Raw genomic sequence first — 60,948 nt, 5'->3', positions numbered from 1 at the left:
TCACACTACCACGAGATCTCCGATTATTGTAGTTATGACGTCCTAGGTTGCTAGTGAGTTCAATGTGTTAATGTGATGGATAAAATGGGACATTAGATGCGTTAATTATAATATCGAATATATTTACATTCTTAACAATTATAGAATGCATGAAAAAAATGTATGTACAGTAGAATAAAGTAGTAGAATAAAGTGTATCTATATTCTAAAAAAGTGTATATAGAATTTTCGATAAAAAGTGTACCTAGTATAAAAAAAAGTGTATCTACATTATTAAAAAGTGTATATAGAATTCTGATAAAAAATGTACCTACGATAGTCAAAAGTGTATCTGAGATTTGGTAAAAAAAAAAAGTGTATCTACATTATTAAAAAGTGTATATAGATTTTTGGAAAAAAAAAAAGTGTATCTACGATAGAAAAAAGCGTATCTGAGATTTCGTAAAAAAAAAAAAAAAAAAAATGTATCTACATTATTAAAAAGTGTATATAGAATTCTGGTAAAAAAAGTGTATCTATGATAGAAAAAAGCGTATCTGAGATTTGGTAAAAAAAAAAAATTAAAAAAAAAAATAGAGAAGTATACCTTGTATTCTAATGTTTATAGTGCGTTCTCACCGTTCTCACCGAGTGATCGTTCTCACCGGATCCTAAATCTCTATACAATTTTATTAAACTTTATAGTTTATTAGATGTATAGATATTAATTATTTAACATACAAAAATATAATAAGTAGGTTATAAATAATTCAAGTTAGATTCCATAATATATAATGTTGCATAATTCTTTCGATTTGATTTAATGCATAATCATCTTAAAATTGCATGCCTAAGTAGTAAAAGTAATTTCGTCAGTAAAGAAAAGAATCGTAGTAACATTGGATATAGTTATATGATAGTAATCACTCATTTGAATAGTAAAAGTAACAATATTATCAGCGAGATTAGTGAAAGTGGTAGAAACAACAACGGGAGTAGTGAAATAATCAATATTAATGCGTCAATAGTGAAAGTAACAATAATTACGGCGGGAGTAGTGAAATTATCAATATTAATGCGGCAGTAGTGACAGTAACAATAATTACGGCGGGAGTAGTGAAAGTAACAATGACTACGAGCAAGTAGTGAAATGTTATTACTATTGTTTCATTAATGAGAGTAAAATATTAATAGCGGGAGTAGTGAATTTGTCTCAAAATTTATTTCGTCGTAATTTTAAGATATGTCATAGAAAAATATATTAATGATAAATTTATGGGTTATGAAACTTTAAGTAATTTTATTTAATGAAAAAAAAATTAATGGTAAGTAGAGGTAGCCATATCAAGACCCTTTTGTTAATATGACGACAATATAAGCTAAAGCGACATTTGCCTTCCATAAGCAGAAGGTAGTTTTTCAAAAAAAAAAAAAAAAATCACACCTTTCTTTCAACTTTCTCCTTAACCAACCTATCTTCCTCAAACCGTCTTCTACAAATCTTACCCTTTTTAATTTAATCTTCAGGGGTAGAAAAAGCGACGGCTAATGATGACACAGTAATTTAATTTAGTCTTCAATTATATCTCCTCTGCATCAATAGGTAACCTTCTTAACCTTTGCTTTATTTTCATTATTTGTACTTGTCATCTTCATCTTCCCCAAACAAATTTTTGAATTTTTGTAGTTTACTTTATTGTTTTACTTGTCCCTCGAAACAAGGGTTATACATCTAGAGGTACAATAACATTAAACAACCATACCGAAACTCTAATCTATCTTTGCTTATATGCAATTTTTTCAAAACATAAACTCTATAACAAACTTCAATTGCTTTATTATAAAGCTCAAAAACTATACCACCAATTGTAGTTGTATTAACAATGGTGGTATAGTCTATGAACTGTCTAAATATAAATCTTAGTTCGGCAACTGGTTTTTAAGCCTTATTTTTGTCAAAGTTTTCATCTTTGTCACTTTATAGAACAGTTATAGTGGAATTTGTGGAATTTGCAAGAGAAGGCAAAATCAAACATTTGAGAGGAGTAATACTGTGAGTTCAATTTTTTTCGCCTGCTAAATACAAATCCTAGTTGCAACTGGTTTGAAGCCTTATTTTTATCAAAGTTTTCGTCTTTCTCACTTTTTTTACTGGTTTCGAATCCAGAGTTACACGGACTTGATTGAACAACAATTGTGGAATTTGCAACCGGAAGTAAAATCAATCATCTGAGAGGAGTAATAATACAGTCACTTGTTATGGCTTTAGTGTCTACTTCACACTCATTATCAACTCCTCTGCATCAATTGGTAACATTTTACGTTTTGCTTTCGCTTTTTCTGCTGCTTTTATTGTCTCCACTTATTATCAACTCCTCTGCATCAATTGTAAACAGCCTCTTTGTGTTCTAACACAAGGGTAAGGCCCCCCTTACCCCGCAATTTACGGAAGCCTTTGAGGCACTGGGGTATTGTTGTTGTATCAAAATTTGTTTTCATTGAGTACCAAAAGCAAGCATGACATCGACTAGTTGGATGTAGTCAGAAAGACTGTTCAGTTAGTAACTGAAAAAGTTGAAGCCTTCCTAACCTAATAATTAAAAATTTAACTTAAAATGTATTCGCTGTTGAACTCAAGGTTCTAATCCGAAGAAACTTAAAGTTGTATGTCCGTCTCTTGGGTTAAGTCAGTTTCTGAAACTTTCGGTATGGTGGTTGCTTGAACTGGTTTAAATCTTGTATGTGCTCATACGTATTGCAAGTGTTTGTTTCAGTTAATAATGTCAAACTTCTTTTCCATACAGGACAAGATTAGTCAACTTCCAGATGATATTTTGCTCAAAGTTCTTTCCACATTAGACTTGAAAAATGCTGTGAAAACCAGCGTACTTGCAAAAAGGTGGAAATACTTGTGGACATGGCTCACTGTTCTCGACTTTGATTATAAAATTTTGTCTGACAATTTCAAACTGCAAAGATACATAAATTGGGTTAATCAAGTACTTTATGGACAACGTGGTCCCTATATTAGCAAGTTTAGAGTTTTTCTCCGTTCTTCATTGGGCAGCGACATGAGCCAACTTGAGAAATGGGCTCGGTTTGCCTTTTCAAAAAGAGTTGAGAACTTGGACTTGGACCTTCTACCTTCCACAAACAGTCCGAGATTCTCTTTAGGATTGGACTTGTTAAAGCATCCTCAGAATAATGGCATCGTCAACCTTAAATCGCTCCGTCTGTCATGGGTTAATTTAAGTGATGAAGTGTTAGAATTTATACTGTTGCATTGCCGCCTCTTGGAACAATTGTATGTGAAGAGTTCAGAGACTCTGCACAAATTGAACATCGTGTCAGATAAATTGAAGCATTTGACCTTGATAAATTGCATCTATCTGAAACAGCTTCAGATTGATGCAGTCAATCTGATCAGTTTCCATTTTAATGACAATTGTGAACGCGTCTTGACACACATGGTGTTTAAGAGGGTTCCAAAGCTTGTTGAAGCAAGTTTTGACGGGGACAGTTGCATTCACCCGTTTCCTATCTTGGAGCGAATTTCACACTTACCCAAGCAGCTGACGAAGCTTTCCTTTTCTCCATCTGTGAGTATAGAATCGTAATTTTCTCCTCTTTTCAGAACTGGAATATGTTTTCCTCACTCATGATGACATGTGCCAATTTTTTGCATCGCAGATCGATATTTTCCTCTATTGTGAACTTGACCGGCAATTTTGCCCCCCTCCGGAGCTTTTCCCCAATGTCAAGTGGCTCATTTTGACATTCAAGCACATGAACCCGTCCCTTGTGTTCATCAAATTCTTCATATATGCGTGCCCAATGTTGCGTGAACTTAAGATACAAGTAATATACCTCTCTCTGAATGTACATGCAATTTTTCAAATGTGTTTGGCAGTAATTGACACTATATCTGCTTCCCCTGCCCGCTTTAATGTATTGCTGTCAATTACAATCAGCGATCAAATCTATGCTATTTTGTTTTAACTTGTGGAATTGGTGTTTGGCCTTGCTTTGGCTGCGTGCGTAGGTTTTGATCTTAATTTAGAATCTTTCTAAAGTGCTATTTGGTTTTTGCTTGTGGTATCGGTGCTTTTGTGTGTTTGTCTTATTCCTGGTTATTGATTTAAAACGTTTCTTAAAGAAAGTGACTAAATCTGTGACTTCCTTGTCGGGTTATTGGATCGTGTCATTGCCTTTGCTTTGGCTGCGTGCGTAATTCTAGGCTATTGATTTTAATTTAGAATCTTTCTCGGGTGTTATTTGGTTTACTTGAGCTATCGATGCTTTGGCTGCGTGTGTCATTTTTGATTTTGGTTTAAAACCTTTCTTAAAGTAAGTGACCAAACCGGCAACTTCTTCTTCGGGTTATTGGGTCGTGTCTTTTTTTATCAACCATACATTTTACAGCAGGATGGTCTTATGTTAAGCTTGTTGGTCGATAGCTAATGATCAATAAAACGGAACTAGTATGATGGCCAAACTATCTCCGCACTCTGAGTCTGATCTCCGATGTCCTGATGTTATTCCCGATTCACCCAAGTTCATTGCAATTGAGTGGGTCCTGCGTAGAATACCCGTTCGAACTGTAATTATTTTTTTTTCCCCAAAAATTTAATGTTTAAGAAACACTCCCTATTATCACACTTATTTAGTTCATAATTTAAAGACCTGTGTAAATGTCCCTGCAGCCAGTCATTGGAACTTTAAGCTTAGGTGAGGAGGCTAACCTGCTGCAAGAAATTGAGCTTGAGGATGGGGAAAATGCCGAGATAACAATAAATAAAAATTCATATCCAGAAGCCCATAAAGAAAATGTGGCCGGTTTATTGGAGCGCAATGATAAAAATCATAAGAGCCATCGAAATCTCAGGGTACTGGAAGTTGTCGGATTTCGGGGGCGTGATGACGATGTTAGGTGTGCATTGGACATTATAGCCTGTGCTAGTTCTTTTGAGACACTCATATTAAATCCTCAATCTGTTATTGAAATCGGACTACCTAGGCAAGAGAAGGACATAGAAAAGATAAGTACGATAAAGAGGCGAGCTTGTAAACTAGCCAAACTTGTGCCACCAAATGTTCATGTTGGTGTAGGGGTGATGCCTGATATTTTCTGGTTTTCTTGATATAACTGGGAGAATCAGGCTTATTTATAACTTTGTTTTTGTATCAGGGTTATTTCTCTTTTGGGATTATGCTTTGTCCGTGTATTGGATACACCTGGTGTTTTCCGGGTTTCCTTATTTATGCTTGGAACGCGTATGCACCTCGTGTTTTTTTTGGCAATAATCATTGGAACAGGTACGTATATGGTTCAAACAAAATATATACTCCATCCGTCTCAGTCAATAGTTTACAACGTATATGGTTCAAACAAAATACTATATACTCCATCCGTCTAAGTCAATAGTTTACATCAATAAAAAAAAAAATAGTTTACATTAATAGTTACATTTGTTTTACTTCCCATTACAAAATACAACTAATGTAAACTATTCATTAATTTCACACTTATCTTTATATTAATAATAAGGGCTATCAAAGCGCTCCGATTTCCTTACACTTGTGATAATTAGTACTTAATGTTTAGAATCAAGTAAGTATTAAGAGATCATAAGAAATTAGGATATTTTATTTTTTTAGAATTATGTGACATCCGAATTTAAACTTCAAAACACCTATTTAATAATGTTCTATAACTTAATTTTAAAATAATCAACATACCTAATAACTAGTAATCATTGTCAGGGGCGGCCCCGAGAATTTAGAGGCCCTGTTCCAATTATTAGGTGGAGGCCCTTACGATAAGTGCATCATCGATAATAACATGTTTGTAATAGTTGTTTTTTTTAGGAGATGACCCATTTTTTTAACACTATTCGTATTTAAGACCGTCTTAACTTAAGAAAGTTTTCACCCCAATTAAAATAGAGGTAAAAGTAAAAGAAGAGTGTTCGACGGTCTTATGTAACACGAACAATTTTTTTAAAGTGATAAAGTTTTCAAGTAACTTACACTAAAATGGTGAATTTGCTTTAATTATTGAAGGAGACTTCATACGAATGAACTTTTAAAATTTACGAATGTGAAACAAGAGATTAGTAAAGTCTAAACTAAAATAATTAATTAAAGTAACTAATGTAAAAAAGAAAATGATTAATTAGTTGACTGGGTCATCATTCATCTAGTTTCAGAGCCTATTGGTATGTACGAGAATGAGGTGGAAAATGGAAATGGAAGGCAAAAAAACCAAAAATAATTAATGTAAAAATTACAATATGAAGAATCGAGCCCAGGACCACCCCGTCGAAATTCAAAGTTGTTTACTCCTAGGCCCAATACCATTATGCCAAAGGAAGGATGATTACATTATAGAATGTTTATACACTAAGTAGAATTGTTTCCAAATGAGGCCCCCAACCCTTTTGGGCCCCCGTTCGGTGAACCGAATTGAACAGTGTAAGAGCATCCACATTGAAAAGGATGGATCATCCTCTTAGCATTCTCTTTCATCTAAGAGGATGTCCTCTTCAATGTGGGTATATACTCTTAACATTCTCTTTGAAGAGGAAGAGGAAGACTTCCTCTATTTTTGAGGAAATAACCCACTTTCTTGTGCCACTAGTCATCCCTCATCTACCATGTGTCATGTAATATGTTTCTTTTTTATTTTTTGGTCATAAAAAATTTGAGAGAGGATGAATAAAAGGATCCTCTTTGATGTGGGAAAAAAATAGAGAAAATGTTAAGAAGAGAATGAAAATAATGGAAAATGAGGTGTCAAAAGAATAGAAGAAAAGAGAAGAAATAAGAGGAAGAGGACATACTCTTCAATGTATATGCTTTAAGGGCCTACAAATCACCCTTAAACCTCATTTACACGTTTCAACTGTTTGAATCCCCAACAGAAATCACTGCCTCCTTCATATCTTCATCATCTCCCTCCCTCATTATCGTGTCAAAACCTCATCGCACTTAAGTCTTACACGGTACCTCGTTTTTCTCACATAAAGAAGTAAGTTATTAGATTTCATTCGTTTTAATTTTTCTTTTTTTTTTGGTAAGATGGTTAAAATTAGGGTTCATTTTCTGGGTTAATCTAGGGCTTATTATCAAAAACTTATTTGTTTGTAAATTAAAGCTTCTGGGTTATTAGGGATTGTTGTTGTCCAAAATAGCTGATTGTAGTCTTTAATTAGGGTATAATATTTGTGCAAACAAATTCAGTATACCACGTTGGATTCGCTTCGCTGTATAAAAACGGGAATTCCATGGGACTAGCAAATACTAGTTGCAACTGGTTTGAAGCCTTATTTTTATCAAAGTTTTCGTCTTTCTCACAATTTTTTTTACTGGTTTCGAATCCAGAGTTACGGACTTGATTGAACAACAGTTGTGGAATTTGCAACCGGAATCAAAATCAAGCATCTGAGAGCTTGTTATGGCAACTCCTCAGCATCAATTGGTAACATCTTACGTTTTGCTTTCATTTTTTCTGCTGCTTTTAGTGTCTACTTCATCACACTTACTATCAACTCCTCACATCAATTGGTAACATTATATGTTTTGCTTTCGTTTTTTCTGCTGTTTTTAGTGTGTATTTCGTCACTTATTAAGATTAGATGTAGCATGCTAGAGAGAAGGAGGATTCTTTATCTTAAATTCAATGACAAATTAAAATCAAGTTTGTTTAGTTTTGTATGTGTTGATTTTTTTTTTTTTTCTGTATTTCAAAATTTCAAAATTTGTTTCATTGACAACCAAAAGCATGCAAAGACTGTTCAGTTAGTAACTGAAAAAGATGAAGCCTTCCTAATAATTAAAAATTTAAGTGAAAATGTATTCGCTGTTGAACTCAAGTTTCTAATTCAAAGAAACTTAAAGTTGTATGTCTGTCTCTTGGGTTAAGTCAGTTTCTGAAACTTTCTGTATGGTGGTTGCTTGAACTGGTTTAAATCTTGTGTGTGCTCATACGTATTGCAAGTGTTTGTTTCAGTTAATAATGCCAAACTTCTTTTCCATACAGGACAAGATTAGTCAACTTCCAGATGATATTTTGCTCAAAGTTCTTTCCACATTAGACTTGAAAAATGCTGTGAAAACCAGTGTACTTGCAAAAAGGTGGAAATACTTGTGGACATGGCTCACTGTTCTCGACTTTGATACTGAAGTTTTGTTCCCATATTCTTGGGGTTGGTCGTTATCTGACAATTCCGAACCGCAAAGATACATAAATTGGGTTAATCAAGTCGTTTATGGACATCGTGGTCTCTATCTTAGCAAGTTTAGAGTTTTTTTCTGTTCTTCATGGGGCAGTGAGGTGAGCCAAGTTGAGAAATGGGCCCGATTTGCCTTTTCAAAAAGAGTTGAGGACCTGGACTTGGACTTGAACCTTCTAGGTTCCAGAGACACTTCAAGGTTCTCTCTAGGATTGGATATTTTGAAGCATCCTCAGAATAATGGCATCGTCAACCTTAAATCGCTCCGTCTGTCATGGGTTGAAATAAGTGAAGAAGTGTTAGAATTTATATTGTTGCATTGCCACCTCTTGGAACAATTGTGTGTGAACAGTTCAGAGACTCTGCACAGATTGAACATCGTGTCAGATAAATTGAAGCATTTGACCTTGATAAATTGTGTCAATCTGAAACAGCTTCAGATTGATGCAGTCAATCTGATCAGTTTCCATTTTAAAGACACTCGTAAATGCGTCTTGACACACATGGTGTTTAAAAGGGTTCCAAAGCTTGTTGAAGCAGACTTTGATGGGAAAAGTTGCATGTACCCGTTTCCTATCTTGGAGCGAATTTCACACTTACCCAAGCAGCTGACGAAGCTTTCCCTTTTCCCATCTGTGAGTATTGAATCGTAATTCTGTCCTTTCTTCAGAACTGGAATATGTTCTCCTCACTCTTGATGACATGTACCAATTTCTTGCTTTGCAGATAAATCTTTTCCAGTATTGTGAACTTTACGGACAATTTTGCCCCCCTTCAGAGCTTTTCCCCAATGTCAAGCAGCTCATTTTGACCCTTGGCTACTTGAAGCCGTCCCTTGTGTTTATCAAATTCTTCATACATGCGTGCCCAATGTTGCGTGAACTTAAGATACAAGTAATATACCTATCTCTGAATTTACATGCAATTTTTCAAATGTGTTTAGCAGTAATTGACACTATATCTGCTTCCCCTGCCCGCTTTAATGTATTGCTGTCAATTACAATCAGCAATCAAATCTATGCTATTTTGTTTTAACTTGTGGAATTGGTGTTTGGCCTTGCTTTGGCTGCGTGCGTTGTTTTAGGTTTTGAATTAATTTAGAATCTTTCTAAGTGTTATTTGGTTTTTACTTGTGGTCTATGTTACTCTGACTTGGTTGCACGAGTCTGACATGACACGTGTCGGACACTGTTATTTTTTTTTGCTGAATTTTCAGTATTTTGGTCTAAAATGAAACATCGTAGTGTCATGTCGTGTCGGACGCTTCCAAGTGTTAGACACACGACAAGCCACCAAAGGAAAATGTCTGAGTAACATAGCTTGTGGTATCGGTGCTTTGGTTTGTGTGTGTGTGTGTGTTAATCTTGGCAATTCATTTAGAACGTTTCTTAAAGAAAGTGACCAAACCTGCGACTTGTTTGTCGGGTTATTGGATCGTGTCATTGCCTTTGCTTTGGCTGTGTGCGTAACTCTAGGTTATGATTTTAATTTAGAATCTTGCGCAAGTGTTATTTGGTTTTTACTTGTGGTATCAGTGCTTTGGCTGCGTGTGTTAATCTTGGTTTTTGATTTTGATTTAAAACCTTTCTTTAAGTAAGTGACCAAACCGGCAACTTCCTTGTCGGGTTATTGAGTCCTGTCATTTTTTTTATCAACCATACATTTTACAGCAGGATGACCTTGTAGCTAATGATCAATAAAATGGAACTAGGATGATGTTCAATAAATTATATCAGCACTGTGACTTTGATGTCCAGTGTCCTGATGATATGACCGATTCATTCAAGTTCATTTCAATTCAGTGGCTCCTGTGTAGAATGCCCTTTCAAACTCTAATTATTATTTATTTTTTCCGAAATTTTTTATGTTCAAAACACGCGCCTATTGTCACTTATTTAGTTCATAATTTAAAGCCCTGAGTAAATGTCCCTGCAGCCAACTTTGGAACCTTCAAGTTTAGACGACGAGGCTAACCTACTGCAAGAAATTGAGCTTGAGGATGGGAAAAATGCCGAGATAACAATATATAAAAATTCATATCCAGAAGCCCAGAAAAAGAACGTGGTCGATTTATTGGAGCGCAATGATAAAAATTATAAGAGGCATCGAAATCTCAGGGTATTGGAAGTTGTCGGATTTCGAGGGTGTGATGTCGATGTTAGGTGTGCATTGGACATAATAGCTTGTGCTAGTTCTTTTGAGACACTCATATTAAATCCTCGAGATATTGTCGAAATCGAAGCCTGTAGGCAAGTGAAGGACGTAGAAAAGATCAGTACGATAAAGAGGCGAGCTCGTAAACTAGTCAAACTTCTGCCACCAAATGTTCATGTTGGTGTAGTGGACATGCCTGATGTTTTCTGGGTTTCTTGATACACCTGGTGTTTTCGGGGTTTCCAAATCACGAATTATTTGATAATTAATCTCAATCTTCTTTTTCATCCGGGATAAGTTCAGTGCACTTTGAGATGATAACCTACTGGACCTCGATCTTCAGACGGCCGTATGTGTATGGTTGAGTGATCTTGAACACTATGAAGGTCTACTCTTACTAATTGGAGCATTTGGCCCTGCTAAGTTGTGTGAATCTTGAAGATCTTGAGATTGGAGCAGTCTACCTAAAGGTTGTTCAAGTAGGTTTTGGTGCAGATCTTTGACAAACTTACTCCGTGAATCCATCTAGGCTGTCCGAGTGTCCGATTTTGTACCGGTTTAAACGAAACTATGGAAGTCATGATTTCAACAATTCATCTGAGTTGTAATTCATCTCATTGAAGACGGCACGTATCCGTCACTTTGGAGTGACGGATATCATTTCTGAGTTGTAATGTTGTAATGCCACCCATCTAATGTTGTAATGCTACCCATCTATTTGTAATAATTTTAGTACGACGTTTACAAAAAGCGCTTTCAAGTGAGATATTTTTTGATTTTCACACTTTTTTTTTTTGAAGGAAAATGCCTAGCGGCATTACTCAATTAATAAACGATCAAAAGCAACAGCAATGTTAATAGAAGGTGGAAGACCATCCTCCCATACAACCTTTCCTACGACACGTGGAACACGATGAGCTAAACCATGTGCAACACAGTTATTGACTCGACTAACATAAGACCAAATAACAGACTCGAAGTTTGAACTAAAGGCAACACAGTTATTGACTCGACTAACATAAGACCAAATAACAGACTCGAAGTTTGAACTAAAAGTGACAATATCATCCAAAAGTTGATGAAACATGCTTCGACCCAGCGGTTTTTCTCGGATAGCTTCTATAACCGGTAAGCAATCACTTTCGATTTTCACCTTTCGGATTCCTCGCGCAGCTGCTTCTTCAAGCCCATCCATAATTGCGGTAGCTTCTGCAAAAGGAACCTCCCAGCACTGGTCCCGTCCTATCGACACACCCCATATCACATAGCCATTAATGTCGCGGCATACAACCCCCGTACCGACCCCTTCACCCTCCTTCACTCCCGCATCCACATTGATTTTGACAAAACTCACGCGCCGGTCTCCACCCTTCAGGCCTCATCCTCTCAATCCCAGCACCCTCGTGAATGACATCAGTCGCCCGTCTTACCACCCCCTCCGGAGCCACCTCCGCATTATCGAAAACTACCTTATTGCGATGTTCCCATATAGCCCAACACCCTACCATTAACTTAGCCCCTTCCTCCATGCACATATTCTTCCAATACCCCTCCACCCATTCCTTAACATCCTCTCCCCTACCTTCCGTCATTTCGCCCAACCCCAAGCCATCCCAGACCCATTTTGCCACCCCACAATCCCGAAATAAATGAAGACTCGACTCAAGATTAGAATGACAAAAAGGGAAAAGAGAGTACTCACCTCCAACTCGGGCAGCGATGTTAGCTCTTGTGGCGAGCGCTTCACTACACAGTTGCCAGAAGAAGAGCTTCACACGGGGCCAAACTGAAAGTTTCCAAAGCCGATTCCAGAGCCATCTCCCTCTAGCCCAGTTCGAGCCTCCCGCCATATCTCCCAGATCACCCACCAGCATCTTATACGCACTCCTCACCGTATACAAACCATCTTTCTTAAAATCCCAAAACCATATGTCAGGTGGTTTATTCGGGCTAATCCGAATATCAAGGACTCGCTGAACATCGATAGGAAGTAGAAGTTGGTTCAATTTATCCCCATCCCACACAGCTACATTCGGCATCATCAGCTCAGCTACACACATGTTCTCCAACCCTTGTGGACACGGTGAAATGATCCGCCCCATATGCGTATTGGGAAGCCACGACTGACCCCACACCCTCGTCGCAGTGCCATCACCAATTCGTCTCCTTAGGCCGTGCTCCAACACTTCTCTTGCTTCCAAAATCCCTCTCCAAGTGTAGCTAGGATTATAGCCAATCCCAGCTGTCATAAATTCGTCATTAGGAAAGTATCTGGCCTTCATTAATCGAGCCCACAAGCTAGTCGGGTTTGTTATCAATCTCCAAGCCTGCTTGCCTAAAAGAGCGAGGTTAAATTGTCTGAAATCCCGAAACCCCATTCCTCCATCTCCTTTTGGCCGAGCCATTTTCCGCCATGACACCCAATGAATTCCTCTCTTGCTCTCGTCATGTCCCCACCAGAAGCGTGCTACAATTGCTCTTACCTCATCACAGAAATTTGCCGGAATTTTAAACACACTCTGTAATACCCGCCCTTTTAGGGATCCCTTTGACCAGCGTTGACTGTCCTTGGGGGCGGGAGTAACCTTAGGGAAGTATGCCAAACCATCTTGGGGTGCGTTTTAAGAGTGGTACTCGATAGAGTAGAGGCTACTCGATCGAGTAGCTAGGGCACTCGATCGAGTAGGGGGTTACTCGATCGAGTATGTTGGGTACTCGATCGAGTGCCTGGTTTTCAGCGGGGGTTTTATATCGCGTTTTGTTAAATCTGCAAATCACTTTCGCCACTTTCCTCCTATCCTTCAGCCGCCTCTTTCCCTTCCCTTCACCTCAAAACCTCCATGGAAGCCTTTGTGAAGATCCTTGTGCCTTAGAAGAGCGTCCCTTGAGTCGGGTAGCGGTCTTTTGCCTTGTCTCTCCCTAATAGGTATGTCATAATCATCATCCGTGCCTTTGTTTCCATAGTTAGGGTTTTGCTTGTAGTAATAGATATTTGCATGATGGTAATAGGCTTTGCTTGTGCGCTGGATGCTGTGTTTGTCGGCATGGATTGGTTGCGGATGCGTAAAGGTAGGTTCGCCTACTCAGTTGCTGTAGATCGTCTAGTGTGTCGGTCGTTGTGATAGTATTGGGGTTGCTTGGCATAGTAATTGTATTGTGTTTGTAATTGTGCTTGTGGTTGTGTTGTTGATGGTTCTCGAGATGCGTTCTCGGCTGAGTGGGGTCACTTGCGGGAGTGATCTCACGCCCTAGTTTCGCCCTTCGTGGAACCCGCCACGAAAGGGGATGTGCACATTAATGAGCAGGGTTATCGCTCGTACGATGAGCGGGGCTTAGGTGGGAACGGCTGCGGTCCCCCACGGGGCGGTGGTCCGGTGGACGATCGAACGATGTGTTTGGTTGGATTGTTGAGGTTGCGTTGGGGACCGGTGTCATTGTTTGTGTTGTCGTTTGTGGTTGTCTCGTCTTGTCTCAGTACTGACCGTGTGTGTTGTTTGTTGTTATGTGTCTGCCGTGATCCCTTATGGTGAGCAGTCGGTCTTAGCAGGTGTTGATGTCGTGGATAGCTGGAGTCCGGGCGGGGATGAGTCTTCACGAGATACGATGGTCATAGCGAGTAGCCTTTGAGTTGTACCTTGTATTGTATTTTGTTTTCGAATCACTTGTAATATAACTTAACAGTTCTTTTATTGACGTTTGGTAACTGCTTTCCTCGGGCAACCGAGATGGTAACGCCCTTATATGCTAAGGAAGGCCTAGTTAAGGCTCCTCTGAATATGGGGGTGTTACAAAGTGGTATCAGAGCGACGATTTTGGAACCTGTAACAAATGAACATAATGAACGTAGAGAGTCTAATAAAATGAACCTGGTGTATGTGTAATGGGAGCCCCGGCTGATGCTAGATTTTGGGTGAGTAGGCGCCCTCATTTCAAAATTTTGGCCCCACGACACTTAAGCCAGTCACATGGGATGGGAATGTGGAGTCCGTGTGTCTATGTGTGCTATGTATGTTAATTGTGCCGGAGCTACCTCCGGTTAAGTTTTGTTAGAATTAATAGAGGTGTGATAGTAATGTTTGGGCCGAGTATGGTAATTAGTGACGGGATTATTGAAGCTTGTTGGATGGTTAGTGAGTTTATAGGATAGCTAGGAGTTATGTGACGAGATTATATGTCATGGAGATGCGTGAAAGTGTGCATTTGAATGTGTAGTATGAGTAGCGAACATGTAAGTGTTTGTCATGAAATTAATGATAATTATAGTATGAATGAGTAATAATTCGAATCACGGAATATGGTAATGTGTATATGCTTTATTAGCTAGTTGGAATTTTTCCGCTGCGAAATATTTGAATTATGCAAAATAGATTGCTTAGAATAACATATAAGACATAATGGATTAAGTGATTTGCAAAGTATATAATTGTGTGATAAGTAAATATGGGGAATTAATGTTAATTATACGTTTCAATTTGATGTAAACACGAGTTTAGTAATAGCATGTAAGGTAAGTAAATGTAATAAAATGGCACGGTTAGGTTTATATGTAACTCGGTGACAGGTAGACCGAGTTGAGTAACTTGTATAACGTAACGTGATATGCCTCTTAGTTGTTGAAGAGTTGTATCTTGTGTAACAATGGTTATAAAACATGATTGAATGCGATAATTAGTGTCGAATTCCGAACTTAGTTGGACTCGACACGTGGTGTTGTTTTGCAGGTATTCTCGACTTACTTCGTACTTATGATCGGGTACTTAACTATACTTGACCGAGTGCGAGTGCTTACTTGACCGAGTAGACCTCACTCGATCTAATTAGGAAGCTAAGATGTCGGAATGTGGGAAAATTCCCGCAGGTACCCGACGATTTGGCTCCTACTCGATCGAGTAGGGTGGTACTCGATCGAGTACCCCAGGCACTCGATCGAGTAGGTTACTGTGCAGTAATTCCTACGGGTTTTCTTAAAACCCTTCACCTTTCTATTTCTTCTTCTTATTCTTCCATATTTCGACACAACCATACTACCATCCTATATCACTCTCAGATCCCTTAACCTCTCCCAAATCCTCTCTTTCTCTTGGGTTAGTAGTGATTCTTGGGGTTGATTTTTCTTGTTTAATTCGTTTCTTTATCTTACTAATCAATCAAGGTATGTGATTCTTCTTAATTTATGTGATATGTTACTTTGAATGTGTTAGAATGAGGAGATAATCTGAAATTTTCGATTCACATGATGTAATAGTTGCTTTAGATAGTTGAAATATGATTCATATGCCTCTTTTCCATGTTTGTTGGTGATTAATTGCTGTAGATTAGATTAGAAAAGTTGCAAAGATGAAATCGAAATTTCTAGGGTTACAAATTTGAAATTGATTTTTGATTGTTCTACATTGATTAGATGATGGAATTAAGTACTATACATTGTTTATATCATGTGGAAAAGTGAATTCTGATGATTATCACCTTAGAAAGTTGCCTTAAAACTCCGTCTTAAAAGTGCCTTATGGGAAATTCGTGACTTAGAATTGGAAAATTGATGTGGTAATTGACAATATAAGTATAAGTTGAACCTCAGTATGATAGTAGGAACGATTGATGATGAAAATTATGCCAAAATTGTCTCAGCTGTAAAGACCGTCTGAAAAATTTGTTTGGGTTATTAAACATAATATGGAAGTGATGATGATATGCTATGAAATTTCTTACTATTTCTCTTAATTCAGTAATATGTGATTGGAAATGTGTTTGGAGTAACTTTAGAATCATGCTAGGATATTCAATTCGCTGAACATATGCGGCCATCATGATAATTACTTTCACCACTATGCCTTATGAGTAGTAATAGTATGAACTTGTGTGATGAAATCGTAGGAACTGCTAATGAACATGTATACTTATTTTCATACCCAAAGTAACAATGTGAATTATGTGCTTCACATGCTGAGAATGGTTGGAGAATTGGTGTGTATCTAGCTGAGCAACTAAGTTTGGTGACATGATTTATGTGCTTCAAATATGGAATTGGTTGATGAATTAGTAAACTTACTAAGTATATAGAGCCCAAATTACATGAAGTATATGCTTGCATGTTTATATAAATTGTTTGAACTTATGTCTAAAGCAGATGCCGAGACTAAACCTTGGAACCCGTCAGAGTAAACGGGGAAGGGTTGATCCACTTGAGAGGGGGGAGGCTAGTGGACCGGTAGTACCCGCAGTTTCTGAGTACCCTTCTGTTGTTTTTATCGACTTTAAGCAAAGGGAGCGTTTTGTAGCTTTACAAAAACGCAAGATGAGACCCACAAAGTGTATTGACACCGCTGTGTTGGAAGAGTTGGAAATAGAGACGGATGTCCGTCACATATTCGAAACCTTGGGGTTTACGGGTTTGTACCGGCTGAGGAAGCACACTTACCCTTTTCTTACCCTAGAATTCATGAGTTCCTTTAACTATGACCCAGCGGGTCAGGCTGTCGAGTTTAGATTGATGAATACCAGTTTCCTGTTAACTATGGACCTGTTTGCCTCTCACCTTGGGTTGGCCAAGCCTCCCAAGGATTCCATCACTGACATTCCAGCTGAGTGCGGCGTCTGCCGCTTAATGCCGTGCTTGACTGGGAAGCAAGCTCCCACCGCGAGCAATATGCTGATTAATGACGTTCAGCACATCACCTTGAGAATATTTCTCCGTTCTCTTTCAAACCTCCTCTATGACCGAAAAGATATTAGTAAGTTGAACAACCATGAGGTCTTACTTTTGATGTCGTACCTCAATCCGGAGCGGGCCAAGAAAGTGGTCTTTAATGCTCCTTCCATAGTTTGTGCTGCTCTTGCCCTGATGGCTTCTTCTACTTCTCGATACCTGAGCTGTGGTGCTATTGCCACTCGGTTAGCTGAAAAGCTAACCTCTTTTGAGGCCTCTTCGGCATACGTGCCTCTAGTTACCCCTGTGCCTACCATGGATCGGGAATACTATCTCGACCTGAAATGGTTGAGAACCTTGGCTGACGGTAGCCTAGCGTGGAGAGTGCTTGGCATGAGTTGGATGAAGATTCCAGCTCCTGAGCACCTCCCAGCCACAGAGCCCTTGGAGCCGGCAGTGGTGACTGTGGATGGGGACGATGAGGAGGAGGAGGAGGAGGATGAGGATACACCCCGCCAGCTGCAGACCTATCTCATTGATGGCACCATCCTCCAGGAGATGCCGGAGCCGACGAAGGGCGAGAATGCGGAAGTCCAGAGGGTGGAGAGACCCAGAGTGGTGAGGGGACCCCGTCGAGTGAGGGAGAGGGCCTCGGGGACTAGGCCACAGCCGGAGGCACAGCAGCAGCAGCAGCAGCCTTTCCCGTATTACCCTTACCTTGACACCCCGGAGACGCGATCCAGTTACCTAGCGGAGAGAGTGTCATCTACCTTGACACTCCGGAACATGCACGAGATGGCGTACGCTCAGGGGATAGGTACAGAGGGACCGCACCCAGTTTGGTGGAGTGGAGTTGGGGACTACTTGGGGGTATTCCATTCCTACGGGGTGGAGCAGTCGACGTGGGGGACACCTCAGTCCTTCCCTTACGGCGGCTTGACTCCATGGTACGCAGGCCCAGGAGCAGGAGGAGCAGGAGCAGGAGTGGATGCGGGGATTGGGACATCAGGAGCTGGTACTTCGGGTGGTGGTGATGATGAGGCGATGTTGGAGCAGCAGCAGCAGGAGGAGTGATACTCCTCGCTCTTATATTTGTTGATAGTCGTTGATGTTAGATGGTAATGTTGTTGTTAGACTTTGGTAGTTATTTCCTTTTATTTTTCAGACTTGGTCGGATTTGTATGATTGGCCATAAGGCCGGAATTGCTACTCTAACTTTTTGCAGGAGTATTGAGAGTCGGGGCATCATCCCGACTCAATTTATGTGACAATCGTGTGTTATACGTTGGTTATGAAAAATACTTGACCTGCAGGTACTCGACAGAGTACCCCACACTCTATCGAGTAGCTGCAGGAAAGGAGGTAAGGAAACATTCTGATCTAGGGCTACTCGATCGAGCAGCCAACACACTCGATCGAGTAGCATGTTACTCGATCGAGTAGCGATACTTACTCGATCGAGTGTCACTGTTACAGGGGGTTTTTGAAAATTGAAAATGTTCCATCGTTTTATAACGGTAAGTTTAATGTTTAATGTGGTTATTAGTGCGTAGTAACACCTTTGAACGGTTACATTCATATGTTGGAAGTCGTGCTTAAAGTTTATAAGCGTATTAGTCACAATTAGTAAGGCGTTAATAATTCCTTGTTACGATTAGTGAAGCGGTAGTCATTTTCTTGTTACTTTAATATCGCATACGCCTCCTTCATTCTATTTGTCAGCATTGTAACTTCACCTAGGTTTGCGCATACCATTTTAACATGTGTCGACAATAGTAACGAGTTATTTCGGTAACTTGCGTATGGTTTCTAACTTAACAAGTAAGTAATTAGCGAGTAATGTCCACAACAAGTAATATGGTCTCCTTTAACATTAAGATACATGTATTAGGTATTACGCGTTAATATTTGGGTGGTGAACTTCGGGGACGAAGTTCCTTTTTAGAGGGGAAGAGTAATGTCGCGAAATAAAAAGGCTGTTTTTGAATAATGCTTTGCTTATTTATAATGTTGTCGGTATTATGTTTTGCTCGATTGTAAAGTCATTGGTAGTTGTTTAGAATGTTGTTGGTATCATGTGTTAAAAAAAAAAAAAAAACGACTTACTTTCTTTCTTTAATGCTTCAAAGTGTGTGTGATCATATTTGAATCATGTTGCCAAGTAACATGGTGGCACTAGTGGTACCACATGGGAATTAATATGAAACATGTTCTCGATTGACAGTTTGATAGTTGTCATTGTATGTTGGAAGATCGTGAGCGACGATTCGCATCACGAGTCGGACGCTTTATATATATATGTAAGATAACGGTCGACTGTGATAAAACTTGCATGATAGTGACAGGAGTCGATAGGTTTATATGTGGTCGGTGATGATGATGATGACATGGGGGGGATGGTATTTTCAGGAGGCAATGGTTTGGCCGGGAAGTTTAGTAAAGTCGTGTTGTTTCCATGTCGCGAGCGGGAGAGGTGAGTTGAACTTCGGGGACGAAGTTCTTTTTAAGGGGGGAAGACTGTAATACCCGCCCTTTTAGGGATCCCTTTGACCAGCGTTGACTGTCCTTGGGGGCGGGAGTAACCTTAGGGAAGTATGCCAAACCATCTTGGGGTGCGTTTTAAGAGTGGTACTCGATAGAGTAGAGGCTACTCGATCGAGTAGCTAGGGCACTCGATCGAGTAGGGGGTTACTCGATCGAGTATGTTGGGTACTCGATCGAGTGCCTGGTTTTTGGGACGGGGTTTTATATCGCGTTTTGTTAAATCCGCAAATCACTTTCGCCACTTTCCTCCTATCCTTCAGCCGCCTCTTTCCCTTCCCTTCACCTCAAAACCTCCATGGAAGCCTTTGTGAAGATCCTTGTGCCTTAGAAGAGCGTCCCTTGAGTCGGGTAGCGGTCTTTTGCCTTGTCTCTCCCTAATAGGTATGTCATAATCATCATCCGTGCCTTTGTTTCCATAGTTAGGGTTTTGCTTGTAGTAATAGATATTTGCATGATGGTAATAGGCTTTGCTTGTGCGTTTGGATCTTTGTGTTTGTCGGCATGGATTGGTTGCGGATGCGTAAAGGTAGGTTCGCCTACTCGATTCTTGTCGTAGATCGTCTAGTGTGTCGGTCGTTGTGATAGTATTGGGGTTGCTTGGCATAGTAATTGTATTGTGTTTGTAATTGTGCTTGTGGTTGTGTTGTTGATGGTTCTCGAGATGCGTTCTCGGCTGAGTGGGGTCACTTGCGGGAGTGATCTCACGCCCTAGTTTCGCCCTTCGTGGAACCCGCCACGAAAGGGGATGTGCACATTAATGAGCAGGGTTATCGCTCGTACGATGAGCGGGGCTTAGGTGGGAACGGCTGCGGTCCCCCCCTGGCGTGGTCGGGTCCAGGTGGACGATCGATGATGTGTTTGGTTGGATTGTTGAGGTTGCGGTTGGGATTTGGTGTCATTGTTTGTGTTGTCGTTTGTGGTTGTCTCGTCTTGTCTCGCATCGACCGTGTGTGTTGTTTGTTGTTATGTGTCCGCCGTGATCCCTTATGGTGAGCGATCGGTCTTAAGCGGTGTTGATGTCGTGGATAGCCTGGAGTCCGGGCGGGGATGAGTCTTCACGAGATACGATGGTCATAGCGAGTAGCCTTTGAGTTGTACCTTGTATTGTATTTTGTTTTCGAATCACTTGTAATATAACTTAATAGTTCTTTTATTGACGTTTGGTAACTGCTTTCCTCGGGCAACCGAGATGGTAACGCCCTTATATGCTAAGGAAGGCCTAGTTAAGGCTCCTCTGAATATGGGGGTGTTACACACTCATCACATAGGTAGGGAGTGAATTGGCCACGACCTTTATAAGAACCTCCTTACCAGCCCTCGACAAAATTTTCCCGCGCCATCCCTGTAATCTTTTGCTAAGCTTGTCTCTAATGATATCGGTAATCACCTTCTTAGACCGTCCTACCACCGTCGGGAGCCCGAGATAACGGGCATGATCCACAACTTCCTCTACTCCCAATCTAGCCGTCACAGCATCGCGTTGGCCTTGAGTGACCCCCCCGCTAAACACCACAGTCGTCTTTTCTAGGCTTACCAATTGTCCAGAAGCCGCTTCGTATTTTCTTAATATATCATTCACAACATCAGCTTCATGTATCGTTGCCCGGACAAAGAAAATGCTATCATTGGCAAAAAGAAGATGTGAGATAGCTGGTGCCGTGGCCGAAACCCGAATACCATGTATCGTCTGATTTTCGACAGCCCTGCGTAACATATTGGACAACTCCTCCGCGCAAAGGAGAAATAAATACGGGGACAACGGATCACCCTGTCGTAATCCTCTAGTTGGTCGAAATTCAGACGAAGGAGACCCGTTAATAAGGACAAAGAAGGTCACAGTAGTAACACAAGCCATAACACACTGAACCCAACCCGTATCAAACCCCATAGTCATCAACACTTGTGTAGACACCTCATTTCTGCACCTCCCACAAACCACCCGGTGATGATTGGGCCGCATGATTGGTACGCGGAACGATTTGTGACAGTTCGTAAGTTTATCGTCAAGTGGTCGCTCAAATACTTGTGTCTACCTCATGGTCGTCATCTAGGTGTCATTACGATCGTTTTGGCAGTAATTAGAGTACATTTGGAGTCCGGGTCAAAAACCGTCTTTATTTCCTAAACCGTCAAATCCCGAGTCAAAGGCAATGTCTTTGTCTACCTAAGGTTAAGATGTCATAAATGTTGAGATTATATCTCATTTCAAGTCCCATGTCACTTCATTAGGCTAAACTAAAAGTTTACATTACAAAATGTGCATTTCATTTAGTTAAAATGATAACCCGACCTTTAGGCCCGTTTTACGAGGTGATAACGACTTTTTTGGGTCAGGCCTATTTCACAGAAAGTACTATATCTTTCCTTTAGCTTTCCAACGCCACCGAAATCACCTTAATCCGAGTCTTGTAGAGAAAGTTATGCCTAAAATACGACAGGCTGTCAAACGCGCTTTCTTGCGCAGGAAGAACCCGCTGAGGAAAGGACGCAGCAAGTGCTGCGCCTCTTCCAAGGGACGCAGCACCTGCTGCGCCTTTTCCTCAAGACTTTCTTTTTGTCCAAGTTTCCGTGTTTAACTTAAGTCGGTTATTTCCGGATCTTTTTCTCCTTTCCTAAAACCTAATTCCGTGATTAGTATAAATAGAGACCTTCGGTCTCACATATTTCTCACGCGAGTGTCCGCCCTTCTCTTCTCCCTTTGCATTCTAGACCACGTTCTTACTTTTTGGCGTCTACGTGCTTGAACTTTTGACCACGTAAGCTCGAATCTTTCTGAGTACCAGCCTCGTTTTGCATGACCGACCAATTTGACCAACTCCACAATAATCAACTTTAATCAATCTGTTTAATTTCCTCTTACGAGGGCACTTTCGTCTACATTCGAGTCGAGCATCACTAAACGTTAACTTAGTTCATCTCGTTTCGTCAAACATGTAAGTCTGAGGGTGTAAATCTCTCTTTTATTTATTGTTATTTATTGTTGTAATCATATTGTAAGATTTATGTCGAAAATACAATTAAAACCGATTTCTAAAACCCTTTGTTTAAATCCCTTTTTACGGATTAACAGGAGACAGACGTCAAGAAGGGACGCAACAACTGCTGCGCCTCTTGGAAAGGACGCAGCACTTGCTACGCCTCTTCCTGAGGTTGCCGCCGTTCTTGCTTCTCTTCTTCTTCCTTCGTCCTCTGTTGTTTCGTCCTTTTGTTTTCTTTCGTCTTTGTTTGTTCTTATTTCATCCACGCGGTAATTTAACATATATGTTGTTCATCGTCATTAACATATAATTCATCTCATTAATTCCCGACTTCAATCCCAAGTAATTAATATTTGCGGGTTTTCGTCATTAAAGTCAAATCCGGGTTTTAGAGATTCGATTCATTCATATTAGATCTCTGGAATTCGATTGATATATTTCCATCTGTTTATTATCATATTCATCATCAATTCGTTTTGTTTAACCTAATTAGTTCATTCAATTCATTAATTAACCCTTTTAATCTTGTAATTAATTCGTTCTAATTAGTTTCATTCGTGTTTTATCGTTTTTATGACCTCATCCACATGTAAATAATATGCTAATCACTTTCATCCGAGTCAATTATTCATAATCGATCATTAAAATCATCAACGAATATTAACAATTTGCAATTCCGGCTTCACAACCAGAACTGAGCCAAGGAACAGACGCAGCGACTGCTGCGCCTGTTCCTGGCTGATTTCTGTCTCTGAACTTCCGTGTTGCCTTGACTTAGTTTTAGCTTACGTATTAATTAACTATTATTCGTATTATCGCCTAATTCCTGTTCGTTTATTTATTTATTTTCTCTTTCTCAAATTATCCGTTTTAAAGGTATTTTCGACATAAATCGTTTAACCCATTGTAATTATTGTAATTTTCATCATTGTAATTTTCTTTATTGTATTCCTTCTATTGTATCACTTGTATGTTTTCACATGTAATCGATCCTAAATCTCAACTTTGACACAAATGCATGTTAAATTACGTGTTAACCGACTTAGTCTAATTCTTCACATGCTAGGATTAAAACGTCGGATGTTGCATTGCATGCATATAAACCGACAATATATTAAGTATAGATGATTTTTCCCTAATCATTAGTAGAGGCCGCTATCGAGGCGGGCGGGATTAGGTGTTCGATCAAAAGAGCTTCCTAATACGTACCCTCACCCTTACTCCAGATCTCTGTGAACATCCGTGTTCATTGGCATTCACGAGAGTCATTCTAGACATAAATTGGTGGCGACTCCACAAATGCAAACGCTTGTTCTCTCCCAATCGCCCCCGTGGGCCCATGTCCACAACTTGTCTCAGAAAAACCCACTCCACTCTATCATAAGCCTTCGCCATATCAAGTTTAAGCGCCATATATTCGTCCGACTGTCTGTTATTCTTCATAAAATGGAACATCTCAAAGGCCGTTAGAATATTATCCGTGATCAGTCGACCAGGAGTGAAAGCGCTCTGGTTTTCCAAAACAATGTCCCCAAGAAACAGCTTCAGCCTGTTTGCCAGAACTTTCGACACCAATTTATAGGCCACATTACACAAACTAATGGGTCGAAAATCCCTTATTTTATCTGGCGCCTTCTTCTTCGGTATTAGAACAATATTAGTCGTGTTGAGGCAATCCGGGCTCGCATTCCCACGCAAGATGTCCAGCACCGAAGTAATCACCTGCGGCCCAATTTCGTGCCAATAAGTTTGAAAGAAAAGACCGTTCATACCATCAGGACCTGGGGCTTTAAGGGGATGCATCTGATTAAGGGCCTCCACGACCTCCTCCTCGCGAAATTCCATGCGCAGCATTCGGTTCATCCTCTCCGTAACCCGTCCTTCAAACCCACCAGCACGTCGTTGAAATTTGTTGGCTCAGCTGTCTGAAAGAGTCCTTCGAAGTAATCCACAGCCACCCGTGCTACCTCCTCGTTCCCTCTACATTCTCCCCCATCATCATCAATAAGAAGTGGAATAAAATTCTTGCTCCTTTCCCCTGCTTTGGAATGGAAAAATTTTGTATTTCGGTCCCCATCTTTCAGCCATAACGCTCTAGAACGTTGCCGCCAATATTGCTCTTCTTGCTTGTATAAACCTGCAATCTCCGCAATTAATTTTCTCTGTTTTTGAACCGCGGCATCCGTCCTATCTCCTTCATTTAGACGAGTTAGTTGTCTACGTTTCATCTCCAGAGTCCGATTAATCTTGCCAATACTAATTTTCTTCTAAGCCTGAAGCTCCTTAGCACATGCCTGAATCGTAGAGACCAAGTTCCCCCTCCCCTTCACCACACCACGACACACGGCCTCCTCACACCCCTCCTCACTGACCCAAACTTGCTCGAATCGGAATATACTTCTCGTTTTCCCTCCTATCTCACGTCTATCAAAGATCAGCTTCAACAGAGCATGGTCCGACCATTCCCTGTCAAGATGATAATTTTTTGCATACGGGAACAACTCTAACCACGCCTCAGAGCACATAGCGCGGTCAATCATACGCTGCCTGTTATTATCTCTAGCTTGGCCATTGTCATAGGTAAACGCATAACCTTCCCACGCCACGTCTTTTAGTCCACAAAAATCCATAGCTGCTTGAAAATTATTCATCTGCCATTGTGCCCGACTTCCAGCTTTCATCTCCATAGAGTACAAGATTTCATTAAAATCACCTATAGAGATCCGTGGTAGCGAAGATTGTCCGTGTAGTAGCCGAAGCAAATCTCATGAAAGATGTCTGTCTGACACAGTTGGCCATCCATAGAAGCCCGTCACTCTCCACTCCTTCTCCCCCTCACGAACTCGAAAATCCATGTGATGCATAGATGCCGACACAAAAGAGCAATCGATTTCTTTTTTCCACATGAAAGCAAGACCTCCCGACCTCCCAGCACTATCCACTTCGATCCCATAATACCCATCAAACTTCTCCCTAACCCTCCTCATTTCACGACCACAAAGTTTCGTCTCGCTAATAAAAATCATGGTCGAGGATTCCCTACGCACCAGAGTGCGTAGGGCATTAACTGTGTCGGGATTGCCCAAGCCCCGACAGTTAAGGCTTAGAATATTCATTGGGCCTGGCGGGGCTGAGTTCCCTCAACCTCCGCCTCAGGTATCAAGACGCCCCCGTCGAACGTAATTTTTAGTCGCTTTTCCCCAACTGAATCAGCCTCCTCCACCCTGCCCCGTTTCCCTCAACTGACCACAACAGCCGCATTACCACTGCTCTCTCCACCACCCACCCGTGCTTGCTTCTTCCATTCACGTTTCTTGCCCCCAATTACCCCTTTACTACTTCCCCCGCTCGATTGTCTTTCATAGTAATAGGGATAGAAGCTTGCAATGGCTGTCGAATGTCACGGATAATATGGACTCTTATTGCCCTATTAAGTTCACAGTTCGAACCATTATCGGCCTCCAGAAACGTACCAAGACTCGCCCCAATTCGCCGTAGATTAGTTTTACTGGATCTCCCCGATATAGGAAAGTCATAGACTCTCGACCAAATAGGGAAATGATAGAGAGAAACATCAGTAACCTTACCTGACTCGTTGGGTTCGTTGAAACACCATACAAACTTCTCAAAATGCCATGGTTGGCCTTCCAAAACCCTCGCCTGATCACGTTCTCCATCGAAGCGGAATACAAATGTCTTCTCTTTCGCATCCACCACATTACCAGTGATTGATTTAACCGGATTCCATAATCGCACCATAGTATCGATGGCCGCTTTCACCTTAATCGGCCTCGAAGCCCACAACTTCCCGACAAGCATAAATTTTCCACGAGATGCGCCAGGTTCCTCCTCCCAAACAAAGCCACCCCGATCATCCCTAGACCCCTCGACATCACTGTTCATCGGCCCCTTTCCCTTTCGGTTCGAATCCCGTGTGCTACTCATCAACTGTACCTGCATAAAGAAACAAACGACACAAAAAAACAAAGCAAAGCCCTATCTCACGATCGAAATCGTGAGAAAAGCCCCGAGCGAAGAGGAAAACCCTAAGAGCGATTAGACAGAAACCCTAGGAACCCTAGACTATCCTCTGTTCTACAACAACGTCCTGTTAAAAACAATTTTAGAATCCTTTATATCTTCTGATTTTCACACATATTTTGAGAGAGATTGAATAGAAAAGCGCGTGTATCATGAAAAGGATATACTAGGGTGATACCGGGTGGTATGGAGTTTCGGTAACAACCTAATAAAAAACACAAAAAATTAAAAATTAAAATTAAAAAGCAGTTTTTGTTTTTGCGCCAATATCGTAGGAATAAAACTGTAATTCACAAAGTATTATATTAATAATAACTAGCTTAGGATCCGTGCAAAATTGCACAAGCATGTATAGTTACTATATATAATCAAGTTTTAAGAATATATACTTTTTTCATTGTATTAATTTGAATATATAAATGACTTGTAGTGCTTATATCGTTGTAAAATGCCAAATACGCAATATCGAAAGATATTATATACGCTCCCTTTTTCTTACTAATAAGTAATATGGACATAATTCCTAATTTCCTCCTTAATGAATCCCCTTACATGGTTGAAGGGCCTGATCTTCTTCTTATAATAGGCTCTAACATGTTAATAAAAAGAGGATTACTATCTACTTCTCCCTCTCACCTTCTATCTTCCACCTTCTCCCCTTCGTCCTCTCATAATCGATTAAGATAAAATACATCGTGTGGCGTTGGATGGCAAGTGGATGAGGCCAAATATACTATATTTTAACCGATTATTAGAGAAGGTAGAAAAAAGAAAGTGAGTAGCAATCACTAAGCCAAATAAGACCTTCAATAACGGTCAGATAATGCAATTATCGTTTTTAAATAGAAACACGAGACCGTTATTGCAACGACGATTGTTAAATATATACCACAGTTGTACAAACACGCGACCGTTATATAACATCAATAACAGATCTATAATACCGTTATCACAACTCAAGAACCGTTGTCGTAGTTTACTATTGACAACGTTTTATCTTTCCAAAACCGTTGTTAAATATTATATATGATAACGGTTCATTTTGTTATCTTATTTAGTTGAATGTCAAAATTTAACAACGGTTGTATTGCGTGCAAAACCGTTGTTATATTTATCTATTGACAATGGTATATACTCCCTCCGGCTTGCAGTTTTCTTCCCATTTCATTATAATACTTCTCACATATATTAGAGAAACGTGAAGAAAAATAAAAGCCAGAGGGAGTAACTGTTATCTATTTTTATTGATGAAATTTTGACAACGCTTTTTCTTAAATAAACCGTTGTAAAAGTTTTGAATTCGACAATGGTTATCGTTCGTTATCTTATATTTTTGGCGGTTTGAATGGGAGGGAAAATATGTCAATGGTTATTTATCTAAATAAAACCGTTGTCAAATAATTATTTGCAATAGGTTGTTTTTAACCGTTTTTTATTATTTTTTTTTTCTAAAATGATTTTAGCTCGTTCTAGGAGCTGCTGAAATGCTATTTTTTCAGCAGTGTTTCTAGCAGCTGCTGAAATGCTATTTTTCCAGCAGCTGCTGAAAAATAGCATTCTGGCAGCTGTGCACTGCAAAAATGTAGTCATGCATCAAAATATTACACCCCATGATCAATTAAACCCAGTTTAAAAACAGTACAAACAGGATGATCAAAAGCCAATACACAACTTCCTCAAAAAAACACAAAAGAAGTCAATACACAACGACTCTATATATACACTTGTACATAAAGCATGAGCAAACTATTGATACTCCGCTAATGAAACAACATAACTGGCCCACTTATTCCTCAACACGGCGATGTCCTCTGGCGAATATTCCGGGGCTTTGTTGAGTATTAGTGGAAACTACAATTCAAAATATACATAATCAAAATAGATATAATACATGGAAGTATACAGAATTGAACTCAATTTACGTCTGAAATAGTTTTTAAATCACACTAACCCGTATCGCAATGGTAGAATAATTTCCATTGATAACCTCCCACATGGACTGACAAACGTAAAAGGCGCATTGTTTGTCGTTTGGTGCTTTAGGAGACTATTATATAAATCACACACAAATCAGCTCAATTAGATAATCAACCTCTCGCATAAACATAAATTAAATGATACGAGTAATTATTAAGAATACACTTACTAATGGCGTGGTAAAATTGGGAACATTGTTGCTTTCATATTTCCCAAGTGGACATAATCTTCTTTCTGCTTCAAAAACACTAATTCATAAATATACACACATGCCATTATTATTTGCATATATATGGCTCATGTCATACAACAACAAATGACATTATTGAAGGTTGTAAACTTACTCAGTTATCATCTTTACACAACTGTCAGAGGGTTTGCCTTCGCGAGAGTCAATGCAGTACACTGTTTTCGTTTCCACTTGGATTGCCAGTAGCACCCAATGCTTCCTATTCAATTTGGGATATTGAACTGTTAGTTCATTTACACGCATGTAAGCATGTTAATAATAAATTTATAGAACCGTGATTTATTACAATAATCACGTACTATACATACATATTTTCATTGTAGGGGGTAAGCCATAGTTTTTTGGTCGACATCAACCGACGAGCGATATTATTGATTTGTTCTTCGTATGAAATTTTGTGCACATAGAACGCCTTAGGACTCAAGAATCCGTAGGCGTGAATTGGGAGCTTCCACTCAGCGATCTGATTATTCAGGTACCTATTATGCCACAGGGAACGAAGAATGTTATTGTAATTGATAATTTAAACAAACATCATTATTCGTAAATGGAAATGACTAAATAATTTTATTAATAAAACTTACTTCATCCAAATAAAAATGTGAACATCTAAATGGTCAAGGTCGACAAATTCCATCAGTTGCTTCGGGTCCAGTACGGCTATATCAGCTGCGTCCATAATTTCCTCTTCAATGTTAATCATAACTACATCCCCTCTAGGTGACTTCTTTACAACCAGGTTGTGCAAAGACTTCAGCGAAGTAGTTTTCATTTTTTGTTTCTTATATGCAAACGATTCATAATAAGAATCCTAATCAAGCTTGACTGCAACAAAAGTAGCTGACTTATATTGTATGTCCTGTGGTTTTGTTTTTGGGGAAGACGTAGTCCTTTCGGTGACTTTGTCCGTTGACGTAGTAGTAATTGCTTTAGCTGCCGCCATGACTTTGCTTAACTTCTGCAAATGTAAAGATTAAAGTACTTACGATATGTAAATATTCGTATCGTAATATATTTAAAGAACAAGTAATAATTAACGTTTGCATATAGATACCTCGGGGATGACAACATTGATGAGGTTGTCAGGCCATTGCACATAAGAACTTAGGGCTTCTTTCAAATAAGGGACCTCCTCATTAGGAAATGGTACTTTTACTTCCTCATACTCGTCTTTATATAATTGGGATACTTACACTTTCCTGTATTTGTCACGAAGGGCTATACCATGAACCTTAACTTGTTGAAGCCGGTCGTAAACGAACACGTATCCCTTGGCAACACAAACTTTCCATTTTTCCTGTAAATAGAACAGACGACAAGCCACCTTGCAATCGCCCTTCACGACAGCTTTAATCAATTAGTACACATTCACTACCTTCAATAAATTTCATAAGTAAAAAAACGTGTATGATATGAATAATTATAAACTAGAAGCTATTTCCTTTTTCGGTGTTGAGAAGAACGTCTGATCATCAACTACCTCAATCTCATCATGTGTCACGGTCTTCCTGGCTTCCTCTTCCTCTTCCTCTTCAACTGCCTGATATCTATCTTGGGCTCCCACACCTCAGTCTTCTTTGCCATTTCTTTCTCCCTTGTCATGTCCTCCTTGGCTTCCTTCTGTACATTAACACTTGTCCATATAATACGTACTGATTTTCTAAATCATATAACACATTGTATATAACACATAAATATTATTACCTCTTTTTCTCCCTCCTTCTCCTCCTCCTCCTCCTCTACTTCCTTTATGACTTCTTGAACCATATCCAACTCTTCTTCTAATGGTTTTTCCCCAGTTTCCAACATTTTTAGCATCAACCTGGCCATTTTTTATATCTGTGTAGTAGAAATTAATGTCAGCATACATAGTTCTAATTTACGTTGGTTCAAATACAGTATTTATACGATTACCTTCTTGAAATCCATCACCACTCATCATCCTTCGAGTAGTTTTTCCAAAATACTTAGTGATACCAACATGCGTCGATACCCCTCTCACACGACCTGTATGCTCTGTTTTTCCAATTGCCCTAGAAAGAATGTCATCACGTCTTAGAGGCTTCCATTTTCCTTCCTGTACCTCCTTCTCACAGATCCTCTACATACACAAAAAAATATTACGCAACTAAAATTTATTTAAACCCACAATTATATAACTCTGACCACCAGTGGTAGGACTGTCATATTAAGTCAAACTTACAATTTTTTCTTTGATGTCCTTATCACATTCAGTTTCCGTCTTTCCGTTCTTATGAGTTTTACCTTCCACCCAAGCGTCGTGACGACTGAATTTTCCAAGTTTTGCCTACAAATCATTCATCACATTGATATCCCTCTCAAAATATGTATGATTACTATGAACATATAAAATATCCGACTAAAACACCTAATAGTCTAATACTATAAGAATTATGTACTTACATGTTTCGTCTTAATCAATCTATAACCACCTCGGGAGCCGTAAAAGACGGCCTTTTTATTTGAAATGTTCGCCTTGTTCCTCTCACTCATATCTTTCATCAAATAAATTGTATCAAGAAACGTAATCATGACCAAACACTAAATTAAGTATAATTCTTTACTTATTAAGTTACCTTAAACTTGTCAAACTGCCTATAAGCGATATAGCTATCCCAATGGTCTTGACTGACATACAGATACTTCTTTTTTGGTGGTTTCTTGTTCATCTCCCCGGTTTCCTTGTTGAACAAGTAGTTCTCAGTAATCTTTAACTTCCAAGAACCGAGGGCTTCCTCTGTCTTTTTTTTTAAGGTACTTATCATACTTTTCAGAGACAACGTAAGCTAACTGCATATATGATGAGAATAGTTGGTACAAGTGTTTCGGCTAATACACATATCAAGTAGTAACTTAATTTCAGCTAAAAGCATTTATTATTGTATATACATACTTTTATTCTATTTATTAGCATGGTGTTCCGTATTTTACTAAGTTCACTAATACAAGGCGTACCGAGAGGCACATACTGTCTTACACAACAACCAATCCAACTCGCAAAATACCCGACATTCTTACCATATGGCAGCCCTGTATCTTAATCCCATTGTAAAGGATTAAGTATCTTTTAATTTGTTGCTTCTAGGGAAGCCCTATGGCGCATTCGACCCGCAGTGTGTTGCACATTATTCTCATCACCCGAGTCGTCGCTTGACGCATTTCCATCGTTTCTTTTCCGCTTTTCGACCATATCTAAAACAGAAATTAATAAACAAATAATAACAATGCATACTTATAATAACAAACAAATATCTAGAGAGGAGGATTTATCACTTCTTTAAAGAGGAGAATCTGGGTTGATCTGGCGGCGGCAATGGCGATGACGGCGATGGGGTAGGCTGGTGGTTGAGGGGAAGCTTAGTGTTTAAGGATATTATGTGGGGGAGGTAAAGCTCAGAGTATATATGTGTGAATAATACAACACTTGCAAGACCTTGTTTAATGGAAAGTAATAAACATGGAATAAGAAAAACCGTTGTATTTTGTTTCCAAACAGACAACGGTTTTCTTTGAAACTGTAATTAATTAGTATCATCTACAACGGGTTTGAAATAACCGTTGTCTTAAAGATTTCATTTCGTTTGATTTTTCCGCCAAGAAATAAAGCATCATTTTTATATAGAAACAACGGCATGAACCGTTATAAATATATACGTCCTAAACAACGGTTTAGGTAAAACCGTTGTATTTTATGTTTCATTTTATTTGATTTGACTGCCAAGAAATAAAGCATCATTCAATATGCCAGCTAATTACAATATATTTCTCTGAAAATCTTGCTTATTTCCATTAATTTAAAGGATTACAAGTTTACACATAAAAAGTACAAACTACCACCATACATAACAAACTAGGTAAATAACAATTATAAGAAGAAATTTGACAATTAACTTAAACCATGCCTCATTATTTTTGAGTTCTACGATATTCATGGTGAACTTCTTGCATTCTTCTTTTGCCTTCAATATTTCACTGTCATTTCCCCACTTCGATTCATCAAGTTGATGTAGTATACTTCTCACTTGAGTAATCTCGATATCCATGCTCTTTTTCTCATTCACTAACCTGTTTATAACCTTCCTTTACCACTCAGTCATTGATTCATCAACCCACTTGAAGTAATTGCATCCATGCATTTTAGTCTCGGGATTATAGAATTTGCAAGTAAGAAACTTTCTTCCCGGATTTTGCAAAGTCCAAGAAGTCCGCAATGCTGCCGAAACTGAGCAATTACATGTCCATGTTAAATAGAGGAAGAAGAAGAGCTACCACTTGACATAATTTGAATAATAAGAGAGAGAGAGAGAGAGAGAGAGAGAGAGAGAGAGAGAGAGAGAGAGAGAGAGAGAGAGAGAGAGAGAGAGAGAGAAAGAGAAATAAAGAAACAAGGTTATTTAAAATATATGTTATTCAGCAATTGCATAATCTAACACAGTTCTTATAAGAACCGTTGTAATTATATTATTAATATCTTCCAATTTCCATTTATTTTTAGAGGTGTTTATATTCTAACACGGTTCTTATGCACTACTGTTGTCATTATATTATATGTTATTGTAATTAATGTAACCTAAATCATTATTATTGTTTCATTCATTTGTCTGTGCACAAATTATTTAAAATCTATCTTAATAAGCATTTTCATGTAATAAAGAGTAGAACTATATATTAAAACGAGTATATCATACAATGACAAAAAAAAAATAGTACAACAAGGTACAAAAAAGGAAAACAATAAAAAATAAAAAATAAAAAACAACAAAAACAAACAGCTTGCTAAGTAAATTAATTAAACACCCTAACAGGAGTTTGACTAGAAGGTGGGTACTGAGGATAAACTTGATTATAAATCAAGCTAACTACATCGGCATCAAGACGGTGATCAAAATGAAGCACTTCTTCTTCTTCCCATAATTTCGGTACGTTAAAAAAACTGTACGAAAAAAACCTTTGTGTTATAGGGCATGCAACCGTTGTGTTTTTACTTATTGGACAACGGTTTTTTGATAATTGTTTTGTTTTTACTAATTGGACAACGGTTTTTTGATAACCGTTGTGTTCTTACTCATTGGACAACGGTTTTTTGGATAGCCGTTGTAAGTTTATATGTTTAACACGGTAGCGTTAACCGATTCTTATTTAACTTGTACCGTTTTCACTTTCCAATTCTTAACTTGTTAAGTTTTGAATTCTTATCTTATTATACCGGTTCCAATTCTTATTATCTTATTATACCGGTTCCAATACAACCCAAAATCATTATAAGTAGAATTTCCCTCTTTAAAAAAAAGCTAATTCTCGATTAATTTTCCACATCGATTATGTCGTCAAGTTCATCAACTAATAGTGTTTCATATTATTCATCAGTTGCTGCTGTGACACCCCCATACTCCAAGTGCCTTACCAGGACCACTTAAGGTATAAGAACGTCACCATCTCGGTTACCCGAGGCAATGATAATCAAATGAGAATGAAGAAACATAATTTAAATAACAATATAGTTTAAAGTGATTACATGATCAAAACCAAAACTGTTAAACTCAAATACAAGATTCTCAGACGGTCTACTGCTAAAACTATCAAAGCTATAAAACATCGTCTGACACAGCGGAAGACTTCTAACTGCCACGTGATGACTCATCCCAGCTATCCCATACGCGTCATATCATACCTGCTCAATAACTGATCACCATCCCCGAATGGATCACCACAATTTTTAAAACATTTAAACGAGGTCAGTACTAATTACACGATACAAACCAACATGAAGCAAATACCAAGCAGCTCAATCAACACATCAATCCCCAGTCTCCATCATCAATCTCCACACAACTGACTACATACTAAAGCGTGTAGCCCTGCCAGAGTACCCATCGCAACAGGTACTCCACACCGCCAGTGAGGGACCGCAACCGTTCCCACCTAAGCCCCGCTCATCTCATCGAGCGATAAACCCATGTTCCTTAATGTGCACATCCCTCCTGTGGTGGGTTCCACAGGAGACGAATCAAGGGCGTGAAGCCACTCCCGCAAGTGACTCCACTCACCATGGACGCACTTCAAGAAGAACAGACAGGATAAACAAAGAACCACAACACAAAGTCAACAACCGTCTGAAACAATCAACAATATGAAATCACAATCGTCTGAATCAATCAGCAATATGAAATTACAACCGTCTGAATCAATCAACAATCACTAACTACAGCACAATCACCACACACATCATGTAACTAATACTGAGTAGGGAAACCCTACCTGGAATGCAACCACTATTCAGGCGATCTAGCAGCTGTCTCAAAATCTTTCTTCTATGAACCCTCCTCCTATACACATATTTATACAATCACTACCACAACAATATAATCATAAAACCCCCAATTCCCAAATTAGGGTTTAACCAAAACTACCCAAATGCTATAAAAATGATACGTAAGACTTATCCTTGACGCAGGGATCACAATGATATCAAGAACGAATGAAACCGGCTCCTCTAGCTCCGGGATTTGCCAATAAAGCGGAAGAACAAGGCAACGTAGGATGAATTTTCTCTTTATCAGTAGATTAGGTTTGCAAAAGTGTTTAGGAAGATGACGAAAAGTTATTAAATATTAATCCGCCTTATTAACAAAACCCGTCAAATATCACCCAAAGACCGACTTACTCGATCGAGTGCCACTTACTCGATCAAGTGCCAAGGCTACTCGATCGAGTACCCTACAGGCAGACTACCATTTCGTTACTCAAACATAATTACTCGACAGAGTAAGCCCCACTCGATAGAGTACCCAAAGACTCGTAAAACCGTAGTATTACAGTCTCCCCTCCTTAAAAAGAACTTCGTCCCCGAAGTTCAACCCATACATAAAAACAAACCTACCAACTTGACTAAGACACAACAACGCAACTAAGAACTCAAAACAAAACCTCACCCTATAACACATGAACTCTTAACACCAACTCCACCAACTATACTTACCTCCACAACATGTCTCACGATATCGTATCAACTACATTATATCTCTCTCGACACTAACTCCATACATTCTTTTTGCTAGCCCGTAACATATCATCCACTAGAAAATCCAATATCAAAATACTCATAACATCAAACGGAATGTTACATTCTACCACCCTTAAAAGGAACTTCGTCCTCGAAGTTTACTCACACTCATAACATCATCATCCAACTGTCAACACTATTGAAATATTCTCTCATTCCTAAACATCGAACTACTACAAGCACGGTCATGACCTTTAATAAAATCAAAACAAATATCCGTCATTTATGCTACACCAACACTCTACTTCCAATTATACTACCATATGCACAACCATCAAAATCTCTTTTATCGCATCCTACTCCTCTTAAGATAAATGTTACGTCCTCGTAACTCACTAATACTAAATCCTAGCTATATCTTCTCATTATCCCCAGCACCACCGCATGTCAAAGATAACCACCTATAATCTGAACACTCGCCATGCATAAATCTAAGGCTCTCTTACTTAAACAATTCTCATACTTCAATTCACTCGTTACGCCACCTAACATATCCCTCAAAATCTTTAGCTTAACCAAAACTTCAATTGTTCCCTATTACTGCCAAAACGACATAATCCTCTATACTTGCACCTATCTCCATACTCATAACTCACGATCCACAATTATTACATAAACTCACACTAGATCCTCAAGTTCTTTTCTTTTTTTACCGCAAAACTCATACATAACTTAACATGGCACTAATTCCCAACACCCTACACTCACTGTCTCAACGAAAGATTATGAACCACCCTGTGACTTTAGGATCATTACCACACATGTTCTACGAATCACTTGCCATGACTATGTGCACCGATGCCTCATCTACAACAAGATCAAATGTATCAGAACAACTCTCGCCAACTGTGTCCCATCAACAGAATATCCCTATACCATGACAACCACGGAAACAAACACACTCTCTTTCATATCATACTCTACCCTCATTCTAAAACTTAACTGGTAAGAAACATCAATAAACAAAACAACTGTCTATCTGTACAAACTGAAACTCACAGGAAGCAACATCAAACAAAACAACAATTTATGTACAACTGGTATGTACTTTCGAAACTCAAATCATAGTCATCCCGCCTACTCCACCACAACTGGTGACGGCATCACAACACCGTCACCAACAGCCACACCGCAGTGCGAAAATACCCGCATCACAACACTAAGTACCGTGCCCGGATCACCACCCGAGGCACCACAACCACACCGATAGACATCGCAACATACACAATCCCATAAACACTGACTCAGAAATAACTTCTCGGACAAGAAAACTTACTCAAATCCACTTTACTAAATCACAACGAAACATATTATATGAATAAACGGATAAGCACCTCATGACCATCATCCCTACCATTTCACGGAGTACACATGTATTATAAATGCACACACAATTATAACTAACCATGCCAGATCAATCAAACTATTACCATTTTTTTTTTATCATTTAATCAGGTTACCGTACTCAACATATAGAAAATTCAGACAACAACTTTATAATTATCACACAATACTACTTCTTGTGAGGTCAAAACCTCACACAAACATTCATACACATCATAGACCCGTAATCACATCCAACTAGTAAATCCTGATCACGTAAGTTACCACCTGACAAAGGTTACCTCTCACCCGAGCTTAACTCGTATGCCCCTCATAACACATTCTCCCATTCGCATAACCAACACTTTCTGCCATACATAACCATATAGCTAACCCTCATTACAAGGAACCGCCTCCTAAGAATACGTCTTATACTTCCTCATAACCATACATATCAATTCGGTCTCTACAAAATCAACCTCTTTAGAATTGCCATCTTTCCTATTTATCATTACCCTTAACCACTAGTGACAACACCTCCACACTACCACCGTTCGTACATCAAAACATCACAGTTTCTTTCCTATCTTTGGTTATCATCCCAAATAACGAACATCAAATACATCAACAAAAATCATCTCAACACTATTTCCAATTCCATCCTTAATTGTATCGTCACCCGACTTACCACCAAGATCTCATATCGTGCAAATTCTCTACCCAACTTTTACTTTACTTAATTCCTCGAAACTCCTGACTAATCATGTTGTTCTGAAACTCCTATTTAACCATTAACTCAAATCCTCATGATAGTATCATACATCTCGACGATTCCTTACTTTTATATCACATAACTCCGGTGAATATTTTCTTAGTTTTACTCCCCTCATTCTTTTGTTTTTACACTCGACAAAAGCAATTAACCATTCAACTCCTTATTACCTCTTACCTAACTCTTTAATGCTCCGGTTACCTTCTTATTGCTCCAAAACTCACATCTCATTATTTCATATCGATATCATCTAACTCTTTCTTACCATAAATATTCTCTTATTATGCTATCACTCACCCTTGCCACCAATCCATCCATAGAATCAACGTTTACTTGTTCAAACAATAGCATCTCCCTTTTTACATCTCTAGAAATCAAAATTCATTTTATACCGTTAATTGCCCAAGGAAATCACACGTTAGTTTCACCTCTTGATAACACAAATTCCCAAACTCAGTCACTATCTGCAAATCCACATCGCGACATGTCTCCATTAAATTCACTATATACCACTCTTCTCAATCCCTCTAAAACGACCTTTCATTATATATATTCTTAACCAACACAATTCCTAACCATCTCCCTCCATAATTCTTTACACATTTCAAGTTTCTACTATCCACATTCTTCCTTTCAATCTATTCATTCTCACGTACCTTAGACTCACATCATCCCTTGCCCATATTTACTTACTTTTACATTACTCAACACAAAATCATATCACTCATATCTTCTCACAAAACATGTTCCATGCCTTAATAAGCCTTACCAATCCTTCTTTGCTTTTTCCACTATCCATCACAACCACACATAACTCATATCCTCCCACCGAATTCATACTCACCACAGGTGCCACTCACTACACCATAAGATTGGGTAACTTACGCATCAAGACCAACATACATGTAAAACAATGCATAAAGAAGCAAAATAACACCTTTGAATTAAACATAATATGCAACGAAGTCAAAAGATAAGTATATGACCCAAAACAGGGGTCACTATATCGAGTACAGGCCACTCGATCGAGTAAATGACTTACTCGATCGAGTAGGTGAAAGTCAGAGAAATGTATAACAAATTACCAGGGCTACTCGATCGATTAAGGGGTACTCGATCGAGTACCAAGGTGCACTAGATCGAGTGAGGGCCACTCGATCGAGTACCCTACGCATTTCTCAGCACTGTCCAGTTTTCGTAAAACGGTCATAACTCACTCGTTTCTTGGTCGTTTTAGGCGTGTGACCTATCATTAGAATCGTAAAAGAACAAGCTATCACCTCCGATTGGAATAACATTAAAATCATTTATGCATCTCAAGTTATAACAGTTTAAAGACAACCTCTCTATAATCGAAAACACAACTACTTGATTTTACTTCCAAACAACTTAAACGACAACAAGGTAAACAAAAACAACTCGATGCTCATAAAACCAGTATCTCGAACCACATGTTACTATCTTCAAAAGCCAAGCAACAACATCCATTATGCACATGCATCATTCAATTTACCAAGCATGTATTACCTACATGTTTTTATTCTATAACTTTACGTAAACAAAATCACAAATATATAACATCAAGTCTCCTATTCACATGTTACTAGAATAACAACATTATAAAATATCTTCCATCATACAACATGCTTTATCAAAAATCATATTATCATGCAACAATTATCCTCTTTTTCCACCATTTATTCATGCTCTTACTCAAATTTTCAGCTATATAAACTCGTACAACACTACCAACAACATATATGTATACATAACTCTATGCATATGTGACACCCCGCGATAAAGCGGAAAATATAACTTATAAATTCAAGCGAAAATTAGGAAATTTTTGAAACTTTTAAAGTTTAAAGCGCGGGTTCATTAAAATCTAAAACATAAATAAATAATGCGGAAATAAAGATTAAAATTATACAAACGTGATAGTCAAGGTGAGGGAAAATATATCCCTCAAATGACAATACAATAAAACAATCCTAATAAACCAACTACTAGGCCAAAGTGCTCGCTAGCTCACGCATGTCTTCACCCCATAGATGCACCAACTAATACATGTCATTCATGTAAACATGAACGCCACAGTCAGTGGGGAGTAACTCAAGGTTCTCACAGCCACAAAATGTCGAAACGAACATAACAAAGAACTAAAACAGGTAAGTCATGTAAGATACTTACAAAAGATGTGAATATCAAGTTATATTTAAACATGTCAATTAAATGAGATGGAACAAGATAGATCAACATTAGCATGATAGAGATTCACCTAATCATGTGAGACAATTAAATAATATGAAAGACAAGAATACGGTCATTTATACAAAAGCACGCATTTCAAGGAATTACAACATACGATATGAGATTAGAATCTAAATCATGTGAAACAGTTAAGTAAGGGATCAACCAATGCAAATTACAAGAATAGAAACCGTAGCCATTATTTGGAAAACCACTTAGCAAACATTGCACGGGACGTGGCTACTAATGTCACATTCATACTTATGGTTTGCATCTCACCATAAGAACGGATGAGAACATCAATCCCGACGATCATATCGCAACTAGAGGGCTTATAGCTCACCCCTAGTATCCGATAGGACCAAGACAAACAACACAAGGCATAACTCTTGCCTTGAAAGACAAATACCAATATCTATAACCAAGCAAGACCTTTACTACTCATATATCAATATATAATTCCCCTGGTAGGACGACAATGGTACTCCCAAGACTCAGTCCTAGTCTAAATCTGGCCAGACTCTCGGGACAGTGCAGTTCCCGATTCAACATGCGGCAGAACAGTCCGCATCCAAGACTCGAAGATAGATCAGAAATCGAGAACCCACAATCGGCAGGACAGTCCGAAAGAGGCGGAAAATATGAGCTAAACCCACAATCGGCAGGACAGTCCGAAAGAGGCGTAAAGATAAGTTAAGCAATACGGTATAGCATAAAGGCATCATCAAGAGAATACGACTCAACCAAGCGATACGAATCAACTTGGAAAGAGACTACTACAAGTAATGAACCGATGATAATCCAAATGAGACATTTCATGCCAAATTATATTCATGAAAATGAATAAGTAACCCATTTCTTCAATATTCGTCATTTGAATAAAAATGTAAACAAATGGAAATGAATCATGTATAATAAGCAAAACAAGCTTTCAATTATAAATGACTCAATTTAATTAAACAAGTAGAATAATTCACTCATATTTAAGATACAATAAATAAATGAGAATGAACGGATTAAAAATTCATATTATAGGTAAATGAGACATTTCATCAGATTTTGACTTGAATAAATAATAAATTCCACAGTTATGATTAATGTGAGAAAGTATATAAATGAACGATATTTAACGAATTGCGTTATATAAAATACGAGACGGTTATTTAATCATATTTTAAATAAACCAATTTACGCCAAAACAGTTTATAAACATGACTAGCCCTATTAAAATGCCATACCACACCTATATGGCCCAATAACATATAATATAAAATAAGCCCAATTTACCACATTACTAAATAACAAGACGAGTACATGAGCATATTTGAGACGGTAATTTAAATAATTAAGTAATGGGGTTTTATAAGTATAAATCATGAAAGGGAGGTATAAAAATGAACAATGTTTAACGGATTGCGTTTTATAAAATACGAGACGGAATTTAATTATTTCAAATAACGGAGCCTACACTCAGAGCACCCCTAATCCCGGCTCATGGACCGTTTGGGCAGCCCAAAAATACGACCCAACTATCCGCCACCTAGAGTACACATCCCAACCATGCCCTTTCCTCAAAACAGCCACCAACTAAGCCCCAACCAGCTCCTATAACCATATAAACAAGACCGTCATGTGTAGCCTAAGAACAGTCCGTGGATAGCCCTCATGGCAGTCCCTCAACCGGGTCAAACCACCACCCTTCTCTGCCCCAAAGCAGAGCCAAAAAGCAGGCTACCAGACCCGCCGACACAGACTATACCGAGACACTTTGACACGATAACTACGAGTGGAAACAAGACGAAGTTTTCCAAATGAAACGGGTACTAGAAGGTGATTTTGGACATGTGAGAGCAACACAAAAACAGCCCAAAAATGTAGTATACAACCGTTCTCAAGGCTGTCCCAAAACAGACTCAACAACAGTCCCAAAATATCATTATACAGTCCATGAGTAACCTGCACAAAGCGACTGCAAGCAGTCCTAAACAGCCTACTCGACACACTGTAACAGTCCAGCAATGTCCCGATTTCTGTCTTTAAACAGTCCAATTCCAACTCCAATAAATCCCATGGAACCGTGCCAAAAACAGAGTCTACCAGCTCAACATCAATTTGAGGCCATAAATTTACATACAAAAGAGAAAAACATAAAGGTTTAAACTTTACCAAACAAGAGCATAAAAATGACACAAGAGACGGAAATTTCGACATTTGTCGAGTAACCTATCACCGTTACCTTATAACTTCTTTAATGGGCACGAATTCGATTCAAAAATCACACCGAGTTGTCAAAGCTTGCCCTAAACACGAAGACGAAAGAGGTTAGTACGAGATTCGAGCCTTAAGGAGAAAGACAGTCGCGATTTTGGAAGAAATCAGGGACCTTTCTTACCTCAAAAGATGGAGAATGAAAAGGGAAAGCTAATGGCGTAAAGATTAGTGGAAAAGGTTGAGAAATGGGGACGGAATCTGGGTTTGAAGCTCGGCGAAAGGAAAAAAAATGGTGATTGAAGGTTCTTTTGTTTGTGTTGCTGTTGCTCGAAAACAAAGAAAAGGACGGGGGAGGGAAAGTGACAGGGAATTCAGGTCAGGGGAGTGGGACACTGTAGGCATAACACTATATAATAATAATAATAATAATAATAATAATAATAATAATAATAATAATAATAATAATAATAATAATAATAATAATAATAATAATAATAATAATAATAATAATAATAATAATAATAATAATAATAATAATATAATAATAATAATAATAATAATAATAATAATAATAATAATAATAATATAATAATAATAATAATAATAATAATAATAATAATAATAATAATAATAATAATAATAATAATAATGTATAAATATAAATATATATAAAAGTAGAGTGTAAGAGGGTAGGTGAGGGGTATGTGTTGTCGACATATAGATGGTCCAAGAAATGATTATCTCACAAGTGGAAATGTGACGGTCTATTGCTAGACGGAATTTATAAATATATATAAAAGTAGAGTGCAAGAGGGTAGGTGAGGGGTATGTGTTGTCGACATATAGATGGTCCAAGAAACGATTAGTCTCACAAGTGGAAATGTGACGGTCTATTGCTAGACGGAATTTAAGACGCGAATTATTATTATTACAGTCATTATTATTATCCGACCAAAAATACGTATACATATATTATTATATAAATCGTGCCTTAAAGATATAATTTAATCGTACGCATTTTTTTATAAACGAGCTTTTATATAATACGTTTATAAAAATCGTGTTTGACATAAAATTAATTAAAGTGAATAATTCAAATTCAAAAATATATAATAAAGTGGTTAAACGGTTTAATAAATTTTAAATGTCAAAATGGGAAATTCGCGGGTGTTACAGTATAACTCAAATCAAACAAATTTTCTTTCTGTATTTCTATAATACCATTTCGTAAAACAACTATCATGCTTTCAATCAATAATGTTTAACATCACCTCATTATCATCTTTCTCTACACATTCCCCATTCTCCACATCCATACATCCACCAATTTATACCACACTTTGCTACAAAGATACACAATTCACAAGATAAACACATAGCGATCCCGACTCATATCCCATGGTGACCGGTTCAAAATTGTAGGGCGAGTTCGCGACTTTAGGACGTCTCCCAAGTCTTTGCATTAGCTCCTACAACTTCTACCCCGGGTTCATTTTAATTAGACTCCCTAGGTTCATTAGATTCATTGGTTACAGGTTTCAGGATCGTCGCTCTGATACCACTTTGTGACACCCCCATACTCCAAGTGCCTTACCAGGACCACTTAAGGTATAAGAACGTCACCATCTCGGTTATCCGAGGCAATGATAATCAAATGACAATGAAGAAACATAATTTAAATAATAATATAGTTTAAAGTGATTACATGATCAAAACCAAAACTGTTAAACTGAAATACAAGATTCTCAGACGGTCTACTGCTAAAACTATCAAAGCTATAAACCATCGTCTGGCACAGCGGAAGACTTCTAACTGCCACGTGATGACTCATCCCAGCTATCCCATACGCGTCATATCATACCTGCTCAATAACTGTTCACCACCCCCGAATGGATCACCACCGTTTTTAAAACATTTAAACGGGGCCAATACTAATTACACGATACAAACCAACATGAAGCAAATACCAAGCAGCTCAATCAACACATCAATCCCCAGTCTCCATCATCAATCTCCACACAACTGACTACACACTAAAGCGTGTAGCCCTGCCAGAGTACTCATCGCAACAGGTACTCCACACCACCAGTGGGGGACCGCAGCCGTTCCCACCTAATCCCCGCTTATCTCATCGAGCGATAAACCCATGTTCCTTAATGTGCACATCCCTCCTGTGGCGGGTTCCACAAGATGCGAATCAAGGGCGTGAAGCCACTCCCGCAAGTGACTCCACTCAGTCAGGGACGCACCCCGAAGAACACAGACAGATAAACAGTAACCGCAACATAAAATCAACAACCGTCTGAAACAATCGACAATATGAAATCACAACCGTCTGAATCAATCAACAATATGAAATTACAACCGTCTGAATCAATCAACAATCACTAACTACAGCACAATCACCACACACATCATGTAACTAATACTGAGTAGGAAAACCCTACCTGGAATGAAACCACTATTCAGACGATCTAGCAGCTGTCAAAAAATCTTTCTTCTATGAACCCTCCTCCTATACACATATTCATATAATCACTACCACAACAATATAATCATAAAACCCCCAATTCCCAAATTAGGGTTTAACCAAAACTACCCAAATGTTTTAAAATGATACGTAAGACTTACCCTTGACGCAGGGATCACAATGATATCAAGAACGAATGAAACCGACTCCTCTAGCTCCGGGATTTGTCAATAAAGCGGAAGAACAAGGCAACGTAGGATGAATTCTCTCTTTATCAGTAGATTAGGTTTGCAAAAGTGTTTAGGAAGATGAAGAAAAGTTATTAAATATTAATCCGCCTTATTAACAAAACCCGTCAAATATCACCCAAAGACCGACTTACTCGATCGAGTAAGTCTCGTACTCGATCGAGTGCCACTTACTCGATCAAGTGCCAAGGCTACTCGATCGAGTACCCTACAGGCAGACTACCGTTTCGTTGCTCAAATATACTTACTCGACAGAGTAAGCCCCACTCGATAGAGTACCCAAAGACTCGTAAAACCGTAGTATTACAGCTGCTGCTGCTGCTGTTGATGATGATGATGATGTTGAAGCATCATATGAACCTCTTGCAGGACCCCCAAGTAGAATTATACGCTAAACCTTTATGTGCATCATTCACAATCTCCTGTACACAGAGGACGGGCATGGAAAGGCTATACTATCGTATACCCTTGACTGGTTAATAGGTTAGTTTTATTCGGTTAGCCGGATTAAATTTGGTTCAAACTATCTACCCAGACAATGATGCGCATAATGGCTTCAGGTGGTGCGCCCTCATCGAGTTTAGCGGGGGTGAGGAGCGGGAGTGCTTTCGTCAGGCTCGCAAACTTGAGCGGGTATTCTATAACAATGACTCTTCGAGACTCTGGTTTGATCACGATGATCAGCGGGTAGGCCCAAATTTATGGGTTGCGAATGAATCTGAACGTTTCTTTCTACTTCCGATTCTGCACCGCCAAGGTCGCAGTGTCAAGCACGGGACAGTGCCGTTGGAATGGCTAAACGACTCTGTGGATTGGGCTGAAGGTAAAAGAGACATATATGGTGATACTGTCTCTGAATTCCAGAGGATAGGGGTAACAAAAAACATACTCCCTCCATTCAACTCCACACTACACATTTGCTTTTTCACGTTTGTCAACGCTTATTTTACGCGATAAATATCTTTAGCTAGATATTTTTAATGTACTCTTAAAGACCTAAGTCATTATAATAAAAGTTAAATATTTTTCTTGTGATATTGTCTCTGAATTCCAGAGGATGGGGTAACAAAAAAAGTAACAAAAAACATAAATAATTAAACTTTAATTCAAACCACCACCATAATCCAAATACAAATTATAATGCTAGATAATAATTAAAGACATAATTATTAGAATCTGATGAAGTATTAGGATACTCATCATGAATTTAGGTATAGAGCAAGTAGTAGATCGGCCATTCATTATCACCGGGAAGCGCAAGTGGAATGGCCTCTTTCTCCCATGACATAGGCACGGGGGCAAGAATGTGATGCCTCCTGTGGAGTCTCAGCAGATGATCAAGATGGGTCGCAATTCATAGATAAGGACCTTATTGTCTATCATCCGAATAGAAGTTCTCTTTCCCCATATCTTCCCCTGCAAATGTATCTCCTAATTTTCTTGCCTGACAAAAACTATCATGGCCGTTGGCTTCGTCAAACACGATAAAAGTAAAGCCTAAAAAACCTTGCTTGTTTCTAGACACGAGGTACACTTTTTTAACCGCGGTGAAACCGGAGTCATGAAGCATTTGCGTCAACCACCTAAAATCGGGGTTTAAACCCTTTTGCATTCACATCATAATGAGCCGAGAGATTATAGAGAATGCAAGTAAAAGGCTGTGTGTAACGAAAATGTGATTGTAGCTCCGATGCACCAGCCATATTTTTTTTAGAGAAAAATTTAGAGAGAAATTAAAGAGTAAATGTTTGATAATTTAGATTTTGACCTAAAACAGTATGAAGACATATTTATAGAATTATCTTGGTCAAATTGAATATTATTGGTCAAATTGAATATTTATTAAAGTTCTGATAAAGTTTTGAATGCATTAGTCAAACTGAAAAATCTAATGAAATACTGACAACGGTTGAATTGAAAAACCGTTATTTCATAATAGAAAATAATAACGGTTACAAAAAAACCCGCAGCTATAACATAACAACGGGTACCACAAACTGTTGCTGGTGTTAAATTAGTAACTGTTTTCTAAATGCCGTTTGGTAACGGTTGTCTATAGGGTTGTTCACTCAGTGGTCCGGACTGGACCATTTGGTCCAGACCAGACCGGATCGAATTATGTTTGGTCCGGTCCATGGTCCACCTATTTACTCTACTTTGGTCTTCGGTCCGGTCCTGGACCAACCCGAATAGACCGCGGACCGGACCATGGATCGAAGTTATGTAATAAAAGAATTTTTAAATTTGTAATATTTTTGATTTTATTTTCTACTTTGTTTACGCGTATTATGAGATGTGTAATTATGTAGTTAAATCTCGTAAGAAAATAATGTTTATTTTGATCATTACGAACTTCTCCAGTTCTAGTTTTATATGCTAAAATATGTCAATGACAATATTATTTGATCCACTCTGGTCGATTTGGTCCGGTCAGGTCCGGTCCATGTGTTTTTATGGTCCAGACCGCACCGGACCAATATTAATACGGTCCGGTCCTCGGTCCACCTCTTAACCCTTATTTAGTCTTCGGTCCGGAGACTTTGGTCCGGTCCGGTCCGGTCCCGGGTCAATGAAAACCCCTAGTTGTCTAACAACTGTTGATAAATGTGATTCTATAACGAGTTTTTGGAAACCTTTAAACATTTTTGACAACGGTTTGTTAAACAGCCGTTGTCACATTATAATAACAACAGTTTTCGAGGGAAACCGTTGTTCTTATTAGCGCGGCCTAGGGTTCCACCAATATTTGGAAAATGGTAATCTAAGTGTCGTTATTATATGCATTAAACTGTTGTGATACGCTTGTTATTGATGGTCAGATTTGGCGTAGTGAATTCTCTAATAAAAATATTCGTTTTGACAAGAATTTATTCAAATAGCGGCTCTTACTTCAACTATATGTTACTCCCTAGTATTTCCATTCAATCATTGGACTAATAATACATTAATACGCACAAAAATGACTGAAACGGAGACCATATTATTTCCTTGTCGAAAAACAATCACTCTTTTAATCATCTTTAACAGTTTAACATATGTGTAGAGTATATATATTTGTATGTTTTTCACAATCGCACCCCACTTAAGAAGCTGACCTATATTCGCAATGACATTAACATATGACAATTGACAAAACCATGGAAAGCCATGAAAAAAGTACGTTATATTTGCACCAAATATTTGCATGTATCGTCATCACTTAAGTAGATCGAGTATATTATTCTCACGAAGCTATACAATATAACGTACAATATTAAGTATCATACATCAAACTCGAAGCTTTCAGATACAAATAGACCTTCGCAACTCATATGATGTCATATTTCAAAATGAAATTGTAGCCTATAATAAGGATTGTTGCATCTTGGCTTGAATTGAAATTGGGATCATATATGATCTTTTGTTGAATCCTTGAGTTCTCTGATTAGTTTTGTTCCTACATAAAATCATAGGTTGTTTCCTTCTTATGACTTTCACCGATAAAAAGATTGATGATACTTGACTTCTGTTTCCTGCTGACTGGATTTTGGTATGGTGTTTCACGAATACATGGTTGGATTCTTGAATATAGCATAGAGCATACAACAATAGTCACCTTATTGAAAAATTTATCTGGAGTCTCTCCGGCCAGGGCACCGTTGCTATGTCAAAGTATCCATTACTCAATGATACGAACAACATACAATTTAGAAATGGAAAGGGAAAATATCAGCATCTAAAGCAAACAATTATAGTTATTGCATGTCGAATATGCATTTCAATTCAAGAGATGGGAACACAAAATTCAATGTCGAATCAAACTAAAAGTCAAGTGATTTCGAGAGATGCTATAGTAATAGAAACTGAAAACGAAAAAATTGAAAGGAATATCCCCATGTGCCATGTTTGATTTATTTGAAATAGAAGTAAAATCAATAGTCCGTCTATGTCAAGATTAAGCCTTGTAATGAGCACAAGCTGCCACTTCAAGTTAAGGATCAGTTCGTTGTCGAAGGTCTAATTGCATTAATATCAGTAGTATATTCACAAAAAAGAAATCTAATATGAGTAGTATTGAGAAGCAAACATGAAGTTGGTAGGTTGACACTCTTGGTGATTGGCACTAAACCGGTTCACATAAATTTTTACCCTTAAAATTCAAGGAACTCAATTTCCTTGCCTAGTAATGGGAATCATTAGAAACTTAACAACTTTAATCAAATGCAAAATCTAATATCTTTGTAGTAAGGAAGAATTCCTAAATATCATTATCAAGCTAAGAATAAGCAAAAGAAGGATCACTACCTAAAAGTATAATTGATTGATTTACAAATAGTGTATATTTCCATGATAAAACTAAGTCAATTGTACGAAATTAGAGACCAAATAAAGAAAAAAGACGTAGAAAAGAGACATGTGTTCAAGAAATTGACCCTACTAATTACTATGTTTTCTATATACCTTCAGTCATACGAGAAAGCCGATCACATATAATGCTACAATGCCCAGGGCAATGACTTAAAGCAACAACCATGATTTTAAATCGACCGAGACTACGTACCTAAAGAGAAAACAATACTCTATTAGCGACAAAGCCTAATCATTTTTAGAAGCCTAATCATGTTTAGAAGTAAAGATTTTTGGATGACATCTAAGATGTCCCATCAAAACTCTTTTCCTATTCCTAACTCTTTAAAAAAACCCAAAGATAGGTTACTGTTCCGGGAACAGTAACTTTGGGTATTTCTTCCCAGAACAGTAACTTTGGGTATTTCTGACCATTTTGACCCTAACTTTTATTATTACTGTTTTCGCTGCTTTCCTTTAGTGCTTTCCTCTATACTCCGTATTTATCATACCCTATATCTCCCTCTTTCTCTCTCCCTCCCTACCTATCTTTTCATTCGATGGTGCCGATTTTTTCTATTGTTCTATGGTCTTCGTCGCCCATTTCTTCCCCTCATTCGGGAATTAAATGAAATGGGGAATGAGGGGAAGAAATGGGCGACGAAAATCATGGAACAGTAGAAAAAATCGGCATGTCGAATGAAAAGAAAGGTAGGGAAGGAGAGAGAAAAATGGAGATACAGGGTATGACAAATACAGAATATAGAGGAAAGCAGCGAAAACAGTAATAATAAAAGCTAGGGTCAAAATGGTCAGAAATACCCAAAGTTACTGTTCTAGGAAGAAATACCCAAAGTTACTGTTCTCGAAACAGTAACCCAAAGCCCAAAGATGGGTTACTGTTCTGAAAACAATAACTTTGGGTATTTCTTCCCAGAATAGTAACTTTGGGTATTTCTGACCATTTTGACCATAGCTTTTATTATTACTGCTTTCGCTGCTTTCCTCTAGTGCTTTCCTCTATACTCCGTATTTGTCATACCCTGTATCTCTCTCTTTCTCTCTCCCTCCCTACCTATCTTTTCATTCGACGGTGCCGATTCTTTTTATTGTTCCATGGTTTCCGTCGCCCATTTCTTCCCCTAATTTGGGAATTAAATGAAATGGGGAATGAGGGGAAGAAATGGGCGACGAAAACCATGGAACAGTAGAAAGAATCGGCACCGTCGAATAAAAAGATAGGTAGGGAGGGAGAGAGAAAGAGGGAGATACAGGGTATGACAAATACGAAGCATATAGGAAAGCAGTAGAGGAAAGCAACAAAAACAGTAATAATAAAAGCTAGGGTCAAAATGGTTAGAAATACCCAAAGTTACTGTTCTGGGAAGAAATGCCCAAAGTTACTGTTCTCGGAACACTAACCCATCTTTGGGTTTTTTAAAGAGTTAGGAAATCACCCAACAAGGTAAATTATTTGTTAATTTGATTGTTTACCAGATTTGCCTCATAGAATATTGATTATGAATTAGATAAGCTAGGGTTTACTTTTTGGGTGTAAATTGATTGCATGCAATAATTCGTTGATGCTTATGTTAGATGTTAGCTACCGAGATAGAATATCGATTGTGAATTTAGATAAGTTGGGGTTTAATTTTTGGTTTGAAATTGATTGCATGCAATAATTTGGGGCTCAAAAGAAAATGCTTGATCATGTGCTTTTTTCTTCTTTTTTGTTAGGTTACAAACTTATGATGGACGATGCTATTTGTACCTCTGATCAAGCTTAAAGCTAAGTTTTATAGCCCCTTTGGTCTTCATTCTGTTTGGTTAAATACTGGTATTTATGGTTCACTAGGGACAATTTATCTATGCGTTTTTGGTTGAGTTGATGAAGGTAGGAACAGCATGATGAGTATCACTGTAGATACCCAGTATCTGCTAAGACTCCAACAAACACTCGATGATTATCGGACCACAACATGTTTTGGAATCGCGGCGTTTGATCGACAGTTTGTGTACAACTTTACGTCGGAAAACTTAAAACGATTTCGAAAATAAAACACTTGAAAACATTTCAAAAATACCTGGAGTGTTTAATGCACGACGACGGGGTCGCAATGACACTAACTAGAGTCAAAACCGACACCGGACCAAAAACCGACTCAAAAATTCAAATCCCGACTCCAACAACGAGTCAAGCCGAGTCAACCACAAAAAACAACCATTTCAAACCTTCTATGCTAAGATTCCCCGGATTTATGAATGGTCAAGTACCAAACATATGACTACAAATTCTATGATAGAACAAATCATGATTGCTCTTGTGTGAAAGCGACAAGACAACTCGAAGACCCGCGACGTGGCTCGCGCCTCTTTAAGCAGCCCAGGTGGCAACGTCGCTCAAAACTCACACAACCACTCATTCTCCTATAAATACCCCTCAAATGCCCCCATTTGAGAACTCACGCGAGTGTCCGCCCCCTCTTTTCTCCCTTAAAATTCTCGACTCGACTTCTTAAGTTACAATCTGACGCGTATTTGCGACCTACCGATCGTAAATACAAGCCTTACACATTGTTTGGTACCGTCATCGTGCTTTAAATCACTTGACCGACCACTTCGACCATACACCGTCACTAATCTTAAAACACTCTTTTTACTTGCCAAAACGGTTTTAAACCGAGTTTTTTCCGACCAAACGAGTTGTTACACTTACGTCGGTCACTCGCCATAACAAAACATGTAAGTATGAGGGTGTAAAAATCCTCTTTTTATCATGTTTTTACTTGTTTCATGACTATAACATGCTAAAACATGTATAACATGAACCAAAACATGGGATAAACGAGCCAAAACTGATTTTTGGCCTGGGACAGAAGCCCCTTGGTTCGCCGGCTTTCCCGCGCCTAAATGGGGTATCCAGGTCAGAACTCAACCGTGTTTGTTCTCGTCTTTCCCCTTTAATTCATTTTTATATTTGTAATCGGTTTTTACCATTTCAAATATTTTCAAACCTTCTTATTTTTATTTCATCTGTTTTAACCATAAAACATTTTTCACCCTTGGTTCCTCATACCATGACGGTTAAATCCGTGTTTCGGTGATAATATTTGGTTAATAACATTTAAGAGGTATTTTAAAGCCTTTTATTTCATTTTTGGGAGATATTTTAAAGCCTTTCATCATTTCTTTACATTCTCAAAACAAGCATATTAGTCACCAACACAAAGTCATCCTTGGTTCTACATACCATGTCGGATTTTAACCTGGGTACGATGATGAGTATCGACTAATTACATTTAAATGAACTTAAAACAATTAGTTCATAATTGTTTTCAAAACTGTTCATGTCAAGCTTGTCAAGCCGAATCCGACACTGAATATTATCAAAATAATGATGATTATTCGGGTCTAGTTCCTCAAATCAACAAATGCGGTCTAAACAACCCTTTCAAATCAAATCGGGTTCAAATACCCATTTTTCAACACGTTTCATAACATTTTCTAAATGGCCAGAATACGACATATAACCGTAGGCTGACCCGCGCCTAAAACAGGCCTTTCAACTCTCATTTTCAAAACCAGGGGAGGCCCCTTGTACCGTCGGCTGACTCGCGCCTCATGTAGCCGTCTGGTACAGGGCATGTTCCCTTTCCAGCACTCATCTAGGACGATCCCGACTCCGGTTTGCCCGGATATAGGACGGATCAGATGACTATTTGCTTATTCAAAATCACACTTGAAAAATGCCTTACCAAGACAAGTGGATCATGTTATGCACCATAAACCTAATTTGGTAAATGGATGTTTAATTTCCATCTTGCACGCAAATCAATCATTAATCCAACTCGACATCTTATACTTGATACTTGGATTAAATCAACCGACTTAGAAAGCTCTCACATGTTAGGTTTAAATTATTGGATGCGCATTCATGCATTTAAACCGTTTTATCAACTTTTGCATTCAACCAACCAAGATCGATCAGTAGAGGCCGCTACCGCGGGCGGGATTGGGTGTCTGATTAAAGGGCTTTCCAATATGTACCTTCACCTCTTACTCAGAAACTTTGGATAGTGGACGACCTTATCCAGGGCGTACGAGAGTCATTCTAGAGATAGGATGCTAAAGAGGGACGATTTCCTTATCTTTAGTACCTATGTCAAACGCTGCTTTGTGCTTCGATTTGACCGAGGTATAAAGTGGATTTCGAACGGGTTCCAAGCATCCCACAAATTCTTGGTGGCGACTCCGAACATCTCTAATCGTTTCGAGACCCTTACCGAGACGAAACCGACCGATCTAAAACGATCCGGTCGAAAGCATTTTTACGCCGCCGAGCGTGGCTTTCAAAAGAACGCTGCATGTCCACAGATCGAAGTGGGCTCGCAGGTGGGCCATGTCCACAATCACTATGATTGCTTTCACAAATTCTAACTTGGTCGAAAGTCAATCTTCTCATTATTGATTGTGACAAATTTGGGGTAATTAAAATTTCTGGGTTATTTGCGTGCTTTGATCCTTTTACTATTGTTATTTTTGACCTAAATGTTAGTTATTCAGCTCAATGATTGTTTGTGAATTAATTGAAATACTTTAAGGTTTAGTTTTTTTGGTTTATATTGATTGCATGCAATGATCTGGCGAGTTTGAAAGGTTTAATGCTATGATCTGGGTCTTTTAAAAGGTTTTAGTTGATTGCATGCAATCATTTGGGGAAATTTTATTTTATGAGTTATTTTGGTGCTTTGTTTTTATCTTTGGTGTGTGTTAAGGCACTGCTTCTGAAATTGAGACTCCTGTCATCTCGATCCTTTCAATTTCAGTTAATTTAAATTTTGCGTCAATTTCTCCCGAGGAATAAGTAAAAAAGGGTGTGAAACAAACTAAATCCACATTACAAACCTTTAGAAAGGATCGCCGATAAGAAGGTTTCACGAATGATTCTAGATCAATGGAAATATTGTAGCAAAACTTTAGCAATTTGCAACAGTCTCTCAAAGACCATATGTACCCGGGTCGTATCGTTGAGTGTTTTAGTATACACTAAGCTCCTCTAAGATTTCCAAAAATTGAATTCCGGTGTCGTCTAAACAAGACTTTACCATGTTAAGGCCATCTATCACAGTCCCGAACCGAGATAGGCGGCGGAAAGGGGAGACGATGGAATTAATTACCTTCCCTTCAGAGTGTACCGTGCTCTGTCGTTCCTCCATGAACTGCGATGTGTTCTTGACTGGTCTTGCACTATTACATCCTTGAAGATGTATAAGGTAGACACATTTTCCTAGACTCTTTTTATTGTTCACATTTGAACTTCTATTTTAGCACAGCCAATTGAATTGTACTCGGGCACTAAAGCGTTAAAAACATAACAAATATTATCTGTAGGAAAGTAGTCAAATTAGTAGCTTATTAGACATCATGTGAAAGTTGGAGATATTATACACATGCTTTGACACTTATACTTGCACACAAACAAATTTATTGATGTTATCTTGTCGTTCTTACTATTGCTCATTCGTTTCAAAGTATTGACCAAGAATCAAAGTATGAAATTATGAATATAAGTATATAACACAATTTATGTTTTCAGTTAGAAGATATTCATGCAAGCTTGTTTCTTTCTAGAATTAAAGTATGAAAAGCGGCTCCAATTCTACGATCCTCTGCCTCCAAGTGTGAAGCATGGGCAGATTATAAAGATTCCTTGGTTGAGATCAACTCTATTGTTAACTCCTCTACAGTCTTCTCAGCCTTCTTAGATGCAAAGACAACTTCTTCGGCTTTCTTCTCAGCTTCATCTTCTGCCTCCAAGCAATGGTATTTACTTGTTCCTTATGCTGATTGGTGTTATATGAGATCCTATGCTGATAAGTGCTCAGCATAACATATTTTCATCTAGGAAATCAGTAGCATACTCTTGACTTTCTCAGTGATCGTATCATATGAAAATAATGAAAAATCGATTGAGGATATGGTATTTTCCATGGAAAATCAGTGAAAAGAGAGCAGGCTAGGAAATTGTACTATTGTTAAAAACTTAAAATAACCTCTAAAGTAATCTTCAAGACTTGATTAATACAATAATGAACTGGTTCCATTTCACATAAGTTTTCTGATAAGTTTCACAAAGATGAATAGTTTTTTTAGCTTCTATAAAATGATAGGTTAAGAACTCTTATCTATTTGGATCTTGTAAGTGCCTCACCTCATATTAGGAGGGGCTTTGATTGATTCGGGGATGGAACATTTTCTTAGAAACATAATTCCATTTTTTTTCCTGTGTCTGATGACTTTGATTTGTACGAGGGGTAATGGCAGGGAAAATCAAAGTCCTCCTTTAAGTAACTAACTAGTTTTATGCCCATGCAGAAAATGCACGGTTTTAAGATTATAACTAGTTTAATTGCCCGTGAAAATTCACGGGTTCGTTTATGACATCTTACGACTGAGTGTTAGCCTTTTTTGTGTTATTGCATATAGTTGTGTAAGTGTAACTGGGAAACACGTGATTAACGAAAATATCGATCATATATCAAAAATTATGATTTAGCAGCGTTGTAGATATGACGTTTGCATTAAAGTAGGATAATGGATGGAAAATTAGCCAAAGTAGAAGAGGATAGGTAAGATGCTCGAAAATTATAGTATATCTTTATATTAAGATCTTATTAGTTCATTAACAATAAGGAATAAGCTTATCTTACAATTAATAAAATAAATGAGTAGATTACTTTTTTTTGTAAAAAGAAATGAGTAGATTACTACTGTTACTTCAAACAATGAAATTTGCTGAAAATAATACCAGGAGCCTAAGATGGAAATCATATACAAAATTCCTAATGTACAAAACAAATGAAGATAAATGAAGAATCAAAACATGAAACATGACAATAGATTTAAATTGTTCAAAATATATTAGGATAAACAATATTGATAAGGAAATCACTAACAATATTGATAATTAAAATTACATCTCTGATTACGCTATCAAATGTCAATGCTAATTACGACCATTTCCTTCATTTACAATAATAATTATAATTACTACTAAAATGTTTAAATATTAAGTCCTCATTATTATAGCTTCACATCTTAATTGATCCTTATGTGGTTGATAATTTTGAAGCTAACTATTTGTCATGGGAATTGTAGGGGTACGTAGAGACTATTTATAAGTACTTCATATATCACAATTCTTAAAATTGAGTTTTTTTGATGAAAAGATGGCGTTGTTTTGAAGAAGAGATTAAGAGAGAGAAAAGGTAGGAGATGATGTACAAAGAGTTGAAATTTGGTCCATATATATACTTGCTTATTATTTCAGTTTAAGAATTGCAAAAGCCAAATATTTGAACCATTTGTTTGTTCACCTACCTATTTAATTATAATAATTTTGTTCTTAATTTACTTTTATGATGCCTTTAGTTGATTTAATCAATTTGCTTGTTCGTCTACCTATTTAATTTGTTGTTAATTCACTTTTATGGATGCATATATTTAATTATTCATGGGACAATTATGACTATACTTTATTATTTAATTTCTAATTATTTTTTGCTGAATATAAAAGCTATATATTATTGATAGCTAATAAGAGGGTGACATGTGTCACAGTGAGGATATAGGACATTGCATGATTAAGAAACTTTATAATAGGCAAGTAGTAAGTAGTTAAAACTAAGATTATTAATATGTTTTATTATAGTGGATGAAAAAAAAAAAAATATTAGGCTAGAAGATGATGAGTACTTCTGAGATAAAAATTAAGAGGAAGCTTTTAGTTTACCGGAATTATGACTACTTTCTTCCACCAAGAAAAAAAAAAGGTCAACCTTAATGTATTCAAGTATTCAACTAATGCTCTTATGCTAACTTTTTAATTACATATTTATAGTTGACTCTTTGTTTGACAATAATTTTAACTCTCGTCATTATTTCACTTGAAATTTTAAGGACAATAAGTTTAATGTTTTGAAAAAAAGAATTAATTATTTGTAAATAGCTAGAAATTTAAAGAGTCTAGATTTACGAAATAAAAGTAATATTGGTTATGAAAAAAATGGTCAACCTTGATGTATTTAAGTATTCAACTAATGGTCTTATGCTAGTTTTTTAATTACATATTTATAGATGACTCTTCGTTTGACAAAAGTTTTAATTCTACTCATTATTTCACTTGGAAATTTTGAGGACAATATGTTTAATGTTTTGAAAAATGAATCAATTATTTGTAAATAGCTAGATATTTGAAGAGTCGGGAGTTTGACATAAAAGTATTGTTGGTTATGCCATCTTAATTAATTAATTAACTAATTTATTTATTTATTTATTATAGGATTAGATAAATAATACAAAACTCTTAATTCTAAGAGATTCTAAGGCTGCCACGTGTCACAACATGATGCTCAAGATAAGCTTTTGGAAATTTTGAGGACAATATGTTTAATGTTTTGAAAAATGAAAATTATTTGTAAATAGCTAGATATTTGAAGAGTCGGGAGTTTGACATAAAAGTATTGTTGGTTATGCCATCTTAATTAATTAATTAATTTATTTATTTATTATAGGATTAGATAAATAATACAAAACTCTTAATTCTAAGAGATTTTAAGGCTGCCACGTGTCACAATATGATGCTCAAGATAGGCTTTTTATGTTATTATATAGATATACGAAATATGTTATATTAATTAATACAAATATAATTAAATGTAATACGGTTAATACACATACGTGTTTCATATTAGATAATTTCAAATTTCAATAGTTAGGTAAAAGCGTATCGGATAATATTGTTAGTGACATAGGATAATAATAATTTTTCAGTAGTTATTGGCATGAGACGGTCACACACGGTAAGACAGCCCTATTGATAAATAGCTACAAATATTATTTTAATAATAACCGTCTTACAACTCCTTATTCTATAACTAGTTTTGTGACCCGTGAAAATCACGGATTTGATTGTTTTTGTTCTTTTATTTTTACAGTATCGTTCATGAATGCGTTATTCGGCTTGTTTGTCTTCTTGCTTATTATCTTGAAGATATGTTGGTAGGATACCTAAGCAAGACAATAAACAGGGTTCTGCCACAGTTACTAAGGATAAGTATATTAATATCTAAGGGGGAGTTTGAAAATTTATTATATTAGAATAGTTGGAATTTGTTGGAAATCACAAACTCTTTATTGAACAATGACACCAAAACCTATGAATCCCTCATGTTCCGGGTAGGAATTCCGAAGTAGGTTTGTTTACCACGCTAGCTTTGTCGAATAATGCCTCTTCTAGCCTTAATTGCTCTCCTCGGCCTCTCCTGCAACAATGAGCAAACTGAGGGCTTGGCTTTGTGCCAAGCGTACTCACTCCGACGCTCAAGTCAGTGAACTTATTGTGATTAAGTAGTATGTTGTTTGATGACGTGTATTGTAGAGAGATGAGAGAGATAATACCAATTTAAGTGGTTCTTAGGTTAGATTCTCGATCCCCTTCTCAATGAGAGAGGTGGAGTATTTATAGACTTTCACCTTTTGTCACGTAGTGGCCAAGTGGCCAAGTGGCTAGCAGGTGAAAAGACTGATCTACCCTCGGCCGAGGGACCCATGGCAGGCCGAAGGGCCCAGTTGACTCCATGCCGAGGGGTCTTGGATATGAGTACGCGGATGTGTCTCCCGGCTGGTTAGTTAGCAGGCCGAGAGACGGGTGACTGGCCGATAGGCCGCACCGGATATGCTGTTTAAAGTCGTTGACTGGCTGTGGATATCTTTGACCTCGCTCAATATGTTGACTTGGTCAGCGGGTGCAGAATATGGCCCATCAATTTGCCCCCAGCGTAGTCTATGCCGTGGTATGGGCTCCGATGTATGTTGAGCGTATATTCTGCGCAAGTGAAAATTTTTCGCCCGCTTCTTCTTCCTCGGCTTATCGACAGGCCGTACCATATCCCCCTCCACATGGATGGGTATTGGACATCAAATGTGGAAGAGAAGATCTTCTTGGCGGCGGACCCAAGGTTGAGAGTCGGTGTGCTTTCGATTGCCCCAGGCCGGTGCTACCTAGCTTGGTTAGTCATATTGCCGGCGGAGAACAGATATTTTAGGATTTTGCTGAGGAAGATGAATAGGCAAAGGGATATGAAGGGGCGTGTTGAAGACGCTTGGTTACTGTTGCATTGATTGACATTCAACTGTTGCGTCGATTGACATTCCGTGTACGCATGCTTGACATGTGTCTCTTCGTTGATTGGCTGACGCTTCATGGGCTGCGCTTTGATTGGTCCTCCTTTGTGGGCCTTGGCCTATAAATACCAGATCTTTGAAGTGAAATTGGTTACTAATTTCATTCATTCCAAAAATTTTTTCTTCTTTCTAGATCTAGAACTTCAAGTGTTTCTTTCTCTTCCAATCTTCAGAATTTTTACGTCGGCGTAGCACTTTTCTTCAAGGTAAACCAAAAAAACTTATCATCTTTTAATTTGTTTTAAGTAATTGTTGTGAACCATGTCTTCTGCTGACGCCGGTCCCAGTTACCGTGCACCGGGGGGTTCCCCGGCGCGTTTTGATGAGGAGGAGGCGGTAGCCGCCGTTCCGTTAAGGTCGGGGGGCCTTAGGTCTCCTTCTCCTGAAGTTGACCGCAAAGTCCTGGAGCAGTGGGAGGATGATGACGATGTTGATGATGATGAGGAAAGGAATCCTTCCGGTGGGGAGAGGTCAACAGTCCTGCATCATTATGATGCCTGTACTACCGGCGCCGATCGTGGTTTTATCGATAAGTTCATCCGCTGCTCTGGCTCTGAATTTTTCGAAGATCACTTCTTTTTTGGCCAGGGGTACAACATTGTTATCCCTGGAGAGGGTCAGGCCGTCTGTTGCCCTCCCCCGGGTCACATTCGGCGTATATATGAGGCACCTGGAGTATGGTCTCCGGTTTCCTCTCAATATGTACGTCTCTACCATAATTCAGGCGATGAACGTTGCAGCGGCGCAGCTTCACCCTTTGGCCGTTAGGACTATAGTCGGCTTCGTGTGGCTGTGTCTCTTTAGGGGGGTGACCCCAACGGTAAACTTATTCCGCCGAATTCATTTTCTTCGAATGAATGTTCAAGGTGGCCGGGGGTGGTATAGCGTCCAGACTGAGCCAGGCTATCTCACCGTGCCTAAGCTCACCTCTTGCAAGGGCTGGAAGGAACGGTGGGTGTATGTCGAGGTCCCAGATGATTATCCGTTGCCTCGGTCTTTTCAGCACCACGTTAACTTGCGGTGCGAGAGTAGGGGGAGCGTGAGAAGATGATCCCTAAGGGCAAGAATAAGATGGACGCCGCAAAGGTTTGTCTCAACGAGGAGGAGACGCGGGCATTGAAGCTTTTCGAGGTCGATGACGATGGGACGCCGAAAGTTTGGTTGCCCCCGACGCAAGTCATCCAGATGGATGAGCCGCTTTGCCACGTCGGCCTCA

The 60,948-nt window shown here is 38.3% G+C and overlaps 4 protein-coding genes across 5 annotated transcripts; 2 read left to right on the top strand and 2 right to left on the bottom strand.

Annotated features, from left to right (window-relative positions):
• The first annotated feature begins 1,381 nt into the window (after positions 1 to 1,381).
• Positions 1,382 to 5,314, top strand: LOC141657160 (F-box/LRR-repeat protein At3g26922-like). 2 transcript variants are annotated; one of them, XM_074464304.1, is made up of 6 exons: positions 1,407 to 1,582; positions 1,969 to 2,032; positions 2,147 to 2,289; positions 2,784 to 3,578; positions 3,670 to 3,837; positions 4,683 to 5,314. In XM_074464304.1, the coding sequence occupies exons 3-6, from the start codon at positions 2,239 to 2,241 to the stop codon at positions 5,118 to 5,120; spliced, it is 1,452 nt and encodes a 483-aa protein (XP_074320405.1). In that variant the 5' UTR covers positions 1,407 to 1,582; positions 1,969 to 2,032; positions 2,147 to 2,238; the 3' UTR covers positions 5,121 to 5,314. The 2 variants fall into 2 exon arrangements, with proteins under 2 accessions (XP_074320403.1, XP_074320405.1); XM_074464302.1 differs by lacking the exon at positions 1,969 to 2,032 and having other exon boundaries at positions 1,382 to 1,582.
• Positions 5,315 to 6,851: 1,537 nt separating this feature from the next.
• Positions 6,852 to 11,149, top strand: LOC141657159 (FBD-associated F-box protein At4g10400-like). Its single transcript, XM_074464301.1, has 5 exons — positions 6,852 to 7,009; positions 7,363 to 7,459; positions 8,021 to 8,848; positions 8,940 to 9,107; positions 10,149 to 11,149. The coding sequence occupies exons 2-5, from the start codon at positions 7,436 to 7,438 to the stop codon at positions 10,584 to 10,586; spliced, it is 1,458 nt and encodes a 485-aa protein (XP_074320402.1). The 5' UTR covers positions 6,852 to 7,009; positions 7,363 to 7,435; the 3' UTR covers positions 10,587 to 11,149.
• A 35-nt stretch (positions 11,150 to 11,184) lies between these two features.
• LOC141655153 (uncharacterized) lies at positions 11,185 to 21,445 on the bottom strand. The gene is made up of 3 exons (XM_074462245.1): positions 20,869 to 21,445; positions 11,722 to 12,834; positions 11,185 to 11,609 (listed from the first exon to the last, which is right to left on the bottom strand). The coding sequence occupies exons 1-3, from the start codon at positions 21,443 to 21,445 to the stop codon at positions 11,185 to 11,187; spliced, it is 2,115 nt and encodes a 704-aa protein (XP_074318346.1).
• A 3,357-nt stretch (positions 21,446 to 24,802) lies between these two features.
• Positions 24,803 to 25,222, bottom strand: LOC141655152 (uncharacterized). Its single transcript, XM_074462244.1, has one exon. It carries the CDS (start codon positions 25,220 to 25,222, stop codon positions 24,803 to 24,805), a length of 420 nt encoding a protein of 139 aa, XP_074318345.1.
• Positions 25,223 to 60,948: the final 35,726 nt, after the last annotated feature.

This window comes from Silene latifolia, chromosome 5 (assembly GCF_048544455.1).
Source record: "Silene latifolia isolate original U9 population chromosome 5, ASM4854445v1, whole genome shotgun sequence".
Taxonomy (NCBI): Eukaryota; Viridiplantae; Streptophyta; class Magnoliopsida; order Caryophyllales; family Caryophyllaceae; genus Silene; species Silene latifolia.
This window is presented reverse-complemented; position numbering and strand designations above follow the sequence as displayed.

Coding starts and splice junctions, on each gene's coding strand:
- LOC141657160 (XM_074464302.1), top strand. CDS start 2,239: ATGGCTTTAGTGTCTACTTCACACTCATTATCAACTCCTCTGCATCAA. Junction 3,579..3,669: donor AGCTTTCCTTTTCTCCATCT/GTGAGTATAGAA, acceptor TTTGCATCGCAG/ATCGATATTTTCCTCTATTG. Junction 3,838..4,682: donor TGCGTGAACTTAAGATACAA/GTAATATACCTC, acceptor ATGTCCCTGCAG/CCAGTCATTGGAACTTTAAG.
- LOC141657159 (XM_074464301.1), top strand. CDS start 7,436: ATGGCAACTCCTCAGCATCAATTG. Junction 8,849..8,939: donor AGCTTTCCCTTTTCCCATCT/GTGAGTATTGAA, acceptor CTTGCTTTGCAG/ATAAATCTTTTCCAGTATTG. Junction 9,108..10,148: donor TGCGTGAACTTAAGATACAA/GTAATATACCTA, acceptor ATGTCCCTGCAG/CCAACTTTGGAACCTTCAAG.
- LOC141655153 (XM_074462245.1), bottom strand. CDS start 21,445: ATGGGGTTTGATACGGGTTGGGTTCAGTGTGTTATGGCTTGTGTTACT. Junction 12,835..20,868: donor GAAAATTTTGTCGAGGGCTG/GTAAGGAGGTTC, acceptor GAGCAATTGTAG/CACGCTTCTGGTGGGGACAT. Junction 11,610..11,721: donor TGAAGGGTGGAGACCGGCGC/GTGAGTTTTGTC, acceptor GTGTGTCGATAG/GACGGGACCAGTGCTGGGAG.
- LOC141655152 (XM_074462244.1), bottom strand. CDS start 25,222: ATGGAGATGAAAGCTGGAAGTCGGGCACAATGGCAGATGAATAATTTT.